The sequence below is a fragment of the Urocampus carinirostris genome, chromosome 13, assembly GCF_059441175.1.
Source record: "Urocampus carinirostris isolate Australia breed hairy pipefish chromosome 13, RoL_Ucar_1.0, whole genome shotgun sequence".
NCBI lineage: Eukaryota > Metazoa > Chordata > Actinopteri > Syngnathiformes > Syngnathidae > Urocampus > Urocampus carinirostris.
Window position 1 is genome coordinate 38,632,476 of NC_142361.1, and position 70,595 is coordinate 38,703,070.

General features: G+C 41.2%; 5 protein-coding genes across 9 annotated transcripts in view; 3 read left to right on the plus strand and 2 right to left on the minus strand.

Annotated features, from left to right (window-relative positions):
• Nucleotides 1-261: 261 nt before the first annotated feature.
• On the minus strand, nt 262-11,511 carry dnph1 (2'-deoxynucleoside 5'-phosphate N-hydrolase 1). Its single transcript, XM_088350769.1, has 4 exons — nt 11,332-11,511; nt 1,982-2,047; nt 598-708; nt 262-532 (listed from the first exon to the last, which is right to left on the minus strand). Exons 1-4 carry the CDS (start codon nt 11,477-11,479, stop codon nt 414-416), a joined length of 444 nt encoding a protein of 147 aa, XP_088206895.1. The 5' UTR covers nt 11,480-11,511; the 3' UTR covers nt 262-413.
• A 2,910-nt stretch (nt 11,512-14,421) lies between these two features.
• Nucleotides 14,422-25,730, plus strand: tspan14 (tetraspanin 14). Of its 2 annotated transcripts, none has more exons than XM_088350935.1 (9): nt 14,422-14,597; nt 18,596-18,679; nt 18,772-18,822; nt 18,885-19,031; nt 21,885-22,055; nt 22,118-22,243; nt 22,325-22,375; nt 22,447-22,560; nt 25,366-25,730. In XM_088350935.1, exons 2-9 carry the CDS (start codon nt 18,599-18,601, stop codon nt 25,429-25,431), a joined length of 807 nt encoding a protein of 268 aa, XP_088207061.1. In that variant the 5' UTR covers nt 14,422-14,597; nt 18,596-18,598; the 3' UTR covers nt 25,432-25,730. The 2 variants fall into 2 exon arrangements, with proteins under 2 accessions (XP_088207061.1, XP_088207062.1); XM_088350936.1 differs by having other exon boundaries at nt 18,599-18,679.
• A 1,612-nt stretch (nt 25,731-27,342) lies between these two features.
• Nucleotides 27,343-56,580, plus strand: eml4 (EMAP like 4). Of its 4 annotated transcripts, none has more exons than XM_088351011.1 (24): nt 27,343-27,691; nt 33,691-33,861; nt 35,572-35,677; nt 35,827-35,991; nt 37,207-37,341; nt 38,932-38,957; nt 39,071-39,109; nt 39,463-39,586; nt 40,428-40,577; nt 40,650-40,719; nt 42,307-42,417; nt 42,492-42,587; nt 42,674-42,808; nt 44,402-44,534; nt 45,583-45,731; nt 45,810-45,935; nt 46,084-46,215; nt 46,971-47,038; nt 47,111-47,199; nt 50,613-50,710; nt 50,777-50,864; nt 50,943-51,041; nt 53,909-54,039; nt 55,402-56,580. In XM_088351011.1, exons 1-24 carry the CDS (start codon nt 27,661-27,663, stop codon nt 55,891-55,893), a joined length of 2,964 nt encoding a protein of 987 aa, XP_088207137.1. In that variant the 5' UTR covers nt 27,343-27,660; the 3' UTR covers nt 55,894-56,580. The 4 variants fall into 4 exon arrangements, with proteins under 4 accessions (XP_088207137.1, XP_088207138.1, XP_088207139.1 ...); XM_088351012.1 differs by having other exon boundaries at nt 39,074-39,109; XM_088351013.1 differs by lacking the exon at nt 39,071-39,109.
• A 2,839-nt stretch (nt 56,581-59,419) lies between these two features.
• LOC148354512 (uncharacterized) lies at nt 59,420-61,295 on the minus strand. The gene is made up of 3 exons (XM_088351431.1): nt 61,135-61,295; nt 60,973-61,068; nt 59,420-59,598 (listed from the first exon to the last, which is right to left on the minus strand). Exons 1-3 carry the CDS (start codon nt 61,196-61,198, stop codon nt 59,513-59,515), a joined length of 246 nt encoding a protein of 81 aa, XP_088207557.1. The 5' UTR covers nt 61,199-61,295; the 3' UTR covers nt 59,420-59,512.
• Nucleotides 61,296-64,790: 3,495 nt separating this feature from the next.
• Nucleotides 64,791-70,595, plus strand: part of unm_sa35587 (un-named sa35587) — a 15,399-nt gene continuing 9,594 nt past the window's right edge. The window contains exons 1-4 of the mRNA XM_088351430.1: nt 64,791-65,079; nt 67,338-67,452; nt 67,528-67,662; nt 68,538-68,600. Coding sequence (XP_088207556.1) covers nt 64,984-65,079; nt 67,338-67,452; nt 67,528-67,662; nt 68,538-68,600 — 409 coding nt within the window. The 5' untranslated portion in view covers nt 64,791-64,983. The remainder of the gene's footprint in view (nt 65,080-67,337; nt 67,453-67,527; nt 67,663-68,537; nt 68,601-70,595) is intronic.

Consider the following 70,595-nt stretch of genomic DNA (forward strand, 5'->3'; position numbering starts at 1 on the left):
AAAATTGACTTTAACTATGTTGTGGATTAACTGCAAGTCGGCTTGATGGAAAACATCTGGGTGTTATGAAGCAATGTTTATACAGGAAATACCACGGTGTTGACTGAGCCAAGTCGGGGCGGGAAAAAACACTGTCGATCCTGAGAAAGAATACTGTCGGTTAGAGAAAAACATTACGTAACCACGATGACACAGTATAAAAAAGCTGACCGTCTCCCAGATGCACTTGAACGTGGGTGAATGTATGGATGAAATAAACAACGGCTCTGTTTATGTTTTGGGGCGACGCCCAACGATGTCCTCTCCAAAAACTATTTACTGTTTTTCCAGCAACGCGCCCAACACTGATACTTTCCAAGGCTTGACTGCACACGCACAATCATGGAAGAAGTCTTCCGCTTTTAATGTTCAATTCAGTGAGGCGGGTTGCGAAAGAAGGTCTCCAGAACGGGCTCCAAATCCCCAAGACCGGCATAGTCGACCACCGACACACGTTCACCGTCCGCCGCTCCACGGATCATGGCCGACAACCCTAGCACACGCGAAGCCGGTTTGACATTTTTGGTTTAGGCAAAAATGGAGGTGAGGAATGCTTACTGCGTCCAGACGACGGCCGGAAGAGACACAGGATCCTCTTCCCCATGCGGTAGGCATGGCCCAGCTCGTAGCCCACGCCCAGCGACGGTTGCGTTACCTCGGCCACCACCTCTGTCACGACAACAAAGGGTTAAAGGTGTCAGATTACCAGTAGTCATCCTAATGCTCTCCGCCAGATCGATTAACACAATGAGACCGCAATCACACGTTAACAAGAATCACATGTCCAACAAGAGATTGTGAAAGAACAGTTTTTCCCAATCAGGCACAAAACGTGTAGTGTTACTCCTCACAATCATGCAGATATGTTGCAAAATATAGAGAAAATTTATATCCTGGCAGGTACAGTTCAAAAACATACGGCGATTGTGGTAAAGAGCGGTTGCATGGCGTTCAGTTGCGTGATTCGATCATCAAAAGCTGCGTGGGCTAGGTTTACCTACCGCCGTGTATAGCGTGTGTTCCTTTTTTGCCTTTGCCTCATTTTAGGTAGGCAATTGTGGCTTTTCCTTTTAGGTTTTTTCCCACGTGTCTTGCAATTGGTATAATATTGTCCAGACAGCTCCCCACTAGCAGGCTGCCAAAGGCTTCCAGTTTAGCTGCTGATTTTTTCCCCCGCCTGGTTCGTGTTTGCTGTCGTCACCATTTTTAGTTGTATGTTCCCGGGTGGCCTGGCTCCTTATTGTATGTTTTCAATCAGCCAGCCTGCTGCTTTTTCCGAAGATCGTTCCCGGTTAGCAGTCATAAGAGGCTGGCTAGCCTGCCGGGATTATTTGGTATATGTACGGTTGTTTTTCTTTTGTTGGCTTCCGGTTATCCTGGCTGCTTACTGCATGCTTTTGGTCATACAGCCTTACGTTTTTCGGCTAATCTGTCCTGGTTAGCCCTCTTTAAGCCGGCTAGCCTGCCCTGTTAGCTCTCGGTGTCCAATTTTTTTCCCCATTTTGGCTACTCGCCATTTATTATACCATTGCTGCACCCATCTGCGACACAACCCCTAGGTATTCTCCACAAAAACTACAATAACTTGGCTTAAAACACTCAAAACTTCTTCGACGAACTCATAAACCAATATGGTGACTTCCTAGGGTGCTGGGGTTCTTCACATGAGGTCACAATTCAGGAAGTCAAAGACGAGACAGGCCGTCTTCAAAATGCATTAGCTCGGAAAATAATTGAAATATATAGAGATATTATGCAAAAAAAAAACACTTTCTATTTTCTCACATTTTGTATGTTTTAGAATTTGTGTATCCCTTTAAGCCCTGTGTAACCCCATTTATAAAGCAAGTTAGAAATGTTTAAATGTCGAATTATTCTTCTACTTTTCTATTTCTAACTAGCTTTTTAATTGTAAGATGGTTTTGGAGTTGGTGACTCTCACCATCAGCTTGGCCCAGCCAGTCCAAGTCCCGCTGGTGAATGGCCACGTCGTTGTCCTGCTCCTCACCTGGAGATCAAATGGAGCAATATTTTTGATAAGACATTTAGTATTTGAGTAATCCCACGCTGTATCGTGGTTTATTTTCCGAGGTGTTAGGAATAAAATATCAAAATGTACCGTTTACCAAATTGTTCGAATTAGTTATCTGACTCCATTAACTAAACACAACCTACAATCGCCTAACAATGGGCGCTCGTTTCTTGATGGGAAAAGATGGACAAGAATAGCCGACATTTTCACACGGGGGCAGATTTAATTTCTTAAATAATTTAACTAAGTGAACTCCATCGAATATATGGCCGAATTAGTATCGCTTAAGTCTCCGTCAAACCTCCTCTCTCGATCTTCTCGCTCGTTTTTCCCGGCCCACGTTTTTTTTCCGCAAGCTGGTTTGCCGGCTCCTCCCATGGGCGTGCCAAGAAAGCCCCCTCACCTCGATGTCTGAAATGGTCAAAACATCCCCGAGCATTTCTACGTCACCGGGCCGTCTGCGTCGAGAGGTGCCGATTAGCTTATCAGCCCTTTGTCCCAGAACCCCGCTGTTCCTGTAAACATCATTCTCCACTAGATTGCATTGACCTCGCCCCACAGCTCAGCCAGTGAATATATTTTGCATTTAAATGTAATTTGTATTTGATCGTATAGAATCCTTCATAGTAAAATGTATAAAATCCTTCAGCGGTTAACAACGCTACTTCGCAGATTTTCACTGTGCTTTGAGTTCTGAATTCTAAAAGGCTAAGCAGTCACCCCCTTTTCTGCCTGTGTCTGCTTTTGTGTCAATAACGTTGCGGTCTAACCTGTACTCATATTCCAATCCTGGAACGCAATGACTTTACCAGGCTGTACTTGCCCAAGACACACCAGAGGAAATGGTGCCCCTACGCTTAAAGGGATCCAACCAACCAAGTCAACTGTAATACTACATGGAGTGATACTGGTTTTTTTTTTTTTGGTTTGAACAAATTTATTGACACTAAAAACAGAAAACAATCATGACAATCTCAACAGCAATTAAGCACATTCACAATATTATATTCCAATATTACGTTTTTAACAGCAAACACAAAGTGAGGTTTGAACAAACCTTCTCGAAAATCAAACATATTCACAATTTCATTATATAACATCTTTGTTATTGTCAATAGATCCGTCCAGGCCAAAGTCGATTGTCCTCGGTCTGAACAAATCCACTGACACCAACAGCAGCAAAACAGCCATCAAGCATATTCACAATTTTTTTATATTTGACAATATGACGTGACGATATGACGTTTTAACATTTTTTCCTGACATTTCCAACATCAATTAAACAATTTCAGAGTTATTTTCTTTTAACAGTAGTTAACCAGCGTGTAAAAGGCAATACTATTGTGCAAGGGCATAGCTCTGCTATCCCACCCTCCCAAGCAGCATTCTTCCAGTCCTCTGTGTGGGTCCTTTCCCTTCTGCGTGGGTCCTCTCCCTTCTGGGTTCCACAACCCAGGCCGTTGCTGCCGGGACTCCCACAGCGTAGCTCCGGCTCCCCCCTCCGGGTGGGTACAGACGAGTCTTCTTTATGGCTGCGTCCTAGGCCCGCCGCTCGCAGATTGTATGGTATCTGCAGCCATTTGGAGCACAGCCACGGGGGGGATCTGCCTGCACCTCCATACCAGCAGGTTTCTGGAGGTCCAGATGGCGTCCTTGATGGCGGCGAGAGTGAGCCAGTCCCTGGCAAAGTCGTTCCGATGCCTCCTCGACCGACTCACCCCGTAAAGCACGTACTGTGCATCAGGGACCTCTCCTGCTGGCAAGTCTGGGAACTTTCCTAGTTGTTCGGCCATTGTCCACAAGACCTTGGCAGCGCTGCACTCACAAAAAAGGTGCCTCACCGACTCCTGGGCGCCACAGCCAGGTCGAGGGCACGTCGAAGTCGCTGACATTCCTCGGTGGTGCATTACAGCTCTGACTGGGAGAACTTCATGAGCCACCATCCATGACAAGTCTCGTAGTCTGTTTGGGAGGGCAGGATGATTGACGTTGCTCCAAACCGTTGTGGATTCGCCAAACGCAAGCCCCCGCACAGGGCTTACTGTAGCTCGCTCTTGCACAATAGCAATAAGGGCCCTGTGGTTTTGTAAAGTGTGACATGGGTTACTTTTTTTTTTGGTTTGAACAAATTTATTGACACTAAAAACAGAAAACAATCATGACAATCTCAACAGCAATTAAGCACATTCACAATATTATATTCCAATATTACGCTTTTAACAGCAAACACAAAGTGAGGTTTGAACAAACCTTCTCGAAAATCAAACATATTCACAATTTCATTATATAACATCTTTGTTAGTGTCAATAGATCCGTCCAGGCCAAAGTCGATTGTCCTCGGTCTGAACAAATCCACTGACACCAACAGCAGCAAAACACAGCCATCAAGCATATTCACATTTTTTTTATATTTGACAATATGACGTGACGATATGACGTTTTAACATTTTTTCCTGACATTTTCAACATCAATGAAACAATTTCAGAGTTATTTTCTTTTAACAGTAGTTAACCAGCGTGTAAAAGGCAATACTATTGTGCAAGGGCATAGCTCTGCCATCCCACCCTCCCAAGCAGCATTCTTCCAGTCCTCTGTGTGGGTCCTTTCCATTCTGCGTGGGTCCTCTCCCTTCTGGGTTCCACAACCCAGGCCGTTGCTGCCGGGACTCCCACAGTGTAGCTCCGGCTCCCCCCTCCGGGTGGGTACAGACGAGTCTTCTTTATGGCTGCGTCCTAGGCCCGCCGCTCGCAGATTGTATGGTATCTGCAGCCATTTGGAGCACAGCCACGGGGGGGATCTGCCTGCACCTCCATACCAGCAGGTTTCTGGAGGTCCAGATGGCGTCCTTGATGGCGGCGAGAGTGAGCCAGTCCCTGGCAAAGTCGTTCCGATGCCTCCTCGACCGACTCACCCCGTAAAGCACGTACTGTGCATCAGGGACCTCTCCTGCTGGCAAGTCCGGGAACTTTCCTAGTTGTTCGGCCATTGTCCACAAGACCTTGGCAGCGCTGCACTCACAAAAAAGGTGCCTCACCGACTCCTGGGCGCCACAGCCAGGTTGAGGGCACGTCGAAGTCGCTGACATTCCTCTGTGGTGCATTACAGCTCTGACTGGGAGAACTTCATGAGCCACCATCCATGACAAGTCTCGTAGTCTGTTTGGGAGGGCAGGATGATTGACGTTGCTCCAAACCGTTGTGGATTCGCCAAACGCAAGCCCCCGCACAGGGCTTACTGTAGCTCGCTCTTGCACAATAGCAATAAGGGCCCTGTGGTTTTGTAAAGTGTGACATTCTTGTGTTTCCAAATCAAACTTCTTCAAAAAATCCCGGATAAAGAGATGTGTTGGTGGCAAGTTAAACGAAACTGGAATCAAACGATTGTCTGGTACAAGCTTTAGCTTCCGCAAATATGAGCCCATCCAAAAACGGGTCATTGCTTGACTTTTCGGGTTGTTGGGTGGGCCCACAGCGTTTTGGAAGTGGAGAGAGACATATTTGCTTCCCAGGAAAAGCTGGAGGTCAGGCACTCCTTTCCCCCCTTTTTCCTTTTTCTTTTTCATTGTATCTCTTTTTATCCTTTCCCACTTTGAGCCCCAGACAAAGCGAAAGATGGCTCGGTCCATTTGTAACAGCACGTTTCTTTTAGGCATAAAAATTAAACTGATTGACAAAAGCATTGGGAGGATGATCGCTTTGATGATTAGGACCTTCCCCTCTATTGTCAGTTTTCTTAGTGACCAAAAAACAAGTTTTTGCTTAACTTTCCTTGTCACGTCATCCCAGTTGGTCTCGCCTCCTCCATCCACATTGAATTTTATCCCTAGGATTTTCTGGTCTGTCTTTAACACCGTCAGCGGGAGTCCTGCCTTTTCTGTCTCTTTCCACATTCCATAAAACTTCACTTGTGATTTTTCTCTATTTAGCCTTGACCCAGACGCCCTCCCAAACAGGTCAGTCAAGTCAAGGGCTCTTTCAACAGATGCGCGGTCAGTACACAAAATATTAAAATCATCCATGTACAAAACACACTTGGTAATTTGTCCCCCACTTCCTGGGATATTGATGCCTTCGACAAATCTATCTTTTCTTAACATTTGTGCCAAAGGTTCAATGCAAAGAACATAGAGAAGGGGAGACATAGGGCAACCTTGACGTACACCGCAGTTGATCTCGATTGCTTCCGATAAATTCCCGTTAATCATGAATTTGCTGTAGATGTCTCGGTATAGCAGTCCTACCCAATTGATGTATTTTTGGGGAAAACCACATTTTTGCAATACCCTGAAGAGGTATTGGTGCGAGACTCGATCAAAGGCTTTTTCAAAGTCTAGGTTTAGGACCGCTAGTCGCATGTTTCTGTCTCTTGCATAACAAATGGTGTCACGGATCAGCATGAGACTGTCGCTGATCTTCCTTCCCACAATGGCACAGGTTTGGTCTGGATCAACCAAGTCTCCCAAGACAACAGACATTCGTGTTGCTAGAAGCTTGCTGAAAATTTTACAGTCCACGTTTAAAAGCGTTATGGGTCGCCAGTTTTTTAAGTCAATTTTGTCTCCTTTTTTGTGCAATAGAGTAACTATCCCGATTCTGAAACTGTCTGGCATATGGTCTCGACTGGAAAATTCGTTAAAAACAGTTAACAGATCTGGTGCTAAAATATCCCAAAAAGTCCGGTAAAATTCGAGGTTGAGTCCGTCCTCCCCGGGTGATTTGCCTTTTTTCATAGTCTTTATGCAATCATTCAGTTGGTCTTGGGTAAAGTCTGATGTTAAAAAGGGGTCTTGACGCACTGATCTTGAAATATGATCTAATACATGCCCCATTTCATTCTCATATGTTTCTTTCTTTTCAAATAATTTTTTGTAGTAGTCTTCGACCAATCTGGTTATTTCACTACATTCCTTTGTTATTTGCCCGTTTTCGTTTTGAAGTTTAAAAATCCCCTCATTTTTGCCCATAATTTTTTTAAAAAAGTAGCGTGTACATTTTTCCCCTTCTTCTATTTCTCTTTCTCTGCTTCTTATTATGATGCCTTTGCTCTTTATTTCCGCCAAAGCGTTTAGTTCTTGTTTGATCTCTTTGATTTCATCATTAAAGTCCATCCCCTTTTCTGTTAGGATGAAATAGCGTTGGAGTCTTCTTTGTAGTCCCGACATGCGTTTCATCTCTTTGAGTTTCTTGTTTTTCCCTGCATTTTTAAAAAAGGTCTGTGTTCGTTTCTTTGTCATTTCCCACCATTGTGCTCGTGAATCATACGAGTCTTGAAGGGTCTGCCAGTCTTTGTACAGCTCCCTGTATTGTGCGGCTAGAGCCTCATCCTCCAGCAGGGAGCAGTTTAACTTCCACAAACCCTTCCCAACAGTCATACCTGAAGGAAATGAGAAAGAGCAGGACAGTAGCAAGTGATCCGAAAAAAAAAACTGGAATTAATCTTGCATCACTCTGTGCTAAACCCCTCGTAAAGATGTAGTCTATTCGAGAGGCTCTGGCATTGTCACTACTAAACCAGGTGAATCCCTCCTCTCCTGGATGTATGGATTTGAAACAGTCCACCAGTTTAAATGTCCGGCACATGTCTTGTAATAAAGTTGATGTTTTATCTACTTTAAACTCCTCATCATTCCTCTTTCTATCCTTCCTACTTAGGATGCAATTAAAATCTCCTCCCACGATTAGTGGTTGATGGCCTAGCATATGCGACTGGATGTCCTCTAAAAGTTCGTACCTGAGTTGTCTGTCGGCATGGCCGTATATGTTAATGAGGTTAAAATCATTCCCTATATAAGAAAGTCTTGCTAAGATTGCGCGTCCGTCTCTTATCACAGTACTCCCCTTTATGATGAGTTGAGGGTTGTTTATTAAAATGGCTACCCCATCGTTACGGTTTTCATTCGAGCCACTCCATAATGACGGATATGGCCAAATCTCTTCCCACTGTTTATAATTTTTTAGAAAGGGGATGCAGCATTCCTGTAGTAAAAACACATCCGTTCTGATAGTTTTTAAGAACGATAAAACACTGTGAGCCTTAACCTTTGATCTCACACTTCTCACATTGATAGTAGAGAATGTAATGTTCATAATTGTTGTTAAAGTATTTAAACTAGTTAGACAAAACCGGGGGATCTGAGTCCATTCTTTGGTGATCATCGAGATCATCGAGAGTGTCACCTGTGTCAGACACATCACTTAAGAGTAGTACCTCATTTTGAGACTCACCGGGGAAAACTCTGGGACCCTCTGACTCTCTGTCTGTGGTTCCAGGTCTTCCCCTTTTTTCTGGGTTAGGGGGTGAGCCAGAGGACCTATCAAAGGGTCTCTTACTTCCTTGCCCACTAAGGGTCAGATTTTTTCCCTCCCCGACTTCCTCCGTCTCAACTTCATACAGTTCCCTTGTGGGCTTATTCACCGGCAATCGGCTTTCTTCTAAATCTCTTATCTTTGTTTCTGGTTTTTTCACCACTCCCAATTTTGTCTTACTTTTACTCCTCTTTCCAGTGCCCGTATGGGTTTTTGGAGAGTCATTCGCCTTTTCGATTTGTTTGACTTCTCCAAATCCCGCCAATGGCGTAGCAAACAAATTTGCTAATTTGAACTCTCTTCCAGGCCCTTCCTGATTAATATGTGTTTTCAGAGTGGCAGTTGCTTTTTCTATTCGTTTGTCATGTCCAAATTCAGGTATTTTATGAGAAATCGAATCAGAATTTCCAGGTTCTTCCTGTTTCAATTTTGATTCTCTGGTCTCTGCTCCAGGGGTTTTGGTAGGTACATCTGTTTTTTCAATTTGTTTGTCTTGTCCAATTTCTTTGTGCATTTCTTGATCAATTTCATTGGGTATTTCCATAACTTTATTCATTTCCTGTTCATCTTCATTGGGTATTTCTATAACTTCATTAATTTCTTGTTCATTTTCATTTTGTATTTCCATGACTTTATTAATTTCATTGTCTTTGTTATCTTTATTCACTTCATTGTCTTTGTGACATTTATTCATTTCATTATCTATGTTGTCTGACATCATTTCATTGTCTTTGTTGTCTTTGTTAACTGCCTTCCTAGCTTTCAATTTGTTAGCAAACGAATTCGGGCAGTTTCTAAAGAGGTGATTCGTTTCTCCACAGAGATTGCATTTTCTGCTATTGCTACATTCCTCAAAGGAATGTCCAATTGTTCTGCACTTTCCACAAAAAATTCGATCACATACCTCAGCCAGATGCCCATGCTCACCACATTTGCGACAGAGTTTCGGTTGCCCTTGATAGTGGATAAAGCCACGGTTTTCCCCCAGGAATATAGTCGACGGAATTTGTTTCATTCCCTGAAAGCCCTGAGGATCTTGCCGTAGTTGGACTGGTACCCTCCAGGCACCATTCCAATAGCCTTTCTCACACCTCACCTTCATAGCCTGGCCTTTTACTGAGCAGTATCTACTCAACCAATAACAGACGTCATCAGCACTGATCATCTCACTAAACATTCTAACGACGACAATCTTGTTAGTATTATCAGTCAGCTTCTCCACTGTAAATCCTGAAAACTGGGACCTCACTCCCTCAAAGCGATTCCAAAACTCTTGATAAAGAGCTGCCGTTTCAAAACTCACATCAAAGCCTTTGCCAGAAGTCATTTTTATGACAGCATGTACCTCCTCCTTTTTAAACTTCAGAATCTTTTCAACAAACTTGTTAATAAAATCCGTCCTTGACATTCCCTCCGAAATTGCCACAACATCTTTGAACAAGAATCTCACGCAGTTACGTCTCCGCCCGCCGGTATAATGCCCGGCCATGGCAGGACTCGGCTGCTTTACTTCTAACTATGTTAAAATGGTTAGAATTGTAAAATTAATAATTAACAATACTCTTAATGGATTGTCACATTCTCAAACTATTGAAAAATTCTGCATCACTCATATTGTCACATACAACTGGATACAATCATGGTGGTGTAGTCTCAAGCATAGAGTGCAGCGATGCTGAATTTCTCCTCATGGAGATATTCTCCCTACCATATATACTCACATCTAATACAAATAAGAACTACTACTAAATATTCAAATGAGGGTTCAGCTTATGTGCACATATCTGGTTTTCTGTTACCAGTAGCAAATGGTAGGCAGCGGGAGAAATGGGGGGCATGGCTTATACAGAAATAAATGAAATCAATCAATAGGGCAAACGTAAGCACGGTACTTAAGGTAAAACAGTTCTGAATTTTGGTATTTTCCTTTGTAAAATTCTTGTTTTAATACACTATGCCTGAAGAAAAACCTCCTGCACAGTACCCAGAAATGGAGAATGAAATATTCGAGTTGTTTGAAGCCTGGGGACAAAATAGATATGGAGTGTCTCGGCAAAATGTTCATATACAAACTCTCAAGATTTCACAAGTCAATAAATGTGAGGGCTTCACTGCTTCCCCAGGTTGGTGTACGCAATTTATTTTATTCGTTTTACTTAGTGGTAGGGGCAATTGTAGGTTCAGCTTTGTGTTGCTGGTTATTTTTTTTAATTTCACTTAATGATATAACATATACAATTAAATAAGCATAACATTTTAATTAAAATATTTTGCTAAAGGCTTATTTTAAAATGCCGTCTTAATCAATTGAGTGTTTGTTTTAAGGCTGTTCTTATAAATCAAATCTTCCTTTTTTAAAGTGAATTGTGGCACTCTTGGGCTTCCATTGTAACATACTCTTACGTAATATATCGGAGCCTCCACAGACTCTGCTGCTATGCCGCAAATGACACTAGCCGAGCGAAAGAGGAACGAGGAGGGGTGGCGAGAGCTGTGCTAGGAATCAAATGAACTGAACCATTGCAAGTTAGTGGAGTATTTCCGGCGCTGCGTCGTTTAGATTTATTCATTTTTCAGCTAGCGTTTTTCATCCTATTTAAGCATTTCCTGTCCTTTATTAAGGATAAGAATTTTGGAGTTCTAATATTTGGAGTTTTTTGGGTTGAATTTGGGGGTGCTGGAGCACCCACTAAAACAGGCTGGTTACACCCATGCTTTGTGGCTATTTTAAAGCATTTAAGGGTTAGCTTAAATGCGACTTTATAGGTTATTTTGTAACTCGTTACTTTTAGAGTAACGCGCTACTTTTGGTGGCAGACATCTGCGGGGTGACTGATTTACATTATATGTAAAGTGAGTGAAGTAACTAGTAACTGTAACGCATTAGTTTTCCAGAAACGACAGCTTGGTGACCCCCGTTCTTGCGGTTTCCAGCAGAGAATCCATTTCTAACCTTTGTCAGTGAGCGCACCGTCGCCCACGTGCTCTGTCAACACTTTCCCAAACTTTGCCAACATCTTGACGAGGTCCGCGTAGAGAAGGGCGTCCTCCCTACCGCCGCGAATACTCCCGCAGAAATAAATGTTTCGTGTCGCGTCCATGTTGTTTGTGTTTGTGCCAGCGCGGGAAAGAACGAATTACGTCATTATTTGACGTCACATCCGCCTGGGCACTTTTCGCAGGATACTCTTAACCCAGGGGTGTCAAACTCATGAGTTTGGGAGCCATATGTCAAGTTTACTTTATTGGTGACGCAAATAATCACAAAGAGTCTCAAAGAGCTTCGCAGACCACAGATTATTGCAACCCATTGACTATTATGACACCATCCCCTGATCTGCAACCTACATGAGGGCAAGGAAAAACTCAAAAGCTTTAGCATAAGAGGAAAGTCAAGTCAAGTGAAGTCATGTTTATTTGTGACGCCCTTAATCACAAAGAGTCTTAAAGGGCTGCACATACCACATATTGCAAACCACAGACTATTATGACACCATCCCCTGATCTAAAACCTACATTAGGGCAAGGAAAAACTCAAAACTTCAACATGAGGTAAATGAAGAAACCTTGACAAGGGACCACACATGATGGTAGGAAAGAAAATTCTCAAGGGGGCCGGATTAGTAACGAGAGAAAGAGAGAGAGAGAGAGAGAGAGGGAGAGAGAGAGAAAGAAAGTAAGACCGAAAGAAAATATGACTCAAAGAAAGAACAAAAGAAAATAAGAGAACAGAGAGAGAACAGAAACAAGTGAGAGAAAGAGAAAGAACAAAAGAGAGGACAAGAGAGAGGGAGAAGGGGAAAAAGAAAGTTCAAAAAAGAGAAAAAGACGGAATGAAAAAGGGAGAGACATCGAGGACAAAATAGAGGGGGGTAGGAGAGAGAGTGAAAGGAAACAGGAGAAATGGAGATATGGAGAGAGAAAAAGAGTGCAAAATAGAGAGAAAATGACAGAATGAAAAATGGAGAGACAGAAATAGAAAAGGAGAAATGAGAAAAGGGGGAAGGGAGAGAGATTAAAAGAGAGAACATAAAAGGCAGAGAGCTACAGAGAGAAAGAGAGAGGGAAAGAAAAGAGTGTGAGAAATAGAAAGAAAGAGAAAGATTAAAAGAAAGAGAAAAGGAGAGACAGAGAGGGAGAGGAAGAGATACAGAAAGAGAGAAGAGGGAAACAGTGAAAAAGAGAAAAAGAAAGAAAAAAAAGAAAAAGAAAGAGATATCTTGAAAAAGAGAGACCCAAAGAGTCAGAAAAAAAGAGAAAAAGACAGTGAAAAAGAAAGAAAGAAAGTGATATAGATCCAGTGGGGTGGAGTCTGGCTTTGTTAACATAAATTGCACATATTTCAAAATGTGCAAGATTTTTCTCTAGTGCTTCTCTGGGTGTTGTCTCATATGCCGAATTAAAACCCTGGCGGGCCTGATCCGGCCTGCGGGCCACATGTTTGACACCTGTGCCCTGACATTTTACGCACTAAAATTGTCACTTTGTTGTGTGGGATTATTCCAATCAAATCAAAATGTATTTGTTTTTTTTTTCTCCTCAGATGCTAAAATAAACCTTAAAGCTATGAATTCAAAACATTTAATGTACGACTAAAGAAATCCCATCCTTTCTCACAACCCAACATAACTTAAAGTCATACCAACTAATAATTAATACAATAAAAAACAAAAACCCATGATAAACACTCAAATAAATGTGCAGGGATATTCATTTTGTTAAAAAAATACTATAAAATGAATAAATACATAAATAAATAAAGATATGAAGGAGATTCTTTTTTAAAAAATCATTAAAAAAAAACTATTTTAGAACAAGCCATTGTTGGTTGGTTGGATCCCTTAACCACCAGGGTTGGGTAGGGTTACTTTGACTTGATTACTTTCAATGACTTTTGGATTACTCCAATACCAAATATGCTAATAAAAGACAAAATAAACTAAATATGAATAAAATGACTCCATTTTGTGCAGGCTTGGGGAGTAACGGAATACATGGAACGGCAAAAATGATATTGGCAAGCTGTTCGGATTTCTTTTCATTTTGTTTCTGTCGCATTTGATGTTCGTTTTGCCGGAGATCAAAGAGATCAAAGCCAGGAGAGAAAGCTTACCACCTGTTGTGAGTCATCATTTTATTCATATTTAGTTCATTTTGTCTTTTATTAGCATATTTGGTATTGGAGTAATCCAAAAGTAATTGAAAGTAATCAAGTTAAAGTAACCCTACCCAACCCTGTAAATAATATAGATTAATAGAAAAACATTGAGAATGTTTGCATTATGTTGTCCTCCTAAAATAAAAACAAGCATTATTTTCAGTGTATTATCCTTGTTTGACCATTTATTTTTTTGCAAATTTGCATCTTAGATGGTAAGGCGCCCGCTTTGAGACTGGGAGGTTCGGGTTCGCGCCCCGGCCGAGTCATTCCTAAGACTTAAAAAGTGGTCGGCGGCGCCCTCTCTTGGCTGCGGCTGCATCGGGTCAGATGCAATCGACATTTCGTTCTGTGTACATTGTTACACAGAATGACAATACAAGGAAATTATTATTATTATTATTAACAAAAAATCTAAAGCTAATTACTGGAATTGGAATTAAAGTCTCCTAAAAAACAACATCCACCATGAACATATTAGAGCATTACTTCTGGAGATTATCAATAGAAGAGTAAATTACATTTGTTTTTTGTATTTTTCCTTGTATTTCTGCCGCACTCTTTGTTCCCTTGAACATTGTTATTATGACAATTTTGTAAATAAATATGCTATGTTCAATAAAAAAAGAGTAAAAATTGCACCTTGTTGTTTTTTAGCATCATTCCTATTTGTCTTATAGATTATGGTTATCCACTTTGTAACTTTGATTTAGAACCATTCAATTTTCCTGTCGAATTAAAATTAAAATTAAAATTGAAATTGAAATTGAAATTGAAATTGAAATTGAAATTGAAATTGAAATTGAAATTGAAATTGAAATTAAAATTAAAATTAAAATTAAAAAACACACACTGTTCCTCTACTGGTAATCGATGTAAATTGACTCGAGCGCCCCCTACAGTTTCCAAACGCCACCGCCTTTGATTGCGTGCCACACTCTTTCCTACAACTTTTCAAGTTCGGCGAAGAAACAAAAAACCTCGAAATATACTTCTTTATTCCCATTCGGAGCGCAGAAGCAAAGCAAGCATTTTTTCTGGGTTGTTATTCGAAACCTGAGGTGAGTTAGACGACTTTTTTTCTCTCTTTTCTTTGACTTTCTTTCTTACCACGTTAGCCTTGCTAACGTTAGCCGTTTCCGGCGCATCCCTAATCACGCCATCCAAATGATAACAATTGCAACAGTTGGTTTTGTAGAAAGGATTAAAGATCGTGGAATGCATACTTGATCGATCGTCTAGTGTTTCTCAAGTTTTTATATAGTCCGAAGCGTGTTTGAAATGCAAAGAATACGACGTGAGTGCGAATAACAGTAAAACAATTGGGCGGTGGTCATATTTAATGTCAAGTCAAGTCAAGTCATTTTTATTTGTATAGCCCTAAATCACGAAGAGTCTCAAAGGGCTTCACAGATTGTTACACTATATTACACAAACTATTTTCAACCGACAAGAGGAGTAGGTTATTCGTATGCAATGGAGTAGAAGTGAGTTTTAAGTTTAGATTTAAACATTTCCACTGAGGTTGCAGATCGAATCTCAGGGGGAAGAGCATTCCACAGCACCGGTGCCCGGATGGAGAACGCTCTCGAACCAGCAGAAGACTTCTTTGCTCTCGGGATCATCAGAAGACCAGCACTCTCAGATCGTAGGCTTCGGACCGGGACATAGTGGCAGATCAGATCTGAAAGATAAGAGGGAGCAAGTCCATGTATGATTTTGTACAATACTAAGAGAACTTTGAAGTCACATCTTTGGCTAACTGGGAGCCAATGCAGGTTAGCCAAAATCGGTGTTATGTGATCGTACTTTTTTGTCCTGGTTAAGAGCCTCGCTGCGGCATTTTGTACTAGCTGAAGAGACTTGATTCTGGACTTCGGGAGACCGGAGAGTAGTGCATTGCAGTAATCGAGACGGGAGGTAACAAATGCATGAATTATTGTTTCCGCATCAGACTGAGACAGTATTGAACGGATTTTAGCAATGTTGCGAAGATGGAAGAAGGCAGTTCTAGTAATTTGCTTTACATGCATCTCAAAGGATAGATCAGGGTCAAATATGACACCTAAATTTTTAACTGAGTCACTCTGTGTGATGTGACATTTGTCAATGTTCACAGCAGTTTTTGAGAATAAGTCCCGGCATTTAGAAGGACCAATGACTAACATTTCAGTCTTTTCAGAGTTAAGACGCAAGAAATTGAGTGACATCCACTCTTTTATCTCAGTGAGACAGGCCTCCAAATTTCCACAGTTTAGTGTGGAAGATTCCTCCAACGGAAGATATAGTTGAGTGTCGTCTGCATAGCAATGGAAGCTGATATTGTACTTGCGAATAATATCACCTAATGGAAGCATGTAAATGTTGAAGAGTAGGGGGCCGAGCACTGAACCCTGCGGAACACCGCAGGTAACATTAAAGGGCTCAGATGTCGTTTCACCATATTTAACACAGTGTGTCCTATCTGAGAGGTAGGATTTGAACCACGAGAGGACAGCTCCTGAGAGACCAATCCATTTTTCCAACCGTTCTAGTAGGATATTGTGGCGCACTGTGTCAAAAGCAGCACTAAGATCCAGCAGCAGCAAAAGTGATGAAGCGCCAGAATCCATTGACATTAGGAGATCATTTGTTACCTTGATCAGAGCTGTCTCAGTAGAGTGGTTAGCCCTGAATCCTGATTGCATGGATTCAAAAAGGTTATTCTCCGATATGAAAGCATTCAGCTGCTGTGCCACTACTCTTTCGAGTACTTTAGAGAGGAAAGGTAGGTTTGACACAGGTCTGTAATTACTTAATATTTCTGGATCAAGGTTGGGTCGTTTCAGTGTGGGTTTAATAACGGCGGACTTAAAAGCTGCTGGAACTACACCTGAGGAGAGTGATGTATTTATAATATTTAGAACTGAAGGCCCAAGGACGCTAAAAAGACTTTTAATAAGTGAACCTGGGAGCGGGTCGAACTGGCAAGTTGTCGGTTTGGCCGCATTCACCACTTGTTTGAGATCATCAAGTGACAGTTCACTAAAACCGGCCATTTTCCCAGGGCAGCCACCCTGTCGTGCATCTGTAAATTTCAGTCCTTTAATACGTGTGGTACTAACAATATCTTTTGCAATTTCTTCCTGTATGCATTGAATCTTCTTAGTGAAGAAGACCATTAAGTCCTGAGCAGAGTGTGTCGAACTGTCTGCGATAGGCTGTTGCCTTGTAAGCGATGCTACAGTGTCAAAAAGGGCTTTGGGGTTGTTATTTTGAGACGCAATCACCTTCGAAAGGTAGGCCGATTTTGCAGAGGCAAGGGCCGCTTTATACTTTAACAAGCTGTCACACCAGGTTTGATGGAAAACCTCAAGCTTGGTAGCGCGCCATTTTCTCTCCCATTTCCTGCATTCTTTTTTAAGGGTTCTAGTTTCATCAGTAAACCAAGGTGTGCGTCTTTTAGGACGTGATTTTAGTTTTATGGGCGCTATTGAATCCAGCACACTAGTCAGGGTGGTATTGAACTCATTCATGAGTGAGTCAATCGAGCCATTGTATTTAGGAAAGGACGCAACTGCTCCAGGAAGGAGTTCAAAGAGCTCAGAAACTGTGCCAGTGCTTATATTGCGTCCGCTAAATCCCTCAGCTTTATTAACTCTACATTTAGTTAGCACCTCAAATGTCACTAAATAATGATCAGAGATAACAGTAGTACACGGTAGCACCATAATGTTTGAGGTTAAAACTCCTCGAGTCAGAATCAAGTCTAGCGTGTTCCCATTTTTATGGGTTGGCAAGTCAACCAGTTGAGTAAAACCAAATGCATCAATTAGAGAACTAAACGCAATAGTAAGTGAACTGTGTGGGGAGTTCATATGAATGTTAAAGTCTCCCATAATTATAATTTTGTCTGCATAGGTTACTAGTTCAGACAAAAGTTCAGCAAATTCGTCTAAGAAAGTTGTGTATGGCCCAGGTGCACGATAGATAGTTATTACATCAATTGACAATTGAGGGGACCGCATCACAAGAGCCTCAAACGTTTTGTAATTATTAGAGGTACGTGTATTAAATTTGAGCGATTTTTCAGAGATTAGCGCAACACCACCACCCCTTTTCAGCGTGCGTGCTATATGACTACTCTCGTAGTCTGGGGGAGAGGCATAATTTAGCGCTAAGTGCTCATCCGGGCGTAACCACGTTTCACAAAGACCCATACAGTTAAGTTTATAATCACGAATAATGTTATCAACAAGTAAAGCTTTTGGAGCAAGCGATCTAATATTTAACAGACCAAATTTCAGCTTTGCTGAATCATTTGACTTAGCTGAACTCTTTGTAGTCTTTGTCGAGATCTTCAAAAGCTCCCGGCGTTGTGGCCGCTCGTGAGCGCTGAGTTTAAAGCGTCGGTTGTCCGGCGAGGAATGAATGGTGGAATTAGTTACATCCTCGCGTCCGTCCTCGCGTCCATCTTGCTGCTTGGACTTCACACGCTTCACACATCTACCTGCACGGCAACCACGTTTCTGTTTCCTTTCTTTACGGGGCCGCCGCCGTCGTTTATTAAGAGGAATAGCTGTCCACAAGGATGCCGGGTCTCTTTGAAGTTCGCTCGGTATATCATAGGCGTTATAAAAAGTGCCCGAATGTGTACGGTCAAACAAGAAGAAGGCTTCACGACGCTTGTATTAAATTGGATCGAATTGATTTGTCTTTATTGACATAGATATCATTGTTGTGAAACGAGATCAGCCACGGCACTCAAGGGTAAAACATGAAATGAAGACCTCGAAGCGAAAAAAGATAACACAATCAGGATAGATAAGCAAAACCGAAAATACAACATCGTGCTTTAAATACCGAAGTTATTATAATAATGATGCAATGCAGAATAATTTTGCATCTTAATAAAAGTCCAATGACATTTAGCTGCGGGAATTAATAACGCAAAATAAGTCACAATGCTTATTTTTTTCACAGTTCCGTGCAATAGTATATATTTTCACATTTTTATGCGTTCGTAGAGGGTGATAATGGCTGTTTGTCTTGAGCGAATGTCCACTTTTGTGTTGCTCAGCAGATGCACTATTATCGCTATGACAATGCCGAAGTCAGCTGCTGCTACAAATACCTCATGTTTACATACAACGTGATCTTCTGGGTGAGTTTTTTTTTCCCTCTCCTATTTTGTTGATATTCTGCACCAAGAACTGTGCTTTGGGTCTGCAACATTTGTGATTTTGTGTCTTGCAGCTGGCTGGCGTAGGCTGCATGGCAGTGGCTTTCTGGGCGTGGAGCGAGAAGGTAAACAGACGTGAAAATTCAAGTAAGCCGGCACCGGAGGCTCACCCCGTTTTTTCCCTTAGGGGGTCCTCTTGGACCTGACTCAGGTGACCCGTCTCCGCGGTTTGGACCCGGTGTGGTTGCTACTGCTGGCTGGCGCCGTCACCTTCATCCTGGGCTTTGCGGGATGTGTCGGCGCGCTACGCGAGAACGTCTGCTTGCTCAAGTTTGTACGTATAAATTAAAATATGCACACTTTACATCTTAAGTAAATGTAATTGGTTTTAATTACTAGATTCAAGGAAATAGCCTCCATGTATTGCCATTTAGTCATTGCAAAATAGTCAGTTACAACCGATGTTGCAAAAATATCACAATTTAAATAATAAGCTAATTTGCACGTTTTTAAAATAATTTTTAATCCATGATAAATAACAGAAAACAGAATAACAGTAAAGACTTTTCTTTCAACATTGAGATTGTTTTTGTCAACATACCTGAATCTAAATTTTCCAGTTTTCAAAATGTGCAAAAACAAATAAAAATTACAAATTAGCTCCACGTGCTGCAAATATTAACAACACATAAACATTAGTACATTTTACCTGCTAAAGATTCATATTTCAATGATTTCCTATTGTTAACATAAACCAACTCTGTGGCCTTCAGGGTAGGGCGCCCGCCCCGATACTGGGAGGTTGCTGGTTCAAGCCTCGGCCGGGTCATACCTAAGACTTATAACATTGGTACTCATTGCCTCCCTGCTTGGCGCTTGGCATTATGGGTTGGAATTGGGGGGGTTTGCTCACCAAATTACTCCCAACACATTAGTTGGGTTGAGTGAGGGGGCTGGGAATCCCACACTTGTTAAGTCTCCCGATTTAACATTTTGCCGATTAAAATGTAGCCGAATTATCCATATATATATATATATATATATATATATATATATATATATATAATATAAAATAATCCGTACAAGAGACCAAAAACATATTTTACTTGAATTGAGTACCTAATTTGGTCTTTATTTTCAGATAAATAATATGTTATACACTTTAACACAGACAGACATAAACCACTCTTATCTATTATTATCACTCTATACCAAGGGTGTCCATCCTTTTAAAGCTGAGAGCTACTTTTTGTTACTAATCAACACAAAGTACTACCAGTTTGATATGCAATTCTGAAATGACATGTTATTAATATGTTGGTACTGTGTTATTACAGAGGTGGTCATAATAAGAGAATCAACAACTAAACATGCCAGTTAGAAATCCTATTTCTTAGAAAATTCCAATGAGCGGTTGAAGACACCTGCTCTATACTCACAAATGTTTAGTCCTATGTCTCATTTTTTTTCTTCCATATTTCAGGCTCCTGTCACTCTATTATTTGTGTGAGAGGTGCGATATTGGCTCTTGGGGCCCCTAAAGGGGCGGTTTCCCACATGCCTGTTAACTTCTATAATTATGTCCAACTCCCACCTAAAATATCGCAATATGTTAGTGTTCTTTTAATGAAATCGTTATTGCCTAGTGTGCAAACTTCCTGCTCTTAAAATTGCTGGGGCTTTAAGAGACAACCTGATTATGTCACTACTGTTCCTTTAGACAAGCAGGATGTCTCTTGACATGTTCAGTCTTGCAGAAGTACAGCATGCCTCAATTCTTTTCTTGTGAATGATTGATTCTGTAATCATGCAAAGTTCCTTATCTCATAGTTGTTTGTGGATTGTTTTTTGGACAAAAGGGAAATTCTCACTTTGATTTCTGCATCACTTATGATTTATTAGTATTCAGCTCACTGGTGTAGACATTGTGTGTAACAAGTCTTTGCAGGTATTGGTCTCGTTGAATTATATGTTGGACTTTTAATTTCACACTTATTTAAAAAAACACAATGTTTTGTGGTAAAAACCTGTTGGTTTGTTTTGAGCTTTACCCAAACATATTTCAGTCACTAAAAGTAGACCTCCTCGTATAAAAGAATGGTTATGCGCTTTGTAGGAGATCCTTAAAAAGTCTGAAAAGGCATTGAATTCATTTTTCCAAACATAAGTCCTTTATTAGCATTAAAATGTCTTAATTCATTTCTTTGAAAGTCTTGAAAATGAGAACACATTAATTACATTTCTATTTGTTTAAACTAAAAATATTTAGTAACGTTTATCAATAATCTTATTTAAAAAAATCACCTATTTACATTCTTGACAAAATCTCGTGGCCACAACGAAAGAACTGTCAAAACGGTGATTTGGTTTCAGTCGGCCCTTTCAGAGCAGACGCATGTCTTGGTTTTACCCACAATACACATAGCAGCTTTGGACAGAGACGTTAACTTTGGACTATGGGAAAGTGTCAATTCAATGAGAAGTCACTGTCCGACAAACATTTTTTGCCATGGCTTAAAGTTGTGCCAGGTTATGTGTATAAAGCATGATGTATTGTGTGCAGGCAATATTTGTGGTTCTTTTTGGTCTTGTTTCAATTGTGTGTGTTTTTTGTCGACTTGGTCTTAAATTTGAATTTAACTTAACTTAGATGGATAGAGAGATAGATACTTTATTCATCCCCGTAGGGAAATTCACAATTCCAGCAGTATCCTTGTGTTGAAAAATAAAATAATAAAATAAAGATATAGAATATAAAAATACCCAATATAACGTTTTGCTATAGAGTATTTCAATAGTGCTACGGAAAATACACACTGTAATAAAAATAGGGTAATATGCAAATGTGGGGGTGGGGTTTGCAGGAGCTTTTTGCAGATGTTGAAGGACGCCAGGCTTCTGAGGAAGTACAGTCGGCTTTGTCCTTTCCTGCACAGAGCAGTCCAGTTTATTGTCCAGCTGCACACCCAGGTATTTGTAGGTCTGGACAAACTCTACACATTCTCCTTTGATAGTTACAATAATTAGGATAGTTTGATAGTTATGATGTAGGAACCATGGAAATATGTTGGCCCTCTGGGGGCCCCTGTTGGCTACGGGGCCCCAGACCATTGCCTAGTAGGCGTAGGAAGTGACGCCTCTGGCTGTCCGACAGCAGCTTCTAATCATTATTATTTTTTTGGCTCAGTTCTGCGGCACCATCGGTTTGATCTTCCTGCTGGAGTTGGTGGTGGCCGGGCTGGCTGTGTTTTTCCAGAGCGAGTTGCGAGAGTGGATCAACGACTTCTTCCTGGCCAACGTCAAAGCGTACCGGGACGACATCGACTTGCAGAACTTGATGGACTCGCTTCAGAGATCGGTAAACCTCGCCGGTTGCGTTGGGGGTCGGCGCGGTCCACTAAAAGAAGCCGTGTCTCGCAGAGTCACTGTTGCGGCGCGCAGGACCCCGACGACTGGGACCTTAACGTTTATTTCAGCTGCAATGCGACGCATCAGAGCAGAGAAAAGTGCGGCGTTCCGTTCTCCTGCTGCCTTGCCGATCCTGCCGTGAGTCTCAAAAGGTTCCCCTTCTTCAGTCTTATAAAATCTTGTGTGCTTACGTGGGACCTGGATATGTGCCCCTCCCAGGACACGGTGCTGAACACTCAGTGTGGCTATGATGTGAGACAGAAATCCAAGGTAAGGACATCGGGATGCTTATGAGTGAAAAGCCCCAGTTGACTTTGTGGAAAACGACATTGTGCTTTCAGGCGGAGTGGCCGGACCATATTTACGTTAAAGGTTGCATCGCTGCACTAGAAGACTGGTTGCCTGCAAACATTTACACGCTGGCTACCATTTTTGTCGTCATCTCCTTGTTGCAGGTGCCCAGAAAAATTCTTTTTTTTTTTTTTTTTTTGCAAGATCTCGCCTGTGTATATGCTTCAGATCGGCAAAGCGAATGCCAAAGTACGCTGCGGCTCCTCCCGCTTTTGGTACACTTGAGTAGGGGTTTTCTGAGCTCAGCCTCATAAATTAGATCAAAAATGTTAAACACTGGTCAGACAGCAACAACGCATTTCATGATGCTCTACAGTATATTAAATCTATGGATAATAAGAAAAAAGGCAACACTGAAATTGAAAATCCATCCATCCATTATCTGCCCCGCTTATCCTCAGTAGGGTCACGGGGGTGCTGGAGCCCATCTCAGCTGTCTTCGGGCAGTGGGCAGGGGACACCCTGAACTGGTTGCCAGCCAGTCGCAGGGCACACAGGGACAGACAATTAGCTGGCTCATTCCCACCTAGGGACAATTTGGACCGGCCACTTAACCTGACATGCATGTTTTTGGAATGTGGGAGGAAACCGGGGTGTCCGGAGGAAACGCACTCAAGTACGGGGAGAACATGCAAACTCTACAAAGGAGGTTCGATCTCATGACCTCAAAACAGTGCGCCGCCCTGCTGTACAAAAATGTGAAATTGAAAATCATTTAAAATAAATGCAGGAGTTGTAAAGCAACTAGGGACATAACTGTCAAAACGATAGTAAAATGAATACAGTTAATAGTCAAAATAATCAAACTGAATAAAGATGATTAATGAAGAGCCATACTCTAAAGCAGGGCTGGGCAAACCATGGCCCGCAGGCCGTCTAAGGTTCACCAGGCTTTTGAATATGGCTCGTTGAACCAATACTTAGATGAAATCTACGAATAAATAAATGTTGTTTATTCGGTACCACTCGTCTCCAGTGTCACTTTGTGGCCCGATCTTCCATTAAAAAATATATATATACTGCATAGTGTACCCTTAACTAATCTATCAATTTTATAATTGTGTATTTTTCTGTATCAATTTTTATGATGTATTTTATACATCAAGAATGACTTTTTGGAGTATTTTTTTCATGCATATTATCAAATTTAGGGCTTAAAGTAGTATCACTATATTATTTTGCTTTAATTCAGAATTTTTCAATACCAATTCATAATGGTATTTTAATCAAGCGCCCTAATAATATGATGATGTGATGCGGGTGGAAGGGTGGTTAGCTTGCAGCCCCACAGTGTGGAGGTTCAGGGTTCAATTCCGGCTACCGCAGCCCCCTCATGCGGAGTTTGCATGTTCTCCCTGTGCTTGCGTGGGCCTCCCCCAGGTGCTCCGGTTTCCTTGCACATTCCAAAGACATGCATGTCAGCTTGATTGGCCAGTCTGAATTGTCCCTAGGTGTGAGTGACCGTATAGATGTTTGTCTCTGTGTACCCTACAACTGACTGGCAGCCAGTTCAGGGTGTCCACTGCCCGAAGATGGTTGGGATGGGCTCCAGCACCCTCCGCGACCCTACTGAGGATAAGCGGTGCAGATAATGGATGGTCTTTTAATAAATCTATAACATGTGCAAATGCATTTTTGAATGTACATTTACCCATAAGATCTATTTTTTTCTCATTCATTGTCACGGTATTAGCTTGTGAACCTTTTTTGGCGAAATGAAAAACAATCTTTTTTTCCCTCCTAGTTTAGCCACTACCAAATTTTTAACTTAGTGCAGCCTGTGTTTCAAAAAGTTTGCTCATCCCTGCCATGACATTTGTCTTGAATCCCCTTATAGAATTATTAAGACCCTGTTCCCTAGGCGAGGACCAAAGTGGCTGAAGGCTGCTTCAACTTGGGTTTTGTTTCTCACCCCAGGAACAGTTACCAACCCATGGCAGTGGACTTCAATAATAAAAGCAGGCCACACCGAATTATATGGCCCACAACATCATGACTTAAAGCAGTGTTCTCGTTTGCCCGCGTCCTAGACGCATTATTTTTGCTGGGGACGCATCGTGTCAAATCAACGTGCGCCCCCAGGACGCAACTTTTTTGACACGAAATTGTCATTATCATTTTTTAACTAAAATTCACCGCACTCCAAACTCTTCGTCAGGCAGATCCACCATTGTTGTCTTGGTCTCGCGGTTCGAGTTTTCGTCTGCACGCCGATCTCCACTTCGAGTTGTGTAGTGAAAGTCCGTCTCTTTTTAAAGGATCGGCTTTTTCGGCTCAACTCATTAAAGAGCCGGCTCTCAAACGGCTCACTTGCTTTGATGCATTATATCACGAATGATTATGTTGTATAAAGAAGTTAAGAAAAAAGGAAGTATAAAAGGAGAAAATGAAAAAAAGACAGGTTTGTGGTGATCCCTTTTAATCAGTATATTAGCAACAATAATTTAATGCAGAAAATGAATTCATAATTTGAATAAGAAAATGTATTATTCTACTTAATTATATTTGCGTGTATTTTTTCCTTCTACAGTGAACATCCAAGCGACTTCATTTTTGAACTCTTTTTTTATAATAAACCTCAATTATGTCGAGCTACTCAGTGTCTCACTGCAAAATGTTCAATAACAATATATATGATATAACGAAACACATGTACAATATAAGATGTTAAACTACATATATATACATGTTTGAAAAAAAAAGGTTTTTTTTGTATTTTGTAAGGGAAAATACGAGGGTTTGCAAGGGCATGGAGCACACTAAATTTTGGGAACCCATAGATGTCTGTTGAGACCCATAGATTTTTCAGCATGCAAGTCCTCAGGACCCATCACTTTTCACAGGTCAAATGAACACTGCTTAAAGTCATCTCTGATTTGACATATTTTGTTTGTGTGCTTTCCTGACAGATTGTGGGAATCTACCTGGCCAGGTCGCTCATCGTGGACATTCAAAAGGTCCGATTCTCTTACTGAGCTCATTCTTCCCTGGGATATCAAAAGCCGTGGACAAAACGCCTTAAAGTGGGGAGAACGGAGTTCAAACCTTTTTTTTACCTTCTTCAGCTTTTCTATGTGCCAGTATACTTGTTGCTCTACCTGTCAAAGTCTAATGATCAGGCCACTCCTTCTGGCACGTAACCCTTAAAATGCGAGAAAGGTGGGGTGGCTTGACCTTTTGTTTTTTTCACACTGGATAACTTAAGCTTTGTCTCCTCACAGTTGTCCAGTCAGAAATGTGAACGTGTTGACTGAATAAAAATACTTTTTATACACGTCTTGTGCTCCTGTTTGATTTGTTGTTAATTACCTCGCCCGTCCTTTGTTTTGGGTCGCACGACAGAGTACTACAACATTTATATATTACGCGCTGTCCCTTTAACTTTTTCTTTTTCTCATGGCCCCTGGGTTGATTAGTTTGAGACCCCTGATTTAAGTAAGTAGGTAATTAAGTTAAGTAGGTAAGTACCACCCACTAACCCATCCATCTATCCACCTACCGACCCATCCAACCATCCACCCACCTTCCAACCAACCATCCACCTACCTACCCATCCATCCATCTTTCCATGTACCTACCCATCCATCCACCTACGAACCATCCTTCCACCCACCTACCCATCCACCTACCTACCCATCCATCCATCTATGCACCTACCTACCCATCCACCTACCTACCCATCCATCCACCTACCTACCCACCAACCCATCCATCGATCCACCTACCTACCCACCAACCCATCCATCGATCCACCTACCTACCCACCAACCCATCCATCCACCTACCTACCCACCAACCCATCCATCGATCCACCTACCTACCCATCCAACCAACCATCCACCTACCTACCTACTCATCCAACCAACCATCCACCTACCTACCTACTCATCCAACCAACCATCCACCTACCTACTCATCCAACCAACCATCCACCTACCTACCCATCCATCTTTCCATGTACCTACCCATCCAACCAACCATCCACCTACCTACCCATCCATCTTTCCATGTACCTACCCATCCATCTATTCACCTACCTACCCATCCAACCAACCATCCACCTACCTACCTACCCATCCAACCAACCAACCATCCACCTACCTACCCATCCATCCATCTTTCCATGTACCTACCCATCCATCCAACTACCTACCCATCCATCCATCTATCCACCTACCTACCCATCCAACCAACCATCCACCCACCTTCCAGCCAACCATCCACCTACCTACCCATCCATCCATCTTTCCATGCACCTACCCATCCATCCATCCACCTACCAACCATCCTTCCACCCACCTACCCGTCCATCCATCCTTCCACCCACCTACCCGTCCATCCACCTACCCATCCATCCATCCATGCACCTACCTACCCATCCACAGGGTTGGGTAGGGTTACTCTAACTTGATTACTTTCAATGACTTTTGGATGACTCCAATACCAAATATGCTAATAAAAGACAAAAGAAACTAAATATGAATAAAATGACTCACAACACGTGGTAAGCTTTCTCTCTTGGCTTTGATCTCCGGCAAAACTAACATAAAATGCGACCGAAACAAAATGAAAATAAATCCAAACATCATTTTTGCCGTTCCATGTATTCCGTTACTTCCTAAGCCTGCACAAAATTGAGTCATTTTATTCATATTTAGTTTATTTTGTCTTTTATTAGCATATTTGGTATTGGAGTAATCCAAAAGTAATTGAAATTAATTCAGTTAAAGTAACCCTACCCAACCCTGGAAACGATCTAAAATTGTATAAAATACGGGGGAAACGAGATACGGTACTACGTGTAATCAAAAAAAAAGTCCATCCTGCCAACAGGGGGCACTGTCGCCAACCAAGAAACCGGAAACCCCTCCCCCTCTTTCCCCGGACTACGCGCGCGAGTGAGCGTCGCTTGGTCCGTCCGCTCTGAGGTTCCGTCGCGTCGTCCTGGTCGTGAGCTCCTATCTCGCGCCTCCTCCATTCCTCGGCCTCCCTTTCGGCGGCGTTAGCGCCCGCGACTCCCCCATTACCGCCTCGTCGTCCTCGACGTCGCTTAGAAGACAACTAGCGTCTCGCGGCCTCGCCCGCCTGGGAAACGCCAGCAGCACGACGTCTGGAGGAGCGCTTGCTTTCCCCAAGTCAGGAACTAAATTCTTCCGGGTCTGGTCCCACCGAACCGGGACTGCACCGGCGTTTCCTCCCTGGAAATGGAGGCGTTCGGCGGCGGCGGCAGTTTGGGTAAGTCCGCGGGGGTAAAGTTCGGCGGCACTAAGCGCGTGCGTCTTTCCACGTGTCACGTCGAACCCGCACGCTCGTGACGTCACTGTCAACGCAGTTCTAAACTATCGTATTTTCAGCACCCCCCCCAAAACTCATTATCATACACACGACGAACTGGACTATAAGGTGCATGGAAAAAAACACTACAATAAGAGCTACCGTATTACAGTCGTTCCGTATTTCATACATTTACAATTGCAAAACATGTAACGGGAATTGAACCCAGGTCGCGGCGTAGAGAGTGCAAAACTAGTGATACAGATGACTTAAAAAGGCATTGCATTTTATTTCTTTATCACAGTATTTTTAGTTGTGCTGTGTTGGGAATTAAATATCAAAATATACTGTTGACCAACTTGTTCGAATTAGTTATCTGACTCCATTAACCAAACACAACCTACATTCACCCAATTTATGCACGCTCGTTTCTTGAGGGAAAAGATGAACAAGAAAGCCGACATTTTCACACGGGGGCAGATTTTTCATTAACAATTTAACTCCATCGAAAACAGCCGAATTAGTGTCGTTGGAGTCTGTGGGAAGCCTTTTTTTCAAGTCGTTTAGCTCTCTCCTATTGGCCATCTTCTCCCGGCATAATGGCGTGCCGACTCCTCCCACGAGCGTGCCAAGAAAGCCCCCCCCTGGGCTTCACCATCTCGTCAAAGAGCGTCGCAATGTCTGGAATACTCAAAATAACACCGAGCGTTTCTACGTCATCAGGGCCTTTCTGCGTTTGGATGTGCTGATTATCTTATTAGCCTTACGTCCCGTTCCCACCGTTCCTGTAAACAACATTTTCCACCAGGGTGCCCTGACCTGGCACCACAGCCCAGCCAGTGAATATATTTTGCATTAAATGTAATTTGTATTCGATCATATAAAATCCTTTACAGTTAAATATATAAAATCCTTCAGCTGCCAGAAAAGAATGTCAGACAATGGTGAAAACAGGAATGATGAAATCAGGGGTCTCCAACGTGGTTCCCCCAAAGTACAGCTGAGGTGCCTGCTTACTCTCTTTTAGAAATAACTCTCCAGCGCTGGGTCATTGTGATTTTCTAGTAAAATAACTTTTTTATTGCTGGACTGCGTTTATTTAACCCTTCTTCCAATAATTAGCCTGGTTGTACTTGGCTAGGTCACACCACCGGATGTGGTGCCCTAACGACTCCTAGTGGTTAAGGGATCCGTGAGGTGTGAACATGGTAACAACATATTAATAACATTTTATAGATATCAAACTGGGTGCCCTTTGCACTAAATTGTAACCCCCTGCTTCAAAAAGGTTGGAGACGCCTGATATTAATAAATGCAAATATGCACAACAAGCAGTGTTCCCTCTGAGCTATGCGCGTGCGCAATTGCGCACTGCTCGCACATTCTCAGCGCAAAAGAAAATCTAGCCGGTACACAAAAATGAGGGCTCGAAATGACTAATTAAGAAGCGACTTAAGTCAAAGTTACAGTGCATGAAGGTAAAAATACACGGGTTCCCCTGACGTTGTGTCCTTAATGCGGTATTTTGAAGTCGAGTCGAAGTAGAATGAAGTTGAGTAAAGTTAGTAGAGAACCGGCTTCTTTGGCTCGGCTCACTAAAAGGAACTGGCTCTTTTGGGTCCTAAATGGCTCTTCAGGTTGTTTTTGCTTCTTTAATCCCAACATGACCAAATATTATGTAAAATTATGCACAACATGATTTTAAAGGAAGGGAGGAATAGAACAAAAAGAAAAAATACTAAAATGAAAAAGGAGTGAAAAGCTGAGAAAAAAAGAAACAAAAGGAAGAGAAAAAAGAAGGAAAATTTAGGGAAAAAAAGCCAGGAAAAAAGAAAAAGAAATGTAGGAAAAAAGTAAATAGAGTACAAAAAGAAAAAAGTAGAAAAAAGAAGAAAAGGTTTGTGTTGCATTCAAATAATTTCCAATTATATTAAGTGAATCTTGTTGCCAACATTGTACTTCCACTAAAATGTGATCAAGTACAGTTCTGTATCTTGCAACCGACTAAATAAGCCCCCAAAAATGTTGATATGCGACAAAACTATAGCCTTATCCTCCTTGTTTTATAACCTTATCTTCTCTGTTCCTTTATCTTCTTGGCTCTTTACCTCACTGTGAATGTGTGAGACTGGAGTGTCATGCCCAATTTCGTTGTCACAATTGGTTAACCCATTTTGTAACAATGACAATAAAGGTTTATTCTATTCTATATCAGAAAATAAAAAGAAATGGATATCTTGTGAAAGAATTGTAAGAACATGACGTTTGTAGGCCGTACAACCTTTGCAATAGTACATGAGTCAATTCATTCAAAAGAGAAAAATCATTTTGCAATGCCGGAAACTCGGCAAAATGTAACTTGATATCAAGTTTTGGACATGTTTGATAATTAATGATCTTGCCACACTTGGGATTATGGTTGCTCACTGTTGTTTCAAGCATTGCTCACCGACTTTGTGTGAACGATCAGACCCGTGAGGAAAATGACAGGGAACATTGACAAGTGAAAGAAATCTTTGCGTGTCTGATGATGAGTTGGACTTTGCGTTTCACGCTGGAAGAAATGTGGAGTTGGCATCAGAAATGGAAAGTGTCTCAATTACTTTTACCGGTTTGACAATGTAAATCAAAAGTTGACAGGTGACCACAGTACTCCAAGGTGTTTTTATCATTCTCACGCCAGCAGTATGTTACCAGTCTACACACCTTTGTCGGATGGTGGCATTTTGTACCCACGGAAATGAGTCGGGCTGCAACTCGCGATTCATTTCATAATTGAGGAATCGGTCGATGATTTTTTCGATTAATCGAGGAATCGGGTTTTGCAGAGACTTTTTTAATTTCCTCTTTTATTCTAACATTGCTTTAGGTACTTGGGTTGTGATGTGGCTGCAGTTGGTGGAATGGAGTGCGAGGTATTGCACAGAGTCAATCAAGGAAGCAAGGTTTTGGGTTCTCTGAGGAGAGTATGAGTATGGATGTTAAGAGGGGACTGTATGAGAGTGGGATTGTGCCGACTGTGTTGTATGGTGCAGAGACTTGGAGCCTGAACGCAGATTTGAGAAGGAAATTAAAAATATTTGAGATGAAATGTTTGAGGAGTATGTTAGGAGTGACAAGATTGGATAGATTGAGAAATGAAATTGTGAGAGACAGAACTGGAGTAGTCGTGGAACTGACTGACTAATCCATTTTTCTTGTGTTCTCTGTGCTTCTACTCTGAAAATTGATATGCAAATGCACAACCTTATAACGCTCGGGAAAGTCCGGAACCACAAAGTTATTTGATGCAGGCTTCATATTGGCTGCCAAGTGTGCAAATTGCCAAACGAACCGAAATTTTCGTGATAGTCGGTGTATACCGATGGTACCCATAATTGATAAATTTTCTTTTTTCCGTACAGATTTTTTTGTACGTCGTACACGTCTTAAAAGGCATCATAAACGTACTTTGTACGGCAAAAACGTACAGGTTGACAGGTATGAATTTCTCCGCCGTTTTTTTGTGACGGAATTATTGCCGTTATCATCACTTTCTGCATTATGTTTCGACTTATTACTGACACTGAAGAAATTACCAATTTAGTGTTGATTTTCACCTAATACTAACCTTTTTTTCGGATGCATACTTAACCTTCGCTCGACGACAACCACCACAACAATGACGTCATCTCGAAGAAACGAGATCTCGTTGGCCGAGAGCGGCGTGCAGACTCGAACCGCGAGACCAAAACAACAATGGCGGATCTGCCTGACGAAAAGTTTGGAATGCAGTAAATCTTTGTTAAAAAAAAGGAATCGGCTAATATTAACAATTTGGTGTCAAAAAAGTTGCGTCCCGGGGGCGCACCTTGATTTGAGACTATGCGTCCCCAGCAAAAATGATGCGTCTAGGACGCAGGGACGCTGGCAAACGAGAACACTGTAACACTAGCATTCTAGACAAGGCTGGTAGGCTTGTATAATTTGTTATCAATAAACACTGTATACTGAATTTTTCGGATGTGCCTAAAAAGAAGAAATTCAATAGTATATAATTATAATAATAATAATTATAATAATAATTTCCTTTGTATTGTCATTCTTTGTAACAATGTACACAGAACGAAATGTCGATACACCTGACCTGTTGTAGCGAGCCGATGCAGCCGCAGCCAACAGAGGGCGCCGCCATTTTACCAATGTTATAAGTCTTAGGTATGACTCGGCCGAGGCGCGAACCAGCGACCTCCCAGTCTCAAAGCGGGCGCCATACCATCTAGGCTACTGAGCTGGTATAATAGAAGTCGCCTAACTCTTGAAGCGCATCTTCCAAAATGAAGTTAAACTCAACTTTTTTTATTTAGTTTTATAGAACATATTATTTTATGAAATGTTTATTTTTTTCAGTACAAAACAATGCAGGTTACTTATACAAGCCTTAAAAATACTTAAACCTTAAATATACAAAATATAGAACTGAAGAAACTTATGAAGAAATTCAACTGACGAACGATCGTCCGGAACTTATCCTGTTTCGTAAGGAGGGCAGCGTCTGTATATGAAAAAATATTCCACATATAATATTTTGTGAGTGCGTCATATAATGTTGTGTGGTTTATAGTCTGGAAAATGTGGTAGATTCAACCCTCTCCAGAAAGTATATATATTTTCTCAAGTTCCGGACCTTTTTTTTTTGCAATACATGAAAAAAAGTCAGAACATAACTGCTCGCAATCATTTTCCTCTCAAGAATTGTGAAGAATTCGCGGTTTTGAAAAACTGCCTTAAAGCCTCGTTGAAAACGGTTGCTTCGTCTATGTTTTTATCTTGGTCCTCTTCTGAGCTTCGCCACGGGATCTACCGTAAATTCCGGACTATAAACCGCTACTTTTTTCCCAAACGTTCAAACCTGCGGCTTATTCAGTGAGTACAAAAGGTAAGATTTAGACCGGTGGAATATATGCGCCGAGGAAGACTGCAACAACATATCCTCATCATGCAAACTGCAAAAAGAAAGGCAAATGACACAGCATTCAAGCTAAATGCAATCGAGCAGTCCGATAACGTAGGAAACAGAGCTACTGCATGTAAATTTTACTTTGCGAGCGTGTTGCTAGCGTGTTTTTGAATAAGGGAGCGTGGGACGAAGTCTATATGACAAAGTCTCTTTCCCCTACTGGAGAAGACGACTCTGAAGACTTCGTTATAAGGTGGAAACTGAGGACGGTGAGCCGTAATCTCTCAAAGTACGGTATGTTTTCTTAACAGACACGTTTACTGTGTTGCGAGCGTGTTGTTAGTAGCCTTTTGCTACCTTTCACAGGCACGGTTTGGGATGAAAGTTATAATATTAATATCAAAGCTTTGAAAACTCTCAGTGTACAGTCTTTCTTTGTAAATATGTGTAATCATGTATAATATGTATTTGCAACTGTATATTTTTGTAATGTATTTATTTTAGAGACTTATTCTGATATGTTTTCTACTGGCGAATCAAAAAGAAGGGGCGAAAAATAGTGGATATATATTTTTCCCACCCTTACTTTTGGAAATATACATTTTTTCCCCCTTGGATTACTTTCAACGGGACCCGGACTCTGCAGGTCTGCATCAAACGTTAAGTACGGTATCATTTTCCGTTTTGACGGCTGTGGATTTTGGACTGTGTAATTTATATTCAGTTACAATCGCGGGACACAAAGTCGGGTTTGGGTCAATTTTGTGATTGTGTTTCATGTATTAATGTGGGCGCATGCGGCTTATATACAGATGCGGCTTATGTAAGTACAAACGCGGTTATCCTCTTAAAATGTGGTGGGTGCGGCTTATAATCAGGTGCGCTCTATAGTCCAGAATTCATGGTATAAGAATTGGACATCTCTCCTCATGAAACTAAATATCTGAATTTATTTTGTGAAAAGACGTCTAGTCTAAAATTGGTCTACCACTTCTTTAAAATCGTTATGTGTTCCTTGCAGACGACAGTATGTCGGCCGCCAGCGCGTCGGATGTGACGGAGCGTCTCAGTGCGCTTGAACTTCGCGTCCAGCAGCAAGACGACGAAGTGTTAGTGATGAAAGCGGCGCTCGCCGACGTGCTTCGCCGTTTAGACACCTTCGAAGACAATAAAAAGCAGCATCCGGGAAAAGGTTGGTTCCGCCAAGTGGGGGTTTAGGGTATTGCTTCTTCTTGTACAGATTGCAGGATTTTTATGACTCATATTTTGTGTCTGCGCAAGCCCGAATGACTATTTTCCCAAAGTAGCTGGTCTTGATGGTGCACTTAACAGCCATTTCTGTTATACACAGGGTTGGATAGGGTTACTTTAACTTGATTACTTTCAATTACTTTTGGATGACTCCAATACCAAATATGCTAATAAAAAACAAAAGAAACTAAAGATGAATAAAATGACTCAATTTTGTGCAGGCTTGGGGAGTAACGGAACACATGGAACAGCAAAAATGATGTTGGCAAGCTGTTTGGATTTCTTTTCATTTTGTTTCTGTCACATTTTATGTTCGTTTTGCCAGAGATCAAAGCCAGGAGAGAAAGCTTACCACGTGTTGTGAGTCATCATTTTATTCCTATTTAGTTTCTTTTGTTTTTTATTAGCATATTTGGTATTGGAGTCATCCAAAAGTCATTGAAAGTAATCAAGTTAAAGTAACCCTACCCAACCCTGGTTATACAGCTGAGCCCTTATGATGGTTTCCAAGCTCCTTGATTCAGGCATTTCACACTTTTTCACTGTTTACTATTATAGCCGCTCTTGTTAGCGATCTGGCTGCAGAATATGGCTCGCCACCCTTCGCTGCAGGTTAAGGATCGTTGCTAGCCGCTGTTATTTTTAGCTGCTTCTGCTTCATTTTTCAATGTCTCTCGCCTGAATAAAGGGATACCTAAATTCTAAAACATACAAAATGCGAGAAAATAGTACTTTTTTTTGCATAATACCTATATACGGTATGCCATTGGTATATTCCAATTATTTTCAGAGATAATGGTCTACCTCGTCTTTGACTCCCTGAGCTCTGACGTCATGTGAAGAACAATACCCTAGCAAGCCAGTCACCATATTGGTTTGCATGTTAATTAGTCGAAAAGGTTTTGAGTGTTTTAAGCCAGTTTTGGTAGTTTTTGTGGAGAATGCCTAGGTGTTCTGTCACAGATGGGTGCAGACATAGTACAACAAAGGGCGAGCAGCCAAATTGGGGCAAACTGACAAAATTAACACACAGCCAACAGGGGCTAAACCAGCCAGGACAAGGAAGGCTAGCCTTTCGCTAAAAATGGCTAACCGGGACCAATCGTAGAAAAAACGGGAGGTTGTCAGACCAAAAACCTGCAGTAAGCAGCCAGGATAACCTGGAGTTCACAACATGAATCCAGATGTAAATATACCAAATGATCACAGCAGGCTAGCCGGCTGTTCAAAATTGCTAACCGATGGCTGTTAGGTATGGCTTGCTGCTAGCTGCTATTGTTATCTTTCAATGTCACTGACTTTCTACTGCTGATCGTTCAAACAAACGTTGTGAAGTCCCATGATTCAGCCATTTGTGCTTTTTCCCCCTATGGTTTCCTCCTCTAACCACCCATGTTGCTGAGTTCCGTGATTAGGGGTCCCAAATGCTTGACAATTTATTTTACTGGGCTTTTTACTGATTTCTGCTAAAGATGGCCACTCACACCAATTCTTACTAACTTTTTCGGGGAGATGTAGTGTGTTTTATTAAAACGCCCCCACTTCAGCTTCATTTTAAGGCTCGAAGACCTTTTTGGGGGAATCATCACACACTGCCACCTAAAAGACAATAACCTCTGTGGCGCGCTTTAATCAAATTTGTGTCCTGCAGGGGGTGTCTTAAGCAACTCCTGCATGACCAACGGTGGACCATCAGGAAGGAAGAGAGAGTCTGCCTCCCTCACCAGGAAGGAAACGCTGTCTTCCGCCGCCAAAAGGTAGTATTATTGCCAAGTGATTTTCATCCATTCGCAATTGAAGCAAGCCACTTTTTTATCGTCCGGGACTCCATTTGGTCGTCCCGAGGACTTGCTTATAGTCCATCGAACGCGTGAAGAGGCAGCCGTTTGAACCCATTTGTCCACAGCGGAGTATCCGAACCCCGAAAGGAGGCGCCTGTCTTCCCAAAGTGTCCTGAGGAAGAGATCCAGCGGAGGGAGGAAGCTCTTCCATCCCCCGCACCCCTCCAGCCGTCCCCAAGTCCACTGAGGAGCCATCCAGGCGACAGTAAAAGCCCCGCTCCCCCCAAAAGGTGTCTTTATTTTATCTGAACTTGACCTCCCAAGAAGACCTGCTACCTCCTAACAACGGCTCTCCAAAACCTCAGCCTGCTTTTAGCTAACCCACTTCTGCTCGCTCTTACCTTCTCGCTTCCTTCTTGGTAGACTCAACGGGTGGCATCTTTTTACAGAAGGTTTCCTTTTTAGCTGGAGAAGCACCCGTTGACTTCTCCCTCCCTCGCTTCGCTAAGTCAACAGAAAGTCAACAATGCATGCGATGGCCATCCGGGAAGTGGTGCCTTTTTTTTCCTCCTACTGTGTGTTCTGTAATTGCATGGTTGTTTAATAGTAGAGGGGTTTTTTGCAGTGTTAAATACAGAATTCTAATGTTGGGGTCCATTTTATCCCCATTAGGTGAGCACGATGCCGTTCTCCCTCTCCCTGGCTAATGCCTGATTTATTTTCTGGGACTTAACACAATTATTTTATGAACTAAAAGAAGTGAATTTTGTTTTAGCTGAGGAATGTCTGCTGATTGATGAAAAAATCTTTATTACAATTCCTGTAAAATTAAAACTATAATGTCATATACAAGCTCGAACTCTTCGGTAGCTGTGAATTTTTCCAACAAGTTGTAATTCCAGGGGTGTGAATCAGATTTTGTATTTGAGAGTTGATCCATTTAGAAATGTGTACTTACATTTGTGGTTTCGAACGGAAGTCACTGAGATCTTATTAACATTCAAATGTCAATTTTATGGAAACTTATGATGTTGGTGATAAAAACCTTTGGAGCCTGCATGGTGTGAATGTCAATTTGAATGGGATAAATTTGATTTTTAAAATGAGTTCAACGTTTTCCCATAAAAGAAAAGTGTGAATATTTTGATGAAGTTCTTTATTTAAAATGGCATACGTTCTGGATTCATTACCAAATCAAGTGAAATATTACAAGTCTTTTATGGTTTTAATATTGCTGATAATGGAAAAAACTCAACTATCCCATCTCAATATATTAGAATATCCTGAAAAAGTATACTAGTAGACTGTTCAACGAATCAAACCAATAGTGTGTAATATACTAAAAACTAAGAACTTGTGAATAATAATACTCAAGTCTCACAATTTGACATAACAGCCGATAAAGACTGACACTATGTACTGTATTTGTATTTGTGCTCAAAATATGCTTATACAAAACACAAAAATACATGCAGATACCAATGTACGTGCCTGCGTGTTTCTAGGGGTCCGAGGCGCTCCGCGGGAGTGGAGCGTTCCCAGAGCAGCACATGGGAAGCGTCTGAGGACAATCGAAGCAAGATGGTGAAAGCGGCGTCCACCTCTAAACTGCTGGCCAAGGTGGTGAAGAACGCCGACAGGTATGTCCGCAGGAATTCGTGATAACATGGCCTCTGTTTGGGATATGCGTCTCTCAAATTGTGAGAACTAAAGAATGCGGGGTCTGAAATTTAGAACTTTCGATATTTCAAATTTGACCCGGGTTCCTACAAGGAATTTTTTTCATCAAGCTTGGGATTTCTACTTGGATTAGTTTTTTATTCTTGCAGGTCCCAAAGGTCCATCCTCAATTGAGTTTTTTTAAGGTCCTCACTGTTTGATTTCAATAATTTTTTTTCCTCCACCCCCATTAAAATAGAAGACTATCCACCACTTCCAAGATACTGTGCAATTGATCCAACAAGGAGTGAAATTTTGGTTTTGATCCAAGTAGCTGCCGAATTTTAAACGCCATGAAGAAAACAATGGCTTCTATAATGTCTAGAACTTTGGCCTTTGCCGTATATTTTTCGACTCCTAGCTAACTAAAGTAGTCAGGAAACCAGAAGAGGTGAAAGGCACATGTAGAAGTGATGTAGAAGTTTTACACTCGGGGATGCTATCCCAGTCAACTCGTGTGTTATGAACAGGGTTGGGTAGGGTTACTTTAACTGGATTACTTTCAATTACTTTTGGATTACTCCAAAACCAAATATGCTAATAAAAGACAAAAGAAACTAAATATGAATAAAATTACTCAATTTTGTGCAGGCTTAGGAAGTAACGGAATACATGGAACGGCAAAAATGATGTTTGGATTTATTTTCATTTTGTTTCGGTCGCATTTTATGTTAGTTTTGCCGGAGATCAAAGCCAAGAGAGAAAGCTTACCACGTGTTGTGAGTCATCATTTTATTCATATTTAGTTTCTTTTGTCTTTTATTAGCATATTTGGTATTGGAGTCATCCAAAAGTAATTGAAAGTAATCCAGTTAAAGTAACCCTACCCAACCCTGGTTATGAAAAAGGCACAAAAACCATACTTGTCCGTACAATTAATATTACGATTTCTGGAGGTGCTGGGGTGCGTAATTTGAAGTAATTTAATGCCTGTTTTTAATTGTTAATGAAATTCCCTCAAGGATGTGGCCCCTCGTTCTGTTTCTATTTGCATGCATGTGTTCTAGACCGTGCTGGTAGGTGTTGGTGCACACTTCTATGCACCTTTTTGGGTCAAAAGGAAGACCTAAGCTGCTTGAAATCTTGTTGATAATTGTTCCACGCTTGAACCAGGCTTTTGGAAGGTTGGCTAAGCGAATCCCACGAAAATCTGTCACAACTTTATTACTAAGGATGCTTCGACACAACACTGTCTTTTATAAATCCTATATTTGGGCCCACAGTATTTTCCGATAACCGATATTATCTGATTCAATTTTTGCATTATTGATGTAGTGTTTTTGTGAATTGGACTCATGGATTTTAACGTACTCACTGCCAGCCTTGCTAAAACGTTTGACATCTTAGCCTAGCTAGCATTAATCTTTGACACGTGTAGCTTGTTATGGGACTCTCCTTCGATGTCAGTTTGAATTGTGCTGGCTAGTTACTTTTTACCTGATAAAATATTTCGATCAGGGCAGCATTCCGCAGGCCCGCACGCTCAGATGTTTTCTTTGTTTGGCTCATAGGCACAAAGATGTGGCAGTGAGTCAAGGTAATTACCGGATATCTGCCCGTTTCGAAATTTGCCGCCGCCTTCGCCGTTTCCGTCGCGTTTGCGAGGCGGCAGTTCGTCGTTTGTTGAATGACCGTGTCGTTGTCTCAAAGCAGCCAAAATGTCGACCCGGGAGAAAAACAGCCAAGCGGGTAAGTGCCGAGCAATCGCGTGCTGGCTAACGGGCTGAACGGCTAACCCTTCAGCATGCTATTGGTGGATGAGCTGGACCTTCTATGCATCTCTGCTTCCTGGCTCAGTTGGTCTTCCTCGACTGCTTTGTGTGATGTCGCCGCCGAATGAAAACGGGCATGCAGGGGACGCTTCAGCAGGTGTACGTTTCACCCGCTTCGTCCTTAATTTGCTTTGCTTGGCTTTGCTTTTGCCACGTGTCATGGTTCCGGCGGTGCTTTGCACGAAAAAGGCGCCGTCTGTTTTCCCTTGCCTCAAATTTCCTTATTGTGTCATTATGTACGTCCTGGTGACTGTCTTTGTGCGGGTACAGAGGGAAACCACATCAAGATGTTTATGCGAGGACGTCCCATCACCATGTTTCTGCCGTCCGACGTGGAAAACTACGACGAGGTGCGCACGGAACTCCCGCCGGAGAAGCTGAAGTTGGAGTGGGTGTATCCTTTGTCTGCTGATATTGTGTTGTTCCTCTCACCCTGGCTTTACCAAACCCAAATTATTGCTCACACAAGAAAAATAAATGCTAAAAACAGTGCAACGCACAGTTAATCAATTGATTTATTTAGAATCCTTTTAATACCTAAGAGGTGTTTCAAAGTCCAAAAATGGGTACCTACTTCAGTAGTTTTCCTCTTTTGACTCAATTTTGTTTTTAAATGAGCTTCTATAAATGAGTTAATGTAATGCTCAAGTTGAATTGCTTTCAAGATGCATTTGGACTATGACAGTTTAAAAAAAACTTTTTCTGCATAAGGGCTAAACCGTTCCATCTGGAAGGAGTACATTTAAATAGGGAAAAGCTATCTTGATAAATACATTACCAGGCTCACAGGAATAGTTCTAATAGTACTTTTTTGACGGTCAATCCACTAAAACAAGGAAAAATCATTTAAACTGAGGGAAAACACTTGCAAAAATACATATTGATTTTTTTTTCCTTAAGACGGTCAAACCTTTCAAACAAGGGGCAAATTATGTTATCTGGCGGAAAAAAAACTTGAGGGGAATTTACCATTTTTTTCTTAAGAGAACCCAACCATTCAAGTAGGTTGAATAAATTTAACTGGGGGAAAAACAGTCCCTTGAAATTTAAATTTTGAGGCCCACAGTAAAGATTTTGCTTCGTTTCTTAAATGTATACTCCACAAGGACTTTTCAAAAGTTGTGAAAGAAATAAAGTCGTTCATTAATGTTCATGCAATGTTATGTGATTTTGTGGCCGGCATTTGACTCTGGTGCTAAGAGTACAGGCTTTTCCTTGACCATTTGATCGTTCAGTTACGGTTACAGAGGCCGAGACTGCCGCTCCAACGTCTGCCTCCTCGCCACGGGCGAGATGGTCTACTTTGTGGCTTCCGTGGTGGTCCTCTACAACTGGGACGAGCGTAGCCAGAGGCACTACTTGGGGCATAACGACTGCGTCAAATGGTGAGACCACGGGCACCGTTTCACTATTTTGGCCCGCCGCCTCAACACGTTTTTGTCTTCTCCCGCCACAAGCCTCGCTCTCCATCCGGATAAAATTCGCATCGCCACCGGACAAATTGCCGGGGTGGACAAAGACGGGCGGGTGAGTCTTGTTGATTTACAAAGTAAACGCTTGGGTCCTGAAAATTGTGGATTTATTCTTCCTCTTGTCACATTAATAATAATTAATTGTTTTTAATGTGACAAGTTATACATTAGGGATCAATGAAAATTTTCTATTTAACGGACATATACAGTAAATTCTGTACCTGATTATAACCTGCATCCATTACATTTTTACATCATTGGAAAGCTTAAACTCTTGGGATTCAAGATATTATTTCAAAACATACTCACCAGAGAAACATCACGGCCAGTCTGAAACAAGATATCCGAGAACTATACTCACCATTTACGTCCTCTTGCCGTCTTCTGTGAATGTCCGCCTAAGTGGCTTTGTGGCATCAAGGACAATACATAGAATCCAACCGTGTCAATTATTTCAAAACACACTAGAATTCCGACAGATGAATAAAAATCTGCCTTAAAAATATCTGCTGCCTAGGATGTTGCCTCTTAAAATCCTTTCTTTTTGCCACATTTTTTCTGTTTACAAATAAACTGACTCGTATAATACTTCCCAAAATGGTAGTTGGCACTCTAACCCTAACCCTTTAGATTTACATTATTTGCAAGATGAGGGGATATGCCTGTTATTTTTATTCATGAACAGAGCACGAAGTTAAATTAAACTTGCATCCTCCTCGACACATATATTCCACGTGTCTCAGTTTTGCCTGGGCGCCCCTGGTGGCCGTTGTATACATTGCATAAAGTAGCCGCATCATTGCACAAGGGTTCAAAACTTGTGACAAAAATTGCGGTTTATAGGCGGGAACTTATGGTATTGTAAACCCTTGCTACACCGTGCATCTTACTTCACGGCCTAATTGCATCATGAATTAAAAAATATTTTGCGATCCACTATTCCCAACGCATCTTGCTGCAAGCGAGGGCTGGAACAGCACTCTTTTGTCTGGGTTGGCAGCTCTTTTCCGGCCACCAACAAGTGAGCAGTAGTCATGCTGCTGTGCTCCTTTATCTCTGAACGCATATTGTTGTGAGCCGGGACTGTCAAAGAGTTAGTCATTTTTACTGTTATCATACTTCCACCTAAAATGAACGTTACTAGTGCGCCCACGATCCATTATCTCCAATCCCACATTGCTTAAGTAGGGGGCTGGCAGGTGACGCTTATGTTTTGTTGTGGCCCTCCCTAAATGAAATGCAAAGTTTTGGCCACAATCACTTGTCCCTAATCGACTATTGCTGAGAGCAGGGTCCTGCACCGCACATTCTTTTATTTGGTCCAGGCCGCCCAAGCGTGCCATTGTGGCCAACACAAAATGAACGGCACCTGTACGTCCGCAATCCATTATCCTCGGTCACACTTGCAGCTAGCGAGTTCCAGCAGAGCGGATCTACCATTACTCTCAGTAACAAGATACTATTCTCTGCATCAAATGGCGCCATTGTTGAATAATGATAAGTTGGTCGAAACTGATCCCGGTCGTAAGTTGTATGTTACCTGCACACGGTTAACTTTTAAGCAATCAGCATACATTTTGATCCAGTTTGCACCCAAAAATGTTTCTTCATGTAATAACTTGGACCTGTTGGTGTCATCTAGGCCGTGCAGCCACACGTTCGTGTCTGGGACAGCGTGAGCCTGGCCACCTTGCAGATTGTAGGCTTAGGGACCTTTGAGCGAGGCGTGGGCTCTTTGGCCTTTTCCAAAGCTGTGAGTGGTTTTCTTTCGAGTGGAGTCGTCGTCCGCACCGGCCTCGATTAATGCAATGTCACCCATGATTCTAGGATTCGGGTCAGCATCTGACCGTCATCGACGACTCCAATGACCACATGTTGACCGTCTGGGACTGGCAGAAGAAGTCTAAGATTGCAGAAATCAAGGTGCAAGCAGGATTGGTGCAACCGATTAAGGTTATTTTGTGTCTTGGGTCAACATTCCGCTTTTTGTTTCTGTGTGCGCCTTGCAGACCACCACTGATGTGGTCCTAGTGGTGGATTTCCACCCCACAGACCCGAACACCATCATCACCTGCGGGAAGTCTCACGTCTTCTTCTGGGCCTGGTCAGGTGCTTCGCTCGTTAGGAAGCAGGGCATTTTCGGGGTGAGTTCTTTTCTTTGGACCCTAACAATGTGTTAAGAACTTGCCCATTTTTACTTTGAACTAAGATTTATTAACAAAAAATCTAACCCAAGGCTGTTTTGTATTATTTGAAGAAGAAAAAAGCCAGAGTGTGCCTATTCCTCTCAGGCAAACGCAGAGAAGCCGATGCATGTTTTTGTAGCCTCTTGATTGTAATTACCCAAAAAAGAATGTCTTATTCATACTTTGAATACTATAACCAGGGTCTGCCGATTTTTCTCCCAGGCAAACCAGAAGATGCATGACTTGATCTCCTTTCTTTTAGACTATTTTAATTCCCTGCTCTCTGGAATTACCCCAAAAATTCTCGCAAGTTATTTGTTTTTTTAACATTCGGGAAATATAGTCGGAACACTCATTTATTCCCTCCAAGCAAACACGGAGGCATTGATGTAACTTTTATCTCCCCTTGCTTAGACGTTTATAATTCCCTGCTCTCTGGACTTCCCCTCCAAAAAATACCACAATCGAATGTTTTGTTTATCATTTCAAGAACATAGCAGGCGTCCACCCAATTCTCTCTCAGGCAAACACGTAGGTGTTCAGTCATGCATTCATCTTAATATGTTTAGATTATTGTAATTCGCTGCCCTCTCGACTCCCCCCAAAATATCCCAGGCCTGCTGTTGTTGTTGTTGTTGTTGAGTCACTCAAGGCGCCTAAGGTAATCCTTAGTAGCGCTAGACTCGCTTGTGGGAGGCTCCGTAGTTCTCCGAAGGAGAGGGGGCTGCGACTGTCCTTTGCCGCCAGGCCTGACGGGGTGTGACCCAAGCAAACCAAGCATACGAAGCCTCTGAAGTCCTTAGTACGTTCGGACAGGTGCATGATTTATGGAAGCCCCGTGGGCAGGTAGTACAGGTGATTGAGGTGTGGTCGCAGCGAACGGTTCGAAAGCACCACTGGCATTTGGACTGGGGCCAGGGTTGCTCTCGATGTCGCCCGCCCTAAGAAGAACAGAGAGAGGAGAGTAGAAGAGAAAGAAAGAGAGGGACAGATAGAGAGAGAGACAGACAGAGTAAAACGCAAAAAGGGGGAAAAGAGAGAGAGAGGTGGGGAGAGAGTAGGAAAGAGAGGGGTAGAGAAAATGAGAGACAAGAGTGTAAAGGGGGAAGAGAGAAAAGAAGAGACAAAGAAGGAGAGAGGACCAAGAAAGAAAGAGAGAGCGAGTCTGAGTGGATTGAGTAGGATTCGTAAGGCTCCCCCGGGAGAGAGCCCTTTGCAGGACACCACAGGAAGGTTCCTAGTCTTTGTCCTGCGCCTGCTGTTGTTGCAGAAATCAACAGCACATGTGTAATTGGGGATAAGATGACATTACAACAGTTTTATGGTCGCTGCATTGGCTCCCCTTGCATTTCAGGATCAATTACAAGGTTCCTTTACCAGTTTTTAAAAGTCTTAATATTCTTGGGTAATTTTATTTGACCTGCTTTTATTTTATTTTGCATTCAGGTTCTCAAGCTTGTTTAACTGTTCCTAGTACCTCCAGCTCTTGTAGCTGCATTTTGTGGTTTGAAAATCGCTATTAAAAATACATATCGATTCATTGTCTGTCAGAAACTGGAGAAGCCCAAGTTCCTCCAGTGCCTGGCCTTCTTAAGCAACGGGGACCTTCTGACTGGAGATTCTGGAGGTGTCCTGCTAGTGTGGACCAGGAGCACCGCCGAGGCCACTGGGAAAGGGCCGAGAGGTGAGCAAGTCCTGCTCAAAGGCTCATTGGCCATCTGCTTCCTTCCCCATGGCTTTTTAGGACCAGGGTTTACCAATGCAGTACACCACCTTCTGTGGCGGGGATCACAAAATGAATTTGAAACCCACGGTCATGCATAGCTAATGCGTTCCGAACCCTACTTCCCTGGACACATTTTAAAAAAATAATCACTCCACATGTGTAATATACGTGTATATGAATAAATACCATATGCAATTTTATTTATTTTTTACAAGTAAAGTAATTATTTCGTTTTATTTTCCTTTGGTGTGATGCGACCTGAGCTGGTACAGTGGAGTTATTAGGCGAATGCAAAGGGGGGAGGAGGTGGCGGATTAATATTGAATTAGAAATCCCACTTGCCGATCGTCATGCCCTTAGAAGACATATTTGCTTTAAAAGATTATTTCTTTTTACTAATTGTCTTGATCATCTATTAGTTATGGCAGTAGTCTCCAGTGAGTGTAACAAGGTGTGTGCTTTTTTTTATTTTGATCATTGCAAGCCAGTTTTCCATGGAAGTCATGCTTTTTCTTCTCCTTTTAACATCACTCCAAGCGCTGGGACCATAGAGAATAAATAAAAATATTTTTTTTTACAAAGTCTGAAGCACACAAGATTCGGAACTGAATTAAAAAGGGACAAATGGATTTTGGGATTTAGTTAAGCTAACGAATTGTCGATATTATTGTGTTGCGGTGATGCAAACCCAACAGTAGACAAGCATTTTATTTGCCGTCGACCAATGGTAGACGGACCTGTTCAAGACATAAATACCTATGCACGAAAACCGCAAAGTTTGAATTTCATACATTTGGGGCAGGAGGAATAATTGTTCGTGTCGTTTTGGGTTAAGGAAAGATAAGGGCTGAAGAAACATCTTGTTCCGCTCTGTAAAGTGTGCTGTATCCCGGAGGTCTATTGTATCCTTTTTTCTGGTTCCGCTGAGACCCAACAAGCCACGAACCGCAAAAGTAATTCCAGCAACCACGTTTGCCGCTTTTGAAAAGTGTCTGGTATTGTTCAGCTTTTCAGATCACCCGTCAGGTGAAAGCTCACGAGGGCAGCGTCTTCTGCCTGAGCCCGACCAGGAACGGTACCTTGCTGAGCGGCGGGGGCAAAGACCGCAAGGTGGTCTTGTGGGACCAGCAACTTCGAGCCGAGCGAGACATCGAGGTGAAGAGCGCTCGTTTGCCGGCTCGCATGTTAACGTTTTCGATGCTTCATTGTGCTTTGATTTATGTGTGGGCAAAGGTTCCCGAGCAATACGGAAGCATCCGGGCCGTGTCTGAAGGGAAAGGAGACGAATTTCTAGTGGGAACCTCACGCAACTTTATCCTCAGGGGAACCTTCCACGACGGCTTTACGGTGGAAGTGCAGGTAGTGGCAGGTCCTGAGGCCTCTGTGTTGATAAAACCTAGAAATCATTCGAAAGGGGCTGGCCCACGCCCCTATTTACTCTCATTTGGCCAGACTCTTGGACACAAGGCGAGCCATGAACCTGAAAATGTTTTTTTTGTGCATTCAGGGTCACACGGATGAGCTGTGGGGCCTGGCGTCGCACCCAACCAATAATCTGTTCCTGACCTGCGCTCAGGACCGGCTGGTGTGTCTCTGGAATGCCGCCGACCATAAACTGCAGTGGAGTCGCAGCGTGGAGGTGAGTGATGTTGCTTGACTCCAACCAAGACATACTGCTGCTGTGGTTTACGGCCCAATTTTCAACCTGTCAAAATGACGGGCAGCCTTCAGTGTTCATTTTACCTCTGAAAAGTGATGGGTCCTGGGGACTCGCATGCTCAAAATTCTATGGGTCCCAACAGAGATCTATGGGTCCCCAAAATTTAGTGTTATCGAGGTTGAAATTGTAAATCGGCGACAAATATATAATATAAATCTATATATTCATTCAGTTTTAATCATCACAGTTAATTGGTAATACAAAGCAGTTATGACTTCAGATTTTTCAGTTCATATATTCTTCGTGGTTTGCTGTCCCGCCACAGTTGTAATGCCTTCTTAAGGTCCAATCCATTATCATCCTTAAATCTTTGTTTAAACAAAGTAATCGGGTAATAATGACAATTTTGTGCCAAAAAGTTGCATCCTCAGCAAAAATTATGCGTCTAAGACGCAGGGACAAACGAGAACACTGAGCCTTGAAATTTTCTCGTCAACCCTTTAAAGAAATCTTTCAATTACGAAAAATTCTCGCTTAATATAACCTCCGCAGACACAAAAATATAAAAGTTTTAACTTAGAATTTGTTATCATAATTCCCCTTTCTTCTTCCCGAGTCCTCAGAAATAAAATATGTGATCTGTATTTGTTTAGGGCTCAGGTTTGCAAATCTAGTTAATTGGGCTGGATTTATTAGGCCGGATCTTACCTCTAACAGCTGCCCCTCTCCTTCAGGAACACGGCCATTGCGCGGACTTCCATCCCAGCGGAAGCGTGGTTGCCATCGGAACCCATTCGGGAAAGTGAGTGTGTTGTGATCAGAGTCGAGCGTTAAGGCGCAATGGGCGGTGCTAATGCATCCGTGTGTTTGTCAGGTGGTTCGTGCTGGACGCCGAGACCACAGACTTGGTGGCCATCCACACCGACGGCAACGAACAGCTCTCCGTCATGCGCTTCTCTGTCGGTGGGTGAATTTGAGAAACAGGGGCCTTGTTGCACTCGCACCCAATAGTCCTTTTTTCTTATGCTACCACCTGGCTGCATCGGCTCGCTACAACGGGTCAGGTGCAATCGACATTTCTTTCTGTGTACATTGTTACACAGAATGACAATACAAGGAAATTATTATTATTATTATTATTATTAAAGGGAGCAGAGAAACGGCCCTGGAGCAATCTAATAAAAACCAAAGTAAAAATCCAACAATTGTTGATCAAGAATTTCTATTGAAAATCTAAGACCTTTGAAACTGATCCCACATTGTAATTTTGGTGGGGGCAGTTGCAGACTTTCCACTGCCCCCTTGCTAAAATTGATCTTTTGCATATATAGCCATACATGGCAGCCTAGGTAAAATGAATCTTCGGCTTCTTTGCCAGCCTTGCTAAAATGGATCTTTGACATCTTTACCTGTCTATTGCGGCCCAGATAGGATGGATCTATGACCTTTATAGCTGTCAACGGCAGCCTAACTAAATAAGGGGCGGCATTAGGTAGAGAGCTCGTCTGGGGATCAAGAGATCGCAGGTTCGAATCCCGGCTCCTCCGTGTTAATGTCGAAGTGTCCCTGGGTAAGACACTGAACCCCTAAGGCCCCCAATAAGCAGGTTAGCGCCTTACATGGCTGCACGGCCGCTATTGGTAAATGTGAAGCACATTGTAAAGCGCTTTGGGAAGCCTTCATTGACATGAAAAGCGCTATATAAATAGCCTAGATGGTAGGGCGCCCGCTCCGAGACTGGGAGGTTGCTGGTTCAAGCCTCGGCCGAGTCATACTTACAACATTGCTTGGTGCTCGGAATTAAGGGTTGGAATTGGGGGGGTTTGGTCACCTAATGACTCCCAACACAGCAGTTGGGTCTAAAATGGCGGCGCCCTGTTTGGCTCCGGCTGCATCGTCTCGCTACAGTTTAAGTGTACGGGTCAGGTGTATCAACATTTTGTTCTGTGTGGATGGTTACAAAGAATCACAATAAAAGTAAATTATATTCTTCTATTCGATAATTGATGTCAATAGTAGCCTAGCTAGAGGGATCTATGAGGTCTATATCCGTCTATGGCAGCTTAGCTAAAATAGATGTTGGGCGTCTACACCTGTATATTGCCGCGTAGTTAGAATGGATTTATGATGTCTATAGCTGTCTCGAGAGACTTAGCTAAAATAGATATTTGACGTATATGGCAACCTAGCTAGAAGGGATTTAAGACGTCTATCGCTGTCTATGATAGGCTGGCTAAACAGATTTTTGCCTTCTATAGCCGCCTGACATTTACAGTAGCCTAGCTTAAATCAATATTTGATGTCTCTATTATTGTATTTATTTATTCAGCCAGTATAAACCATAAACATGAAGGGTATAAAACTATCTTTAAGACGTGTAGTCTTGCTCAATGGAGCGAAGACGGCGACCTTGACGGCAGGTAATCAAAGTACCTGCGAGCAGGGTGTCTGGGATCGTATATCAGTTTTAGTGTCCGTTTTCTAGTTCGTTCGATGTAGATACTTTGCAGGGACGGGAGGCCAGTACCTATTATTTCCTCTGCCGTCCTCACTACTGATTCCATCTTTGACAATTCTTTCTGATTGACGCAACCAAACCAAACTGTGACGCACTGATGTAACTTTTATCTCCTCTTGCTTAGATGTTTATAATTTCCTGCTCTCTGGACTTCCCTAAAAAATACCACAAGCGAATGTTTTGTTTATCATTTAAAGAACATAGAGGGCGTCCACCCAATTCTCTCTCAGGCAAACACGTAGGTGCTCAGTCATGCATTCATCTTAATATGTTTAGATTATTGTAATTCGCTGCCCTAGTTAAAACGGATTCAATGATAGCACGATAAAAATTGACTACAATGGATTGACGGACTCTGAATGATTTGAGTTGACGAAGGAAGTAGAGCCTTTGTCTGGCTGACTTTAGAATATCAATAGCATTGACAGTCCATGTGAGGTCAGCTGACAAGTAAGTACCCAGAAACTTGAATGAATGGACCAGTTGAGAGTGGCACGTGTGGGAGAGGTTTAGTACGGAAATCTATTATCATCTCCTTAGTTTTACCTACGTTCAATAACAGATTACTCACATGATACCAGGTGGAAAGTGAATCAATTTCTGCTCAGTATTTCTGCCCTACGGCAGAGTAGCCAGAACAAATCTATAAAGTCTAAAGCTGTCTATTGCAGCCTAGCTAAAATGCCTCTTTGATTGCCATCTTAATTAGCTAAATTTGGAAGACTGTTTATTTTGGGTCTATCCTGGTTGTCATCAGCAACCCAAATGCTAAAAGCAATTGTGACCAATGTTCCCTCTAAGATGCGCGCGTGCGCAATTGCGCACTGCTCGCACATTCTCAGCGCACAAGAAAATCTAGCCAGCGCACAAAAATGAGGGCTCAAAATTACTAATTAAGAAGCGATTTAAGTCAAAGTTACAGTGCATGAAGGTAAAAATACACGGGTTCCCCTGACGTTGTGTCCTAAATGCGGTATTTTGAAGTCAAGTCGAAGTGGAACGAAGTTGAGTAAAGTTAGTAGAGAACCGGCTTCTTCGGCTCGGCTCACTAAATGGAACCGGCTCTTTCGGGTCCTAAACAGCTCTTCAGGTTGTTTTTGCTTTTTTAATCCCAACATGACCAAATATTATGTAAAATTATGCACAACATGACTTAAAGGAAGGGGGGAATAGAACAAAAAAGAAAAAAATTCCAAAATGAAAAAGTAGTGAAAAGCTGAGAAAAAAGAAACAAACGAAGGAAAAATTTAGAAAAAAAGCCAGAAAAAAAGAAAAGAAAGAAATATAGAAAAAAGTAACAAAAAGTAGAAAAAAACACGGAAAAAAGAAGAAAAAGTTTGTGTCGCATTCAAATAATTTCCAATTATATCAAGTGAATCTTGTTCCCAACATTGTACTTCCACTAAAAAATGTGATTAAGTACAGTTTTGTATCTTACAACCGACTAAATAAGCCCCCAAAAAATGTTAATATTATGCGACAAAATATATCAGGAAATAAAAAGAAATGGATATCTTGTGAAAGAATTGTAAGAACAAACGACGTTTGCAATAGTATATGAGTCAATTCATTCAAAAGAGAAAAATAATTTTGCATTGCCGGAAACTCAGCAAAATGTAACTTGATCTCAAGTTTTGGACATGTTTGATAATTAATGATCTTGCCACACTTGGGATTATGGTTGCTCACTGTTGTTTCAAGCGTTGCTCACCGACTTTGTGTGAACGCTCAGACTTGTGGAAAATTACAGGGAACATTGATTGTGACTGCTCAAGGAATCCTACTTTTTCATCAAAATAATGGATTTGCCGCCGATTCATGCTGCTAAAAGAAATAACTTGCGACTTGATGCCCATAGATGGCACCCTGCTGGCGGTGGGATCTCACGACAACTTCATTTACCTGTACAACGTGACAGAGCGGGGACGCAAGTACAGCCGCTACGGGAAATGCTCCGTAAGTGCCCATGTTGCCTCGGGGTGTCACTACTTATACAATTCCAACTTTGGGTTCTCTTCACAGGGCCACTCAAGTTACATCACGCACTTGGACTGGTCCCCAGACAACAACTTCATCATGTCCAACTCCGGAGACTACGAGATTCTTTACTGTCAGTGAGCTTTTGCTGCCGGGGGCACGGTTACTAAGGACGCGTTCGTTGAGGCTTCGCCTTCTCCTTTGTCTCTAGGGGATGTTCAGAACGGCTGCAAATACATCCGGAATCGCTCCGAGTGCAAAGATATCGACTGGGCCACGTACACTTGCGTGCTGGGCTATCACGTCTTCGGTCAGTATACAAAACCATACCGGAAGGAAAATACCGTATTTTCCGCACTGTAAGGCGCACCTATAAGCCTTTATTTTTTTTCAAAAACTGACCATGGCCTTATAATACAGTGCGCCTTATATATGGATCAATATTAAGTCGCAAAGTCTTGCAACTAAGGCGAGCAGCCGCCGACTCGATTTTCCCCCGAAGGCGAAGTCGTCCGCGGCGTATGCTGGGATACATATGCCGGCGTTTCATTTCCCAGCCAATGTGTCAATCATCATTTGAATCGATCACTATTGGCTAAAGTTATTCAGAGGTAAAGGAGGCGGATCCTTTTTATCATTCACAGGCTCGCATAGGCTAAAGGGGTAAAACAAAGCCTGCAATTGGCCGAAAAAGATGAATGTGTATAGCAAGTTTGGTTGTCTACGCCATAGAAAAAACATGTTTTACCATTCTGTATTTGTAAATATTTTACTCTCCTGGATTTACTACACTCACGGATATAAGAGGACCATGGTTGCACATTATTATTGAACGCAACGACTTCGGTGAGCTACTCTGGCTATATATTTTCCCAGTATCTTGTTTCAGAGTGATCTCGATGTTTGTGATGGGTCTTTTTTTAAATCAAACTCAATTCCAAGTGTTGTCATATGCAGAGTAAAGTTGCGAGCGAAAAAGAAAATAGAAACTAAGGAATGGTTGGCATTTCTTGAATCCCAAGACTAACCTTCCGAATGATATTTGGAACGATGCATTTGAGTGACATTGTACAGACACTGTTTCCGTATATGTCCGAGACACGTGTTTCCTTCTTTGCAAGCTTTGGGAATGTTAAGGGGGTAATAAGTTGGACTGAACTATCTGACTGTTTTGTCCACGTTCCCATTTTAGCGCCTTATAATCCGGTGCGCCATATGTATGGAAGATATAGGACCAAAAACTATTTTTTGGGGGTGCGCCCTATAACCCGGTGCGCCCTATAGTGCGGAAAATACGGTAGTTGGCTTTAAAATAACAAAAAAAACGGTTGTTTTTTTCCCAGTGTCTAAATATTGGCTTGTTTGAAACAATTTCCAGAAATTGGGGTTGCATTGTACAAAATAAATAATATCACTCATCATTTGGATTAAAATATTAACAAAAAACTGTCTTTGTTTTAAATTTAATAAAATTGCTTCTCTTTTTAATGAAAACCAGAAGAAAGGGTTGCTTTTATGAAAAAAAATGCAAATATAATTTTAAATTTGCTTACTTTTGTTCTAATACAAAAAGATTGGGTTATTCGTTTAAACAATTTACCAAAAATAGTTTGGTATTATGCATAATCATCTCATATCATCATTTTTGATTTTTGCATCCCCAAAATAGGCTGTTTTTATGTATTTCAATTATTTATTTTCCTGTTTTAGTTTGAACAATTTTATTGACACTTTTAACAGCAAATAAACAATGTGAGGTTTGAACAATTTTTCTCGACACTTTTAACAGCAATTCAACATATTCACAATTTCATTATATCATTTTCTAACAATATGAGGTTTTGTCGACACTTTTAACAGCAATTAGTTTAGTGCAGCATGAAAATGGCGCAAGTACAAAGAGACCTCTAGTCTGTAAGAGTCTGCCCTTTGAGACTTCTTGTGATTAAGGGCGTGACTTGATATCAAAAAATAAATATATTCTCGATTTTAACACAACTCTTTGGTTCTTTTTGGTTCTAATTAGCACATTTCTAACCATGATCTTTTGATGTTGTACTAAAACAAAATAACTGCGTCTAATTAGCATATGGGTATATATAGGGAATTAGTCAAGTAATGTTATTTGTGACGCCCTTAATCACAAGAAGTCTCAAAGGGCTGCATGGACCACAGATTATTGCAAACCACAGACTATTAATACCCCATCCCCTGATCTAAAACCTACATGAGTGCAAGGAAAAACTCAAAAACCTCAACATGAGGAAAGTCAAGTCATGTTTATCTGTTTGGCCCTTAATCACAAGGAGTCTCAAAGGCCTGCAAAGACCACCGATTATCGCAAAGTCAAACTTTTATTGTTCTGTTCTAAGTTTAATCATTTTAGATATAATTTGTGAAGTTTTAAAATGTTTATTTTTCTTATTTTACGTCAAGTAATTATTGAAATAAATCATAACTTTTTACAACGAGTACAAAAAATGTATTGTTTTTTTATAATTTTACCAAAAAAAAATCCTTAAAATGAAGCATAAAATAAATAGAAATAATTTTGATTAATTATATTTTACACAAAAAAGTTATAGTTCATAGTTAAAGAAAAAAATATTTAAAAAATACGAAGAAAAAATAAATCAAGAAGATAAAACTATTATTTCAAATAATTACATACATAATTGTATACATGAATAATAATTTATTTGATAAAAAAATATATATAATATTTTATTTCCAAAATGTTTAGGAAGATCAGATCAATATTTGGCTTTTCCAATAAATTTTTTCCTTATTCCACAAAAAAAGAAATCAAGTCAAGTTTATTCGTATAGCCCTTAATCACAAAGAGTCTCAAAGGGCTGCACAGATTATGGCAAACCACAGACTATTATGACAGCATCCCCTGATCTGAAACCTACATGAGGGCAAGGAAAAACTCAAAAACCCCAACATGGGGAAAATGAAGAAACCTTGAGAAGGGACTGCACATGAGGTCATCCCCCCTTTCAAGGATGACCAGGCTGCAACGGATGTTGCAATAAAAAATAATACACAGATATTTTGAAGAGGAAATCTAGGTCATTCATAAGCTATAGAATAAAAGTGTGTTTTAAGCCTAGATTCAGTAATTCAGGCACAACTAAACCTCTTTTTATTTTATTTTTCCAACTTTGGTCTTAGGAGTGTGGCCCGAGGGCTCGGACGGCACCGACATCAACGCGGTCATCCGCTCGCACAACCGCAAGGTCCTGGCCATGGCCGACGACTTCTGCAAAGTTCATCTCTTCTCGTACCCGTGCGCCACGCCCAAGGTGAGAGCGCGCCACAACCGTTGGCGTCACTTCTACATACGAGCGTCATTTGTTTAAGTACCGCGCTCGTATCTCGAATTGAGTATGTAATTGATCCGTTCCTGACCTACCAGAAGAATACAAGTTAACCCTACAAAGCTATAAAACACATCTTCCTTATCACATCCAAATAGTAAACAAACATAAAAATATAGTAAAAGTATAATAGTGTGAATTTCCCTACGGGGATGAATAAAGTATCTATCTATCTATCTCTATCTCGCGCTCTCTCTCTCTCTCTCTCTCTCTCTCTCTCTCTCTCTCTCTCTCTCTCTCTCTCTCTCTCTCTCTCTCTCATTAACCAAATAAGAGTTTATTATGAGCACTTACCATGGAGGGAGTCGCTTTAATGGAAGTGTATGCATAGTCAATAGATCCAACAGCGCTGTTTTCAGCCAATCAGAACGCGAATCAGACTATAGCCCTGCCCCTTTTTTTGTAGCACACACACAATGCATGGCACGCTAGTGGCTGCACCAGCTCAACGCGCATCGGATCGGTGGTAACCGAAACAAAGTTTTTTATTCTAGTTTTTTATTTTTAGGACCGCTAAACACAAGAATTTCAATATCCAGTGGTACCTCTTTGTTTCATCTGGAGGGACGAAAGCATGACCAACTTAGGCGCCGAGGTGCCTAACTTGTTTGGGCATTTGGGTTGGCCATGGTCCAAAGATTTTTGTCTGTGTTTTTTGCTATTTTTTCCCTTCTTTATTATCTTATGTGTTTGTCTTGCTGTCGGTCACCCCTCTTGAAAGATATGACCATGGTAGATAGATAGATAGATAGATAGATAGACCCCTTTGTACGAGCACCTCGAAACACGACAATTTTTGTATGAAAGATTTATTTGCAACCAAATTCTTGCTCGATATATGTAGAAAAAAGCAGTTCACGAGCAGTCCCAGAAGTTACCACTAGAGATCACTCGAGACCGCTCACCGATCATGACTGCACACTGCCAGCATTCGCCGGGTCCAGTTTGCACATGCAAACTACTACAGGCAAAACAAAATTGTGCGTACACAACAGGTTTTGGATGCAAGATTTATTTGCAACCAAACTCTTGCTCGATATATGTATAAAAAAGCAGTCCTCTAGCAGTCCCAGAAGTTACCACTAGAGATCACTCGAGACCGCTCACCGATCGTGACTGCACACTGCCAGCATTCGCTGGGTCCAGTATGCACATGCAAACTACTACAGACAAAGCTAAATTGTGCGTACATTTTTGGTGTGCTCACGGTTTATTTAAAGTGACAGTTTAATTTTTGTGACTTAACATTAGCGAACCCTTGCTAACACCTTGTGTGCCACGTTGTAGGCCCCCAGCCACAAGTACAGCGCCCACAGCAGTCACGTGACTAACGTCAGCTTCCTGTTCGACGATTCTCACCTCATCTCCACTGGTGGCAAGGACACGAGCATCCTGCAGTGGCGCTTGGTGGATAAGAGTGGCACCCAGGTGGCAGCGGAGGTACCCCAGCGCATCGCTAACCAGGGGGTACCTCTCGCTGCCACCAGTCCAGGTAACCAGGGGGAACCTCTCGCTGCGGCCCCCATGACAAGTCAGGGGGAAACTCTGGACCCCACCTGCCCAGGCAACCAAGGGGAACCTGTTGCTACAGCCCCTCTGCCAAATCAGGGGGAACCTCTGGCCAACGCCCCGAATCCATCGTCCGGATTAAAGGATCCCGCTCCGGAGTCTCCTGCGCCTGCTTCAGAAAGTCCTCGAGACAGTCCGGACCCTGGCGCAGACCTGATGCCGGGTCCCGATGCCCAAGAAGGCCCGCCCCTCCTCACGCAACCATCGTAGATTTCTCCGAAGCCCCCCCCTACCTGTTGAGGGCGTAGCTTTACATTTCGGAGTGTCGCCATTCGCCTGTTCAAGTGGCCCCTCCCACATTCCAAAACCCTTTCGGAGGTTCAGGCCTGGGCACAGAGAAGTGTCTGTGTTGATAGTTTTACCCACCCAGGTTAAACGGGGGTTGCGAGTTTCAACTTTCAGAAAAAAATGATTTCCAAATGCTTCTTTTGTAATTAAAATATTCTTTGGGGGGGTTGGGGGTGACGCAGGGGGTGTCACGTTTGCTTCACGCCACACCGGCCGGCCTAGAAAGAATTTTTCAGATAAAATCCAGGCACGAGGACGAGATCTGGCCACCAGCAGGGGGCAGCAGAGGAGCCACCCCTTTTCCTACCTGTCCATAAAGAAGAATGTCAACGGTGGCCATCCCGGTGGAGCCAATTGGCATTTTGCACAAATTGTCGCTTCCACCTGGCTGTTTCTTCTGGGTGATGATCCAAAAGGTGTTTGATGCGCAGTTGCAAGCGGAAATATTTTAGCATTGTGTAATGACGGGGAAAAAATGATTAGTTCATGTGTTTTTTTTTTTTATTATTGTTGCAACTTTGTTTGATTTTGCTTTGTAGTGCACTTTTGTTTAGTCCTTTGTTTTGCATGTCTGTTTTTTAATAAAATGGATTTTGACATTTTCGACAATTTCTCTGCTGTACAAGTGTGCACCACTCATTCACTTCAATTGCGTCACTGTTTCATTTTAGCTAGGCTGCCATAGAGGGTTGTAGGTGTCAAAAATCCTTTCTAGCTGGGACAACACAGTTTCAGATCTATTCTGGCTAGGCTGCCATTGGCGGTTATTGACGTCAAAGATCTGTCGTAGCTGGGTTTCCATAGACCGCCATACATGTCAAAGATCCATTCAAGCTGTGCTGCCATAGACGGTTATAGTTGTCAAAAATCAATTCTAGCTGGGCTCCCGAAGACCGTTATTAGAGGTAAGATCGGGCCTAAAAAATCTGAACCCGGGTATAGAAGCCGGAACCCGATCAATTAAACATCCAAACACATCGAGAAAACATCCCAAAATTATTCATCCAGATTCAGATATACTTTATTGTCATTCTTGTACACGTGTATACAGAACGAAATGTCGATAAATCTGACCCACAGTTTCCTAGAATGTACAGATATAAATAAAATGTATTGAGTTGGAGTATTGAAGTACTAATAATATACTAAATAATTATAGCTATGTATAGTATTTTACAGTAGTGCAAAGAGTGCAAGAGGAGCAGCTAACCACATGTGCAAAATGGGCAGTCAGGTAAACAAGTCACTATACAATAACACTGGAGTACGATACGATTCATTCGGAAAGAGCGAAATTATAACATGAGGGGCTGTAGTAAATTCATAATCCCAAAGGTGAGAACCACCAGGAAAAGTATGTGTGTTTCCGTGTGTGGAGTCAAACTTTGGAACAATTTACAAGATGAGATCAAACAATGTCCAACTATTCACTTGTTCAAATATAAATACAAAAAAACATTACTGGCGGAATACAGACATGAAGAAAATGGGGTATGAGTGATACGAGAGATTAGGAATAGTGCGTCTACAGCTATGGTTAACTTTGTTGTTATTGTTGCTATTCTCATCTTATCAGCTGCACCGCTTATCCTCAGTAGGGTCGCGGGGGTGCTGGAGCCCATCCCAGCAAGCAGTGGGCAGGGGACACCCTGAACTGGTTGCCAGCCCATCGCAGATTGTTGCTATTGTTATATCATGACTGTTATTATTAATATTATTACTATTGTTGTTATTATCATTAGTGTATTTAATAGGGAAGATGAAGGGGTAGGGAATATAAGCATTTGCTTCTTACTACCCTTTTTGAACATGTTATGTAACATTATTTTGTTGTTGACTTATTGTTTTTATTTTAATGTTCGAAATAAAGTATTCATTCATTAACTTGGATCCGGACCCAAAATCTTACCTCAAACTCCAATAGATGTCAAACATCCATTCTATCTAGGCTGCCATAGGTGGCTTTAAATTCATACATACATTTTAGCTAGGCAGGCAGCATGGCGGAGCAGTGGTTAGCGCATGTGCGGCACAGTTCAAGTCATGGGAACCTCCTGCGTGGGTTCAAATCCAGCTCCAGACTTCCTGTGCGGAGTTTGAATGAATGAGCGAGTGAGTTGTCAGTCCCTGTGTGCCCTGCGACTGGCTGGCAACCAGTTCAGGGTGTCCCCTGCCCACTGCCTGATGATTGCTGGGATGGGCTCCAGCACCCCCGCGACCCTACTGAGGATAAGCGGTGCAGCTGATGAGAGGAGAGATGAGATTTTAGCTAGGCACCATAGACTGCTATAGACGTCAACAATTATTTAAGCTAGTCACGATAAATTGCTATAGACATCAAAAATTTATTAAAGCTAGGCTATATTAGAAATCAAACATCCATTCCGAATAGGATGTCATAGACTGGTATTTTCGTCAAAGAGCTATTCTAGCTAGGTTGCCATAGACTGAAACGGGCGTCAAAAATACATTCCAGCTGGGCTGCATAAACTGCTTAGATATCAAATATTCATTTTGACAGCACTGAAAAAAAGAAATCTGGGAAGAATGAGTAAAATAAGTAAAATCTTTCTTTACAAATAGAATGTTTTTTTCCTCGGAACGATACGATCGTTTTAAAATCATTGTCATGTCCAGCATGGACGCCGTGGCGACCGGCTGGCTCCGCCCCCTTGGCACCGGCTGTAGCAGATTTTCTAATTTGCGTGTTTGCTTCTTAAGGGGGGGTTTTGGGGATTGCCTGTTGCGGGTTCATTACATTACTTTGCATTATTCTGTTCTGTTTGGCTTGAGGAAACCTGTACTTGCCCGTTCTGAGTAAAGGCCTGTTTTGTGAGTATTCCTAGTCTTGAGTTCCTGTTTGCCTGTAAGCGTGTTTTAGTTTTTGTCCCTGAGTGTTGGACGACTTTTATTTCCTTGATAAAAGTAACTGATCGTTAACACGAATGAGTTCACCCTTCCTGCCTCCTGCCTCCGATCTGGTTCGGTCCCGTGACAATCATTTTTAAATCGTTTTGTTCCATAGCATTTCTTTTCATTTTGTATATGTGACTATATTTTTAAATGAGTCAAACCTAAATGGAAAAAAAAAAAAGAAAGAAAATTCGGGACGTGGTTGTTTCTTTAAAAATGGACAGCTTAGGAAATTCAAATGGAGTATGGTGAGACCCTTTCCTTTTTAGTCTCTTTATTTTTCGGTTCAGACAAAAGCTCATGTCGTGAAAACTTCCTCTTCCTCTAGTTTTGTTTCCCTTTAGGTTCCGTTCGAGCTTATGGACCGCACTGTTAGTGTAAAATTAATTGTAAACCATTTTGTTTTTCCACTGTCTGCAATTACTGTCCATTACTCATTCGTGCCCAGAATATTCTGTAAATAAAACTTTTGAAGGATCTGCTCATCATGCCAACGTTTATTTTTACCGCAATCAAAACACAGGAGGGAACAATGTCGATTTACAACACTTTGTTATTTATCAAGTTGTTTTTATTTCAAAAGGTCATTGATATTGCAATTTGGCACTCCCGGGCTTCCGTAGCTTGCTCAGTTGTTGCATAATGGACTCTGGCAACATCTCCACCCAGGCAGTGTGCACTTGTCCAGCGTGGTGCAGCCTTTCTCACCGTTATCTGTGTTACAAAAAAATAAAAAATCCAAAATCGGTCTCAAACATCAGGCCTGTGAGCCGCTCGTGACCAATGTTCCCTGTAATTTCCCTTACGGGTCTGAGCGTTCACACCAAGTCGGTGAGCAACCATAATCCCAAGTGTTGCAAGATAATTAATTATCAAACATGTCCAAAACTTGACATCACGTCACATTTTGCTGAGTTTCCGGCAATGCAAAATTATTTTTCTCTTTTGAATGAATTGACTCATGTACTATTGCAAAGGTTGTACGGCCTACAAACGTCGTTTGTTCTTACAATTCTTTCACAAGATATCCATTTCTTTTTATTTCCTGGCATATTTTGTCGCATAATATTAACATTTTTGGGGGCTTATTGAGTCGGTTGTAAGATACAGAACTGTACTTAATCCCATTTTTTAGTGGTAAGTACAATGTTGGCAACAAGATTCACTTGATATCATTGGAAATTATTTGAATGCAACACAAACTTTTCAGGTGTTTTTTTTCTTCTTTTTTTTTAAATTTCTTTAAAAAATAATCTCATTGTGTTTATTTTTTCCGAGCTGTTACTTTTTTCTTTTTGTTCTCTATTTACCTTTTTCCTACATTTATTTCTTTTCTTCTTCCAAATTTTTCCTTCTTTTTTTTCTCTTCCTTTCGTTTCTTTTTTTTCTCAGCTTTTCACTACTTTTTCATTTCGGTATTTTTTTTCTTTTTTGTTCTATTCCCCCCTTCCTTTAAGTCATTTTGTGCATAATTTTACTTAATATTTGGTCATGTTGGGATTAAAGAAGCAAAAACAACCTGAAGAGCCGTTTAGGACCCGAAAGAGCCGGTTCCTTTTTAGTGAGCCGAGCCGAAGACGCCGGTTCTCGACCAACTCTACTAACTTTACTCAACTTCGTTCTACTTCGACTCGACTTCAAAATACCGCATCTAGGACACAACGTCAGGGGAACCCGTGTATTTTTACCTTCATGCACTGTCACTTTGACTTAAGTCGCTTCTTAATGATCATTTTCATCTGTTACGGAGCGGTTGACGCTTGAAGTCATTCAAGGGGACTAAAAGGTTTACAAACAGTTTTTACCCGAGTGCTGTCCGAATTTTTAATAATTGTAAATTGTAATTTCTGTTTTTCGTTTTATATTTGGAATGTTGAATGTTGTTAAATTTTAAAATTCTCACTGAGCCGAGACAACGAGACAATTTCCGATGATTTTAATGTGAAGATTATTGGTTGAATAAACTAACAAATTAGTAATTTTGAGCCCTGATTTTTGTGCGCTGGCTAGATTTTCTTGTGCGCTGTGAATGTGCGAAGCAGTGCGCACGTGCGCAGTTTAGAGGGAACACTGCTAGTGACCATTCACCTCTGTCGTAGCAGGCCTGCTCTACCGGGCCGTTACAGTGCAGGACGTCCGGGGTCAGTCCCAGCGGGTCTCTGCCTTTGCACTGGATGCTGAAATCTGTTCCCGGAAGAACAACACGGATTTGAAAAGGAACGGGAGAAAGTATGGAAGACGGCAACCAACCTGGGCGTGCAGGCGGCACCAGGACCAGCACCAACAGCATCAGCAGAATGGAAAATTGCTTCATGTCTGGTTGTGGAAGAGCATCCGGCGGCTCCTCGCGCTCGCTATTTATCTGTTGCTCGCTTGGGTCATTGACTGGAAGGTCTGATTTTGTCCGACCATGGACTGGCTTCCCGTTAATCATTTCTGGTCTCGGTCAAAATGCAGACTTTTGAAGGTGCTTACTCTTTTTCAGCATGCAAGTTACCGCAGACCTGCAGGATACAACATTTATCCATTAAGAGCTGAAATTTCAAAGAGAAATTGCCCTATAGTAGGGGATGGAAATTCGCCAATGCGTTTTAAACGCCGGTACCCCATTAGTTTTACACCATCCCCTGATCTAAAACCTACATGAGGGCAAGGAAAAACTCAAAATCTCAGCATGAAATGATCTGCAGTTATAGAGCACTTTTCAAGTCAAGACTTCCCAAAGCGCTTTACAGTGTGCTTCACATTTCCCAATAGCGGCCGTGCAGCCATGTAAGGCGCTAACCTGCTTATTGGGGGCCTTAGGGGTTCAGTGTCTTACCCAAGGACACTTCGACATGTAACACGGAGGAGCCGGGACTGCGATCTCTTGATCCCAAGACGAGTCCTATACCTCCTGAGCCACTGCCACCCCCATGAGGAAAATAAATCTGAAAACCTGAGAAAGTCCCCCTCTCAGGATGACCAGGCTGCAATGGATGTTGCAATAGCAAATAATACACAGATATTGTCAACATAAGATGTAGGTCATTCATAAGCTATAGAATAGAAGTGTGTTTTAAGCTTAGATTTAAACATTTCCACTGAGGTTGCAGATCTAATCTCAGAGGGCAGAGCATTCTACAGCACTGGGGCCAGAATGGAGAACGCAGTGTGGATTTCTTCTTGGCTCTTGGGATCACTAGTAGACCAGCATTTTTTGAGCGAAGGCCCCGAGCAGGAGCATAGGGGGAAATTAAATGTGAGAGCTATGAGGGCGCAAAAAAACATAAAAACATTGAAATAACGAAATACTATCTAGTAATCTACTGTACTAGTAATCTACCATACAATAATAGTAACAATTATCTACTAACTACTTATGTTCAATGTGTGTATGATTGAATACCATTAATTATTACAAAGAAAAAAAATCTATTTTTATTTATCTTTCTTAACTTCATGAACAGCCATCTTCCTAAACTGCCATTTAGGAAGATGGCTGGGATGGGCTCCAGCATCCCCGCAACCCTACTGTGGATAAGCGCTACGGATAATGGATGGATGGACGAATAGTTGGACATAATTTGATCTCGTCTTGTAAATTATTCCGAAGTTCGACTCCACACACAGACACACACATACTTTTCCTGGTGGTTCTCACCTTTGGGATTATGGATTCACTACAGCCCCTCAAGTTATAATTTCCTTCTTTTCGAATGAATCATTTTTGGATGTTTTCTGGCACTATCTTTTTGTTGACCTTAAATAGAAGTTGTACAGTGAGAAATTTTAGGAAATCATCTAATTTTAATAATGTGTGTATAGTTCTAATTGTACGTTTTGGGGGACAAAAAGGGGCTGGAGTGAACTTTTGTAATGATTGCCCCAGACTTCTGCACAATATGTTAAATATGGCAGAACTAGAGAACAATATCATAAATACAATGCATTATAGTTTAAAATGAATTTGGCTTTATTAATTATTAAAACGCTTTTAGATACTTTAGTTTGTATGTGTCTGATGTGTGTTTTCCAGCAAATATTAATAATTAACAATAACACTAATGATAATAATACAACAACTTACTACTACTACTACTACCACTACTACTACTACTACTACTACTAATAATAATAATAATGCATAAAAAGAAATGTTCAGGACTATAGGTCGTTGGGTTCATCTTCTGGTTAGTATTTTTACAGGCCAGGAAACGACTCAATGGCGTCCTCTTGTGGTAAAAAGTGCTCATTCAGTAAATCCTTCTAACCATGGAATTATAAGATTTTAAATAGGAACATATAAACATCTCGTCAAATATATCCTTTAAATGTCGGCAGACATGACAGTCTCAGAGACAGTTTCTTCCGAAGGGCCATCATTACCCTAAACAAGCGCACAGAACGGCGAAAAATATTGCCTATGGATATATATATATATATATATATATATATATATATATATATATATATATATATATATATATATATATATATATATATATATATATATTTTTTTTTTTTTCTGTTCTTATTTTTGCACAATGTTGATGCTAATTCCTTTGCATTTTCAGACGTGCTTACAAATTAGCCAAGTCCCCAAGCACTACCTTGTAAATATATAGAAATATATTTTATTTTATTTTATCCTGAAGTGCCACGTCTAATAAGTTTACACAGCTTCTTCCCGAGGGCCATCACCACCCTAAACAAGCACACAAGACTGTGAAAAATAGGAAAATATATCTTGCAAAAATATAGAAAAAAAATACATCTTCATATCGACTTTTATTTTGAAAATATGTTGCGACTAAAGTGGTGGTCATCAACCTAAGGCTCTAGAGTCGCATTTGGCTCTTTAGCACGGTCCTAGCGATTTCCTGGAGCTTTATAAGAAAGATTTGATTTATACAGAATGTTAAATAGTCTGCATCTAAGTATATAGCGCCTTTGAAGTCACTCACGTCATTTTTATTTGTGACGCCCTTAATCACAAAGAGTCTCAAAGGGCTGCACAGGTTAATGCACAGACTATTATTTCAGACTATTAGGACACCATCCCCTGATCTAAAACCTACATGAGGGCAAGGAAAAACTCAAAAAACCTCAACATGAGGAAAATGAAGAAACCTTGAGAAGGGACTGCACATAGTGGTTTATAGGGGACATTAGGCGAACAGTGTCTTGCCTAAGGACACTTCGACATTTAACTCGAAGGAGCCGGGAATCGAACCTGCCACCGCTTGATCCCGAAACAAGCGGACTACAAACAAGGCTGCTGCACAAATGTACCAAATAATTATTGTGCCAAATATTTTATGTATGAATTCCCATTTGTTTTGATCTAATTTGTGTCTACCGCCATTTTATTAAAAAAAAAAATTGTATTATTATTTTTTGGAGCGTTATGGCTCTTTCAACAATGTGGGTTGCTGATCTCTGCTTTTTGTCACTAGTTTTCGTTGCACTATTGTTCTGATGCACTTTTAACCTAATCTCGTCCATACCACAGGCTAGTAAATATTATCAATCATAATATTTCATATGTATATCTTATTTTTCTATCTTTTTAAGTATTTATGACACGTTTTACCCCGGATTTCCACATCTAATCTTATTAGAAACAATGTTTACCACGCTGTTATCAATGACAATGGTTTCTTAATTTCCCCGTGCTGAGGTTTTTGAGTTTTCCCTTTCCCTCATGTGGGTTTGAGATCAGGGGATGATGTAATAGCCCGTTGAGACTTCTTGTGATTGAAGGCTCACAAGTAAACATGACATTTTTATTATTTTCTAATTATATTTAGTAACGATAAAATACAAAAAGAAACTCGATTGCGTACTGAAGAATCATTTTAATAATAAAAATAAATGAAAAAAAGGCGAACAGTTGAACAACTGCGCATGCGCGAGGATTTTTTTTTTAATCTTCCTCCTTTTCTCTTACTAGTTCGATTTGTTTCGTCAGTTTTAAGAGGAGAACGTGACGAACAACTTCGACGTGGAAAACAAAAACATGCAACAAGAAAATGTTAAATAATGGTTGTGAATTGTCACATTTAATGTGGCGAGTAAAAAGGCGTCGACGTGACTAGATCAAACAGAAAAGGAAAAATGGACGGAGGTTTAAGCATCACTTTAATTTCGGTGGCAATGTTTGTCGGTTGCTTCCTCCTCGGATTTATTCCACTTTTGTTTCGTCTTTCGGAGGTAAGTCGTTTTAACAATTTTTAAACAAAATACCTTTTATATTACGAGTTTTGTTTTCAGGTCATTAGCATAGCATGCGTTCTTATGGAAGCTCAAACGTGTCAAAATTAAATATTTAAAAACGACTTTTTGATTTTAAAAACAACCAAAACATATTTTCAAAAATATTGGGCATCCAATTTTTAATATATGTCCTTAAATTCACGAAAGGATATTTATATGGTCTTCTAAAGTTCAATTTCTTCTAAAATCAAAGTTTAATAGGGACTCCAGCTGTCAATCAAACCTCAAGACTGACTTGACCGGTGTCCAGGAAAAGCAATCGATCCTAAGGATCGAGCACCAAATTTGAACGACAGCAGAGAAAACATTTTTTTTTACACAAAAATAAAACCATGGAAATAAAATAAATAAATAATTATTCTAATTATGACCTACTTAACTATATTTTGAGGATTTCTTGATTATATGAATGAACATTTTATTGATAGAATACAGCAGTACAGGCCCCAAACCACCAATTTTGATCGCATATATAGTTGTTCTGTTAAATGGCGTTCTGAAATCAAACGCCTAATGTGAACATGTATTAAAAGCATTATTATAAGAAGGATAACTTTAGTATATCTATCTCTCTAGCTCTTTCTAGCTCTATTATCTCTATCTCCATCCCTCTATTATCTCCATTTCTATCTCAATCTCTATTATCTCCATCTCCACCTAGATCTCTCTATTATCTCCATCTCTATCTCCATCGATCTATTATCTCCATCGATCTATTATCTCCATCGATCTATTATCTCCATCGATCTATTATCTCCATCTCTCTAATATCTCTATCTATGTTCTCACCATCTCTATCTCTGTTCTCACTATCTCTATCTTTGTTCTCACTATCTCTATCTCTAATTCTATTCTCATCATCTCTATCTCTACTCTCACTATCTATCTCTATTCTCACTATCTCTAACTATACCAGCTCAGTAGCCTAGATGGTAAGGCGCCCGCTTTGAGACTGGGAGGTTCGGGTTCGCGCCCCGGCCGAGTCATTCCTAAGACTTAAAAAGTGGTCGGCGGCGCCCTCTGTTGGCTGCGGCTGCATCGGCTCGCTACAACGGGTCAGGTGCAATCGACATTTCGTTCTGTGTACATTGTTACACAGAATGACAATACAAGGAAATTATTATTAATTATTATTATTATATCTTTATTATCACTATCTCTAATTCTATCTCTATTCTCACTATCTCTATCTCTATCCTCACTATCTCTATCTATGTTCTCACCATCTCTATCTATGTTCTCACCATCTCTTTGTTCTCACTATCTCTATCTCTAATTCTATTCTCATCATCTCTATCTCTACTCTCACTATCTATCTCTATTCTCACTATCTCTAACTATATCTTTATTATCACTATCTCTAATTCTATCTCTATTCTCACTATCTCTATCTCTATCCTCACTATCTCTATCTATGTTCTCACCATCTCTATCTATGTTCTCACCATCTCTATCTCTGTTCTCACCATCTCTATCTCTGTTCTCACCATCTCTATCTTTGTTCTCACTATCTCTAACTATATCTTTATTATCACTATCTCTAATTCTATCTCTATTCTCACTATCTCTATCTCCCTTCTCACTATCTCTAACTCTATCTTTATTATCACTATCTCTAATTCTATCTCTATTCTCTCTCTCTCTCTACTCTCACTATCTCTATTGCTATTCTCACTATCTCTAATTCTATCTATATTATCACTCTCTAATTCTATCTCTATTATCACTATCTCTAATTCTATTCTCACTATCTTTATCTCTGTTCTCACTATCTCTATCTCTATTCTCTTCTATCTCTATCTAGCTACAGTATATCTGTACTTCTTCATATCTACTTCTTTATCTCTCTCTCATATAAATATATATATATTTAATATTTGAACTATATAAACTATTGTATTCATCTTTTTAATTTAACTAATGTGTGTAGATGGCGTTGGGGGGGGGGGGAAGGGGTCATTTTTTTACTGAAAGTCATTATTTTTATGATGCTATTTGAAAAGCAATTGTTCTGAAAAGTGCTATACAAATTCCCAATGGTTTCACTCGAATTTATTTTTAATTTCAAAAGGTCGTCTTCGTTGATTTTAATCTTGGGACTCTTGGGCTTCCATAGTCTCCATCCTAGTGGGAGAAATGGAACTCCTTTCTCAAAAAAAATAAAAAAAATACCTTACATGTTTGTGTGTTTTTAGAAAAGCCTGCATTTTGTGACCATCCTGGGCGCAGGTTTTTTGTGCGGAACGGCTTTGGCCATCACCATCCCTGAAGGAGTGGGCTTAATGCAAGAGTCATGGACACCCCTCAACGGTTATTAGAAGTTATATGACAATCTTGATTTTAACGAGACGTTCGATTTTTGTACACATTCTCCTGCATTTGCAGTTTCTTCACCGACCTTTAACGAAACCTCAGAAGAAAAAGCCCCAGCGCCTCAGCTGTGGATCGGCGTGGCGCTGACCTTCGGTTTTGTCTTCATGTTTGTTGTGGATCAGCTGGCGAGTTATTTCACTCTGTGTGGTAAGCGCGTACTGGATTAACCAATCAGAAGACGGGAAAATTAGAATTGGAATTGTCCTTATTGTCATTGATAACAACGCAGTGAACATTGTTTACGACATTGGACATGGCACTTAAAAACTAAGACTTAAAAGAGAAATATACGGTTCAATGAGAAGACAACAGGATTACGATAAAAAAACACATTTTATACGTAGAGAAAATATAGATTAATTTTTCACCGTCTCCTGTGCTTGTTTAGGGGGGTGATGACCCTGGGAAGGACACTGTTTTTGAGCCTGTCAGTCCTTAATTGAAAGGGACAGTGTGTATTACTCAACCACGAGATGTCTCTGTATTCCGCAGTGTAAACGAAAACAAGTGCCAATAAGCACAAAGGAGAATACAAACTATGGAGATTCATAGTGACCATTTGCAAGTTTCTTTAACAACAACAACCTATGCAATCTAAAATCTGAGAAATCTGGTTTTGAAGATGAGTTTGCAGGAAGGAGCTCGCCAATTTCGTTCTCTCATACTTGAGTGCATGTGTGTGTCACCATTGCATTGTGGGAAAATGTAGAATTTTTTTAATGTTAAAGAACTGCAGGATTGCCGTGGTCTTGGGTCCGCTTCTCATGGGGCCTCAGAAATCCTGCTCGTGGGCCAGATGTGGCCCGCAGGCCTTGACTTTGACATCTGTGCTTTAAGGGATCTGTAGCGTCTGCCAGAGGGCAACACAACAAAGAGCGGGTGGCCAGGGTGAGAGAAGGCCTCGATAACTGGGTAGCGAGCAGCCCATGATTTTTTGGGCTGCGTTGATGACTCTGTTAGGTTTTCCTGTCTGTTGAGGTTGTAGCGTGTCATTACGAGCGTTGGAACCTCTTCTCTTTCAGGACAAACGAATCCGAACAGCGACGCCATCACGGCCACGTTGGGGTTGGTGATTCACGCAGCAGGTATGGCCATGTTTAGCGTATTTATTTATAACTCGAATTTTTTATCTAAAATCATAAAATCATTTTGTTTCGCTTTTTCCCGGCTCAAGCTGATTTTAAGTGAAAACTATGTGCGGCCATAGTGAAAATCATTTATTGGCAAAGTAAGCTACGATACCAAAATAAAATGGACAATATTAAGGTAATGTGCTTCAAAGTCTGATACATCATCCGATAGACCAAAGATTTTTTACCCTCGTCGTGCTTTTTTGCGTTTATTGATATCTTTAAAGACGACTTTCTGTTTCTCCATTCTCTAACATCGGTCTCTGGTACAGTGAATTTTTGGCCAGCTGCTCGATTTCCATGAATTTTAAGCACGATGGGTAATTTTGAGCTTGAAAGAGGCGTCATATGCAGCCTGAGTTTTCATCAAACTCGTGGCCCAGGGGCCAATTGTGGTCCCAAGGATGACAGATTGAGGCCCCTCTGCCTTAAAATAAATAGTTAAAGGGACAGTGTGTATTATTTTCCCATTCGATGTCGCTGTATTCTTTCCTGCCACTGAAAATGAATGCTAGAACCAAAACGGAAGAAGACAAAATTCGGAGACTCAAGCTGACGAAAATGCACCTTATTACTTTTGAAATGAAGAAAAATAGTGAAAAAAAATAAAACAGGCCGAAAAGAAAAAAAGGGGGAGGAAAAAAAAAAAAGAAATAAGATGAAAAGTAAAACTCAAGAGAAATAGGATAGGGACAATGAAAAAAAATGGAAAAGCAAAAAGAGAAAATTGTTTTTTTTTTCTTCGTTTTTTACCTCTCTTTAATTCCTTTCTTTTTTTTCTTTTTCTCTATTCTCTTTTTTTTTGCTTTCTTTTACCCTACTTCTCTTTTATTTCCCTTTTTCCTTTTTCGTCTCTTTTTCTTATTTCTTATTCCCTATTTTTTCTTGAAATGCTTTTTTTTTTCTTTTTGTCTCTCTTTAACAAAAAGGCTGGGTAAAAATAGGAAGAAAAAGGGTGCTTTTGATCACTCTCAGTCTCCGTACTTTGGAGTCTTTGGACTCATTTGTGGTTGCAGTATACATTACAGCGACATCTAGTAGACGAATGTAAAACACTGACCCTTTAAGAACGGCGTAATATTTTTTTTTTATCAGCACTGTTTTTGCGGAAAACCCCTATTTGGCCCTACCTAACCCGGACCCTAGCTCGACCGGCCCCCAACTCCATTGAGTTTGAAACACCCTGATCTAAAGGGAACCAACATATCATTAAAAATCTGAAAAATACAAAATTGGAAACTGTGTAACTCTAGATATTAATAATTGGGCAATGCTTAACTCACATTTCAGTGCGGGTGAGGCGCACGAGCCATCGAGAATTATCATACTCCAATACCAAATATGCTAATAAAAGACAAAAGAAACTAAAAATGAATAAAATGACTCAATTTTGTGCAGGCTTGGGGAGTAACGGAATACATGGAGGGGCAAAAATGATGTTTGGATTGATTTTCATTTTGATTCTGTCGCATTTGATGTTCGTTTTGCCGGAGATCAAATAAATCAAAGCCTGGAGAGAAAGCTTACCACGTGTTGTGAGTCATCATTTTATTCCTATTTAGTTTCTTTTGTCTTTTATTAGCATATTTGGTATTGGAGTCATCCAAAAGTCATTGAAAGTAATCAAGTCAAAGTAACCCTACCCAACCCTGATCGTACACAAACGAATCCGGTATATTTACTGCACTCGAGTTGGCTCGTCTTTGCCCTCCGCACCCAAAGCATTATGGGACACGAGGGCAAAGGGCCGGCCACAAAGCAATAAGTAGGATTCATGTGACTCACCATGTGTGTGGCTTTTTCTTTTTGCCCTCCCTTTTAAAGCTTGGCTTTAGAGCAGTCGTTCTAAACTCTAGAACAGGGGTCAGCAACCTTCCTGGAGTTTTCTGTACTAAAGTTAGGGTTCATTTAATACATTTTTAATTGTTTTCGTAAATGGATAAATATTCA

Bases quoted from the DNA above. Each gene is read 5' to 3' on its own strand.
- dnph1 (XM_088350769.1), bottom strand. From the start codon at position 11,479: ATGGACGCGACACGAAACATTTATTTCTGCGGGAGTATTCGCGGCGGT. The intron at 2,048-11,331 runs GTTAGAAATGGA...TTTGATCTCCAG, and splicing joins CGGTGCGCTCACTGACAAAG to GTGAGGAGCAGGACAACGAC. The intron at 709-1,981 runs GTGAGAGTCACC...TTGTCGTGACAG, and splicing joins CTGGCTGGGCCAAGCTGATG to AGGTGGTGGCCGAGGTAACG.
- tspan14 (XM_088350935.1), top strand. From the start codon at position 18,599: ATGCACTATTATCGCTATGACAATGCCGAAGTCAGCTGCTGCTACAAA. The intron at 22,376-22,446 runs GTAAGGACATCG...TTGTGCTTTCAG, and splicing joins ATGTGAGACAGAAATCCAAG to GCGGAGTGGCCGGACCATAT. The intron at 22,561-25,365 runs GTGCCCAGAAAA...CTTTCCTGACAG, and splicing joins TCGTCATCTCCTTGTTGCAG to ATTGTGGGAATCTACCTGGC.
- eml4 (XM_088351011.1), top strand. From the start codon at position 27,661: ATGGAGGCGTTCGGCGGCGGCGGCAGTTTGG. The intron at 39,587-40,427 runs GTATCCTTTGTC...TTGATCGTTCAG, and splicing joins AAGCTGAAGTTGGAGTGGGT to TTACGGTTACAGAGGCCGAG. The intron at 47,200-50,612 runs GTGGGTGAATTT...TGATGCCCATAG, and splicing joins CGTCATGCGCTTCTCTGTCG to ATGGCACCCTGCTGGCGGTG.
- LOC148354512 (XM_088351431.1), bottom strand. From the start codon at position 61,198: ATGAAGCAATTTTCCATTCTGCTGATGCTGTTGGTGCTGGTCCTGGTG. The intron at 61,069-61,134 runs GTTGGTTGCCGT...TTCCGGGAACAG, and splicing joins GGTGCCGCCTGCACGCCCAG to ATTTCAGCATCCAGTGCAAA. The intron at 59,599-60,972 runs GTGAATGGTCAC...TTTGTAACACAG, and splicing joins GCAGGCCTGCTACGACAGAG to ATAACGGTGAGAAAGGCTGC.